Genomic DNA, 72,089 nt, shown 5'->3' with positions numbered 1-72,089 from the left:
TCATTATTAATAAATCAGAAATTAACATTAATGAACATTATTCACATAGGATGTATAATAGAATGCAAATTTCTATCATATTAATAAAAAGGGGGAAAAGTTATGAATGTATTATCAATTCATTAATTTACTTAATTGTATAGCCTAACAAATTCAAGAATGATTGACAATAAATAATTGTATTCAAATTAAAATGTGGATGCATAATAATGAATTCATTACCTGAATGCATCTCTATAGGCGTTAACAAAATATTCATACAAACATGATTAGGCCTCTCATAGACTAGGCCTTGTAGAAAGAGGGTCAATCAAGTTAGGTCTGCCAAATTAATGTAGCATTGGATAAAATACATTAATCTAGCTATAGAGTATAACCTATCATCATCAAAATAAAATAATGTTGTTTATAACATGCACAATTAGAGGCATCAATCTATATGGAGCAAGCATGACTAAATTCGAGGCCAGTAACTTTGCTCACCACATCCTCCTTCGAGTGTCTCAACTGGCTGCCATGAATAGCTCCCTACCTGCTTCCCTACCTGCTGATCTGCACAAAGTGTGTGCGTGCCACTGGCAATGTACAGTACTTTGCTGGACATGCTAGCTGTTCTCGGCGGCGCAAATTCTGTTCAAACTCTTTCCGTAGTGGTGTTGTCAGTTGGCCTACTACTACTGTTAGTACCAGTAAAATGTAAGTTATAAATTGCAAATCACCATACAGTTGACACACTTAGATTTCATCAATCATTTTGACTTCAATTTGTTTGTCCAAAATATTATCGGCTTGCAACTGCATCTTGGCTGATTTATACTCTGATCTTTGGCCAGTCAATTGGTTAAATTACGTTGTTGTTTCGTCTATTAAATAGCTTCTAAAAGATCTGAAAATTATGCAATAACCTTGAATTTAACGCACCATTTGTTTATGAGACACATAAATAGTAGGAATTTGCGCTGGCTTCAGCCATGACGGCATGAGAGAAAAATGTATGGAACGCTATGTGGGTCTTAAAGCACGCAATCTTTTTAATGCTACGTGTGTAACGTAAACAGGGGCAGGTGCTAAATTAATGCTTTCGGGCATGAAATTAAGTCTTCACGCGCTAAATTAACGCCTACACTCGACAAATAAGCGCGTGCAAATGTGCTTGCAGGTGGCCCAATATGTGCTAAATAAACGGCTACAAGCAGTCCTGTGCACTTCAAATTAAGCCTACAGCTGCTAAATATACACACGCTAATTTAACTCTTTCTTTAATATGCTAATTGTGTTGCTTGAATGCAGGGCTAGGCATACATAGATTAGACAATGGAGATGCTCAACATCCTGGCAGTTCTCGATTTTTGGACTATTGTCTTTATTTTGCTTTATCATTGACTAAAGGAAGACAAGCTACCTAAATGTGACTTATCGGCTAGTACTGAAGCAGAACATGTTTTTAAGTTACATGTTTAGCCCAAAATATTGTATTTAAGAAAAACAACAGCTGAAGGTAGGCAACTTCTTCAGCCTGACTGGCTGTTAGCCGCACTAGCTCGCAATTAGCATGAAGACACTGAAAAGCTCACATAAAGCAAATTTGGCTAGTGACAACCTTGTAAAACCCTTGCTAATGAAGCAGTGTGATGTTGTTCCCCTAGATTATGCACCAAGTTGCACACAATGACCAAATTCAAATAGGCCAGGTCAAGACTGGATGTTAAGAATTTTATTATAATAATTCAGTGTGTTTTTTATTTAATTACAGCTGCATAGCTAATGTTATTCTTTGATGTACAAACACTTTTTCATGCCAATATTGTACATATATGTGATTGTAAAAGTTCTGTATATTTTGGTTTGGCCCAGCGCGGGTTATCTGTATTTCCATACCCCTTCGGCATAGTTGTCCTTGGTAATGTTACACAATGTGCTGTTATGCAACCATAAGTTTGTTACAATGTGGACAAGATTTAGATTTATGTTAACAAGTTTCACCAAGCTCGCTAACTGGGGTATCTATTGTAACTTGTGAGTACATGGGACAGTGTTTGAGTGAGTGTCCATGCGCTTGCGCAGGTGACTGAGAGCTATGACTGCGCCAAGGGCTAACATATTGTGTGTTGTCTTTTCTGAATTATATTCTGTATCATTTTACTTGTATTGTAATGGTGTGCTGTTGTGCACTGATTGTGTGCACGCAGCACCTGTTATTTCCTTTTGACGTTCTCTTTTGCCTGACCTTCGGCATAGCAAGATGCCTGAGAGCTATGACTGCGCCAAGGGCTAACATATTGTGTGTTGTCTCTTCGTGTGCAGAGCAAATAAAAATAATTCAACTAGCAGACCTCCAGCGTCCTAATTAAAAGTAGACAACGGTAATCCGTCTGAACCCGCAGCCTTGTGTATGTTGACCTGTTTGAAAGTCTTACTCATCTTGGCTACGGAGAGCGTGATCACACAGTCGTCCGGAACAGCTGATGCTCTCATGCAAATGCCTCAGTGTTGCTTGCCTCGAAGGGAGCATAGAAGTGATTTAGCTCGTCTGGTAGGCTCGTGTCACTGGGCAGCTTGCGGCTGTGCTTCCCTTTGTAGTCTGTAATAGTTTGCGAGCCCTGCCACATCCGATGAGCGTGTCAATCTTAGCCCTGTATTGACTCTTAGCCATTTGCTTAGATGTTCAGTAGTCTTATGGCTTTGGGGTAGAATCTCTTTTGAAGCCTCTTGGACCTAGACTTGGCGCTCTGGTACCGCTTGCCGTGCGATAGCAGAGAGAACTGTAGCTGTGGCTCCCAGCCTAGGAATGCTTAATCCCCCGAAGTGAAAATGAACACCTTCTCCATGGTTAAAGGGTATGTGTTCGCCCCTGAAAAAAGGGAGGGGGGGGGACATTAAAGTCCATAAGTAACACTTATTGCAGAACACAATACTCTAAGTGAAAGTAGTTTGGGATTTAATTTATCTATTAAATTCTTAGGGAGCCGTGGAAGAATAAGGCTATAAAATGTTGTCCCCCAGTTGAGAGTGATTAGGTGATATTTTACTGATGTGGGCCATGTTACTTCAATGATCATGGTTTTGCATCTAGCCTTCCACCTCCTGAAGCCAATCCCTCCAGGGATAAATGACTCTTCACTCTATTGCTCTTTGATTGGTATCAGGTGGGGAGCGTTCTGCTTTGAAGAGAGAGGTCTTTGGCCAAAAGAGATTTCTCAGCGTAGATGAAAACCTCTCTGAAGAGGCTTGCGTGTCAATTCATGTAAGGCAGAACACCTAGACACTCTAGACCCTCTTTGAATCGATAAAGTAAAAAACGTCAATGACTTTGCCTTGAAGAATTTAACTAAACTTGAGATTCCTTACATATATGGAAACTCACTGCTCAGGAGCATCCCATATCCTGCTTTCTAAGTAGAACTTTGTTGCTGGCTCCACCAGGGCATCCCTCTCAATGTACGAATGTATTGCGCTGGACCAACATGACCGGTTCCTGTGCCTCGTCAACAGTTTGTGCTAACTGGATCTTAGATTGTTTATTGAACTGTATTTTAGGATAAATTAGCAAAACAATAAACTGATTATCACTACCCTTACAAAAAGATTGACTGCCAACAAAAGGAAAACAAATCCATGTGGAAAAGTATTCATGAACTAACTACAACGCAATTTTATTTCAAACTTAGGGCAAGATAACAGTAACATAACATCCATCACAGTATAAAGTGACTTACCTTCTCCAACTTCACTCTGAAGTCATATTCCGCAAATTCTTTCAGTTCTGGCACAGGAGCTTGTAGGCCACACACTTGCCTGTATAGCCTTTCGAGAACAAATGTGGCTCTACACCCCCATGTAACAGACAAACAGCAATCACTCGGCCCACCTACTGGTACAGTCGTGGCCAAAAGTTTTGAGAATGACACAAATATTAATTTCCACAAAGTTTGCTTACTTCAGTGTCTTTAGATATTTCTGTCAGATGTTACTAGGGAATACTGAAGTATAATTATAAGCATTTTTACATTTACATTACATTTAAGTCATTTAGCAGACGCTCTTATCCAGAGCGACTTACAAATTGGTGAATTCACCTTCTGACATCAGTGGAACAGCCACTTTACAATAGTGCATCTAAATCATTTAAGGGGGGGGTGAGAAGGATTACTTTATCCTATCCTAGGTATTCCTTGAAGAGGTGGGGTTTCAGGTGTCTCCGGAAGGTGGTGATTGACTCCGCTGTCCTGGCGTCGTGAGGGAGTTTGTTCCACCATTGGGGGGCCAGAGCAGCGAACAGTTTTGACTGGGCTGAGCGGGAACTGTACTTCCTCAGTGGTAGAGAGGCGAGCAGGCCAGAGGTGGATGAACACAGTGCCCTTGTTTGGGTGTAGGGCCTGATCAGAGCCTGGAGGTACTGCGGTGCCGTTCCCCTCACAGCTCCGTAGGCAAGCACCATGGTCTTGTAGCTGATGCGAGCTTCAACTGGAAGCCAGTGGAGAGAGCGGAGGAGCGGGGTGACGTGAGAGAACTTGGGAAGGTTGAACACCAGACGGGCTGCGGCGTTCTGGATGAGTTGTAGGGGTTTAATGGCACAGGCAGGGAGCCCAGCCAACAGCGAGTTGCAGTAATCCAGACGGGAGATGACAAGTGCCTGGATTAGGACCTGCGCCGCTTCCTGTGTGAGGCAGGGTCGTACTCTGCGGATGTTGTGGAGCATGAACCTACAGGAACGGGCCACCGCCTTGATGTTAGTTGAGAACGACAGGGTGTTGTCCAGGATCACGCCAAGGTTCTTAGCGCTCTGGGAGGAGGACACAATGGAGTTGTCAACCGTGATGGCGAGATCATGGAACGGGCAGTCCTTCCCCGGGAGGAAGAGCAGCTCCGTCTTGCCGAGGTTCAGCTTGAGGTGGTGATCCGTCATCCACACTGATATGTCTGCCAGACATGCAGAGATGCGATTCGCCACCTGGTCATCAGAAGGGGGAAAGGAGAAGATTAATTGTGTGTCGTCTGCATAGCAATGATAGGAGAGACCATGTGAATACTGGGCGTGGGGAGACAATAAGGGAATGCGCAAGATAACTGGATTGGTCATTTGAATTGTGGCAGTATTGATCATCGTTCCGATTCAACTAATACTACTGAAATATCCAAATAAGGAGGAGAGGGAACCAAAATCTAAAGGAATGGGATAAAAGCCAAATCTATAGACAGGAAAGTTCCATGCGAGAGGGAAGTCTAACAGTTAGTGGCGTGAGATAACTATTATTTGCATTCTTTAAAAGCCCTCTGAAACAACCGGAAAATAAGATATTAATTAAGGATTTACAGACCCTGGGCTTATAGTTGTAAGGTAAGACCTAATATCTGATTCAAAAGTCAAAGCTATTGAAAAGATTTCCATAAAAGAGACACACACATAGTCAGACAGAAAAGGAACAAAAATAATTAAGTAACGGTAAATTGCAGATTCATAGAAATACACAAACATATAATGTAAAATTAAATAAAGAAAGGCAAAGATAAGTGATTAAATACCATAGCTAAGTAACGTTAAGGATGTTTAGAAATTCCTCAAAAGAAGTGTCGGAAATTAGCGGGAGATTACCGTTATAGGAGAACAAAGAGAATGGAAGGGAGGCATCCAAAAACTGACTCAGACAAAGAACCTGAATGGAAGCTGATATTACGAATATAGTCAGGAAGGGTTTTAAATTAGGACGATTTTCTGGGAATTCCCGGTGTCGAAGTTTTGCGACTACGGACAATTATAATAATATAATTATTGGCGGGGAAACACAATCATTTTAATAGCGGAACACGAAGGTACAGTATTTCAGCTTTGAAACCAATAGACTAAAATTGATTTTAGATTGTAATTCACCTATTTGCATGTTTTGCCCGAAAAATACAGTCGCCAGTGTTAGTATAAAATATGAACTGAAACGTTAAAATGTGTTTAAAATAGAATCGAAAAAAGAAGGCATTAAAAATAATGGTGAGACAATTTCGAGGTAATACGCTATTTTGCCCAAAATTATCTGGTGGAATGATGTATTGAGATGGGAGTCATATTTAAATAAATGTGTCATAGAAGAGAAAATAAGAAAGTAAATGTAGGCAATAACGGAGAGATGCGATACAATTTCGTGTTATCCGTTATAGCTATTTATGAATCGACTGACATATGATAAATTTAGCACAGAACAAGGTACGTTTAAATGTTAGGGTATAGTAAGTTGAGAAGTTTGGTCGGTTTTACTCTGATGATTAGAATTTAAAACTGAACTCAATCTGATTAGGGAAAATATATTTTACAGAGGCAGGCAGATTTGTGGAGCCATTTTCTGAAAAGATGCTACAGCCAACAACGGAATTGCTAGACACTCCAATGGGGCTATATAGTGCAACGCTTTGGACTATAAAATAGGTAAGAATAGTTTAATCGTAAAAAGTTGTGATTGTTTTTCCAAGTATTGATTTTTGGTTAGGTAACGCCAGTGAATTTGAACAAAAAGTAACGTATTCTAAACATTATCTGTTTTCCGGTTTCATTGCGGGGAAAAATAAAAATAAAATAAAATATCCTATCTTAAAGGGACAGTGCACGGTTATCACAGTGGTTTGAGAGTATGGCAGTGTATAAAATATTTTGGGACGACAATTTGAAGATAGACTGAATGAGTTACATGGAACATCGAGAGATTTAAAACAAATGATGTGAAGGGATTATCAGAATTATTAGGTTTCGTTGTTGTAGTAAAAGTTTGGGTTAAGGGGATTTCCCTGTTAAAAAAACAAAACAACGAAAAGACAATTACGATTTATGTCCATCGAAATGTTTTATAAAATTAGCGAATTGAGAGATATTGGTTGTGTGTTGTAAATTATAATTCAAGATTCGAAACAAAGGTGATAAATTAGGTTTGGTTTATCGAACAACAATTATTTAAATTCATTGCCGAGATTGAGCGCTTGTTGATGACGTCACTCGCAAAGCACTTTTGGTCGCCACAGAAATTACGTTGTGACTGGGGGTAACGGAGAAAATTGTTTGTTAGAAGGAAAATGGGTGCATTAGTTGAGTCACTTTTCAGAAGTTGATAAAAATTACAAAATACATTTTTAACAGTAATTTGAGAGTCGCCAGGATAGTCAGGAAAGATGCTAAAAACTAGCAGCTGATACGTTAGGAAGGCATCATAAGATTTGTGGTGTTTGTTTGGATTGAATTAGGCTATGGGAGAGAGAGACTGGATGTCTGAATCGTAAAACATTGTGGTAATGGATTCCGATGGTTGTGAATCCAGGTTTGATTGTTTATGTAACACCAGTGAATTTGAGCACTGTTTCCAATGTGTGGAACCATGTTAGGGTATTTAAAGTTGAAAAGCAACCTCTATAAAACAACTGCATATGTTTCGGGAAATTAGCTGGGTTGAATTTGGTTATTCAAGCTTTTCCCCTGATACGTAGACACCCGTAACAGGGGCAAGTTTTTTTTTCTTGAGGAACTAACAGATGTAAACGTGAGTCTCTGAGTAATTTTGCCATCTGAAGCATTATAGTAGTGAGGTTTTGTATAGTTTGTTTTTAGCTGATAAAAGTGTTTTGTTTATTTGTTTACTGGTTATGGTGAATTTTAGGGTTTGATTTAACTTAGTTAAACATTGTGTTCTGGCGTGTTTAGGTAGGATTCTTTGTTCCGGGACGGATGGGAGTTACCTAAAATAAGTAAATTAAAGGAGCCATGGGAGAATGCGAATGCATATTTATTAAATATCGGGGATTAAATTACGGATTTCTTACACTGAGAAATGTACGACATTTGCGGCAGAGGGGAAAAGTAATACATTGGATAATAATGTTATCAGGTTTAATTGTATCTAAGGGTAGCATGTTCATTTAAGTAAACACATACGTAGACGATGTTAAAAAAAACTTATGATTAATGATTTGAGTCAAAGGGGAAGTATAATTAGGTTTTAGTTATAGTTCACTTTTTGAGTTTCTGAATCGAAGTAGCATAGTGAATGCTAGTTAGGCGTGTTGTGTCTCTCTTTTAGAAGTCTCCTGGGATTATAATTATGGGAAGAGTGGGGGAGAGAGCGGCCATAAACGACCAAATTGAAAAAGGTCTGCAAATATATACACATAAAACAATTGTTAGAACTATTTGTTTTAAGTACAAAGGTATTTTAAAGAGGACGCTCACATATGGAACCTTATGAGTTTTTATTTTATGGGTTTTAATTACACAGGTGATTATTTTTATTTTAAGGATAAAGGGTTCTTTATGTCTAATATGGTATGACCTTTTGACCTTATCGTGGCTATCTTTTGGAGTCTGATCAGCCCCGGGGGAGAGCCATTTGTATAATGAATTGTGGTCAGTTGGGTTACTAATTTTAAGGTAAATTAGTCATAATGGAATGCTTTTGAAGTTTTTGAAAGGGCTATTATGGATTTGATATTACAACAGAAAATAGTTCTATTTATCATAGAGAATAAATGGGGGTGATAAATTACTGTAGATAAGGTATTCCATGTTATTGTCAGATAGAATACTGCGGATCCCTGAAGTAGAGAGCTGGTAAAGTGTAGGAAGGATTTCGATATGGTTAGCATTTGTTCAGGCTCTGGTTAACCATTAGGAGGTCTTTTTAATAGTATTAAATTTGACAGGAATATAGGACATCTGTGGTGATTTAGGATTATTGTAAGGATTAAGATAGATTGATTAAGGAAATGTAAGGACTTTAGAGATGGCCACTTATAGACATGTTCTTTTTTTCTAAAATCAAGGATTTTAGATAGTCAAACAGTGAGACGCTTAGTGGCATTTTGAGAGATAGCAGAGAAAGGAATTACTGTTTAAATCGGTAAATATATATATTTAATAACATATATAAATAGCACAGATACTTTTTAAACTAGATAAGCCACTGGACAGAGAATTGATACAGGATTGGGATGAATGGATGCCCAAGAGAGAATTGGACATACATGATAATGTCAGAAAATAAGGATAATTTACTAATCCTACCTAAGACATTATTTAGGTTATATAAGGTTGATACCTGGGCAGAGCCAGGTATCAAAAGGGGGTGAGTTAGTGGCCTATTGGATAAGAAACTAATAATAAAAAATAAATAAAAACATTTTTTAGCTATCAGATAAAACATATTGAGAAACTGTTTGTTTTAACCAAGCCTGTATGTCCAGGATTTTATGCATTACAGGTGAACTACAGGTGAAGTCACTCAATCCAGTCCCAGAGGCTTGTTGGGGGACCATACCAAGGAGTCCTGGTGACAGCTAGCTGAAAGAGGTACCCGGATTCATATCGCACGGCGGGAGGATAAGATATATTGACACTGTCGAACAATAAATTGTAAAGTGGCTGTTCCACTGATGTCAGAAGGTGAATTCACCAATTTGTAAGTCGCTCTGGATAAGAGCGTCTGCTAAATGACTTAAATGTAAATGTAATAAACAGTGTTCGAGAGGAGAACTGGAATTAACAGAATTCCGGGGGCCATCTCTCGAATGAAAAAACCCTCCCTGTCTTTTCATCCCTGTTGTTGTTCATAGAAGTGAAGATGTGTCTGGCTCTTGCTAAGTGATGTGTTCTCGGGGAGAGGGTGGGGCTTCACATGGAAGCTGTTCGTCTGAGCTGTCTTATCGTGGGTGACATATTCCTGATACAGCACATCCTACTTGAGTATGCGGAGAGTGGTAATTTGTCCCATGGTTTAGACGATGAGGATTTTGTTCCAAAATAAGCGTAAGAGATCCCTAGATCTGGGTAGACAGGAAGTTAGAGTAGAGGTTGGGAAGGATCTCTCAATTGAGTTTTATGTAGATCAAAATGGAGTCTAACTGCATGGCAGTCTAGGACTCTGAGCCATTATGGCATATATCGGTGCAGGTTCCCATATTGATTGTGGACACAGGTCATAGCTCATTTGAAGAGAGAGGGCTATATGAATTCACTCACCCAGTATGGAAGGAGGTGGAGTATAGTGAAGGTGAGAGTTTTTGATTGTAATCCGGAGAGAGGGATGCATTGCATAAAGATACGCCTAACCCTTTAAACAGTAATGAAGGAGAATCTAGGGTTGTGGTATGATGATATGACCAGTTCTTGGTTGACACCCTAGTACGGTTCTGGGTAGAGGAGTTTAGGCCGGTATGGTAAAGCTGTTCACGAAAGCAGGAATGCCAGATAATGACAGTTGTATTGATTTGCACTATTTAAATCCCCAGGTTCCTCCCTTCACAGTGACCGGAGGAGATTATTACCGTTTGGCCCGGTACAGTACTCTTGGGAAATGATGTCAGGGCGAGGTTTTACCAACAGATTGAACAGGATTATGCTCCATTGTAATGCCTCTCACACTCATTCAACACCAAGACATGAAGTATAGCCAAATGGGAGAAAAGTGCTATTCCATCGCTTATTGACTAAGTATACATTGATAACATTGGGGTTCCAAGGGGGGTTCCAGATGAGTCAAAGCAAGAAATCAGATCCTAGCAGGATTAGAGTTAAGCATTTCTGGGGGGTCTACTCTCAATAAGAACGTGGACTGGATTAATTATATTTATGATAATCAACAGCGCTTTAAGTATACCAGAGATGCTATTAAAGGTTTTGCACAACAGACTGAAGCAACCAGCTGGATGGCTTGGCAGAATAGAATTGCATTAGATATGTTAATGGCTGAAAAGGGAGACGTATGCGTGATTATCGGGACCATGTTTGTGCTTACATCCCAAATAACACAGCTCCGGACGAATCAGTGCCCGATGCCTCAGCTGGTTTGACCACCCTGGCTCACGGTTTGGCAGAAAACTCTGGGGTGGATACTTCTTTGACTAATTGTTTTGATAAGTATGTTCGGAAAATGGGAAAAAATATTATGATCACTGTATTATGTGCTACATTCACCTGTGTGACTGTTTTAGTTTTATGGGGCTGTTGTCTAATTCCCTGTGTATGAGGCCTTATTTTCAGGACTCTGGAGAAATCGATGGCAATAGATGGTGAGGTACCAGCGGATTCCAGGTTCTGACCCGTGGAGGACTGAATGCATGTCTACAGAACAAGTGGACGAATCTGGATCTTTTATTTGTGGGGAATTTATATTGGATAAGACCAATTTTGATGTTTAGGGAGGCTAGGTTGTATCCCATCTCAATATTAGACTGTTTTTTAATAAAGATTGTAACGAAAATCCTGATAAGAAGAGTTATGATTCTGATGTAGGCCTGAGAAACAGTTATGGCGAATGCAAGTGTTGGGTTATGTTTAGGTGATGTTTTGATGACAAGAAATATTTCTAATAAAAATAGAAATGGGCTTTTCAATATTACAATATAACTTCAATGTGTGTTTGAATGTATAATATTTAATCAAAGGGTGGATATGTTAAGGGAATTTTTATCAATGATGACTATTTATGTATACATTTCAATCAGGACTGACTAGTCCAAATGCTATTATGTACTGTACATATATGAATTCTCTCTTGCTCCCATTCCCAATTCTATATAATATAGTTTAGAACAGTGCCTTGGTACAAATGGATGAACTACCTCCAGATGGCAGGGACGGACTATCTCTAGACTGTCTAGAATGCTATCTACACGGACTGACCTTGGCTACAGGCGAGGAGGGAAGGCTCGAGAACTATAGGGCCTCTCTACCGATGTCATGAAGAGATAGACCATTTAGAAAATGCTGACGTCATTTTCAGTTTATAACCTGTGGAAAAATGTGTATATTCCAGTACTCTCTTGAATGAAATGCTGTTACCTGACTTTTAAGACCGGGGCTCTGTCCATTCTTATAAAAATATTGGGTCTTACAATCCCTTAGAATGCATTGACAGAGTAATTAATTCTGATTGGGAAACAATACAAAGGAATTTAGAAATCCTCTAACAGCAACTATACACAAACAAGATCCCACACCAAACAGGTGGGGAAAGGCTGCCTAAATATGATCCCCAATCAGAGACAACGACAGACAGCTGCCTCTGATTGGGAACCATACCAGGCCAACATAGAAATACAAAAACTAGAGTACCCACCCTAGAGACACCCCGACCTAACCAAATTAGAGAATAAAAGGCTCTCTAAGGTCAGGGCGGGACAGTGTCTCTGCAGGTGTTTGAAACAATGTTTTTTTTCACATAATGTCATTTTCACATAAGGATCTCCAAATAACAGGTGTTATTTCCCGAGGATGGGGGTTACGACCCAGGTTTACACCAACCAACATACAATATGCCTTGACATACGGTGCCTTGACACAAGGTCTATAATGCCTTGACACAAGGTCTATAAGTTAATTCCATACAATGTCTCAGTTAGGACACAGAGGAAAACACCAAGATTGTTAAAGAGAAGTCTTTACACATGAAGAGAAGCCTTTCTGCAAGCCTTTACAGATTGAGAATTTTTAAGGTGAGTTGCAATTACCCTCTAAAGAATGCTTGTCATATATTATATTAGATTTTGTGTGAGTTAGGTAGTTTGTGGGGAATTGTTTGATATTACATGTTAGATGTTACTGCACTGTTGGAACTCTCTCTCTCTCTCTCTCTCTCTCTCTCCCTCTAATAAGGTTTCCACAAATATTAAACAGTTGTTACAGTGCCTTGCGAAAGTATTCGGCCCCCTTGAACTTTGCGACCTTTTGCCTAATTTCAGGCTTCAAACATAAAGATATAAAACTGTATTTTTTTGTGAAGAATCAACAACAAGTGGGACACAATCATGAAGTGGAACGACATTTATTGGATATTTCAAACTTTTTTAACAAATCAAAAACTGAAAAATTGGGCGTGCAAAATTATTCAGCCCCCTTAAGTTAATACTTTGTAGCACCACCTTTTGCTGCGATTACAGCTGTAAATTCGCTTGGGGTATGTCTCTATCAGTTTTGCACATCGAGAGACTGACATTTTTTCCCATTCCTCCTTGCAAAACATCTCGAGCTCAGTGAGGTTGGATGGAGAGCATTTGTGAACAGCAGTTTTCAGTTCTTTCCACAGATTCTCGATTGGATTCAGGTCTGGACTTTGACTTGGCCATTCTAACACCTGGATATGTTTATTTTTGAACCATTGCATTGTAGATTTTGCTTTATGTTTTGGATCATTGTCTTGTTGGAAGACAAATCTCCGTCCCAGTCGCAGGTCTTTTGCAGACTCCATCAGGTTTTCTTCCAGAATGGTCCTGTATTTGGCTCCATCCATCTTCCCATCAATTTTAACCATCTTCCCTGTCCCTGCTGAAGAAAAGCATGCCCAAACCATGATGCTGCCACCACCATGTTTGACAGTGGGGATGGTTGGTCAGGGTGATGAGCTGTGTTGCTTTTACGCCAAACATAACATTTTGCATTGTTGCCAAAAAGTTCAATTTTGGTTTCATCTGACCAGAGCACCTTCTTCCACATGTTTGGTGTGTCTCCCAGGTGGCTTGTGGCAAACTTTAAACATCAATTTTTATGGATATCTTTAAGAAATGGCTTTCTTCTTGCCACTCTTCCATAAAGGCCAGATTTGTGCAATATACGACTGATTGTTGTCCTATGGACAGAGTCTCCCACCTCAGCTGTAGATCTTTGCAGTTCATCCAGAGTGATCATGGGCCTCTTGGCTGCATCTCTGATCAGTCTTCTCCTTGTATGAGCTGAAAGTTTAGAGGGACGGCCAGGTCTTGGTAGATTTGCAGTGGTCTGATACTCCTTCCATTTCAATATTATCGCTTGCACAGTGCTCCTTGGGATGTTTAAAGCTTGGGAAATCTTTTTGTATCCAAATCTGGCTTTAAACTTCTTCACAACAGTATCTCGGACCTGCCTGGTGTGTTCCTTGTTCTTCATGATGCTCTCTGCGCTTTTAAGGGACCTTTGAGACTATCACAGTGCAGGTGCATTTATACGGAGACTTGATTACACACAGGTGGATTGTCTTTATCATCATTAGTCATTTAGGTCAACATTGGATCATTCAGAGATCCTCACTGAACTTCTGGAGAGAGTTTGCTGCACTGAAAGTAAAGGGGCTGAATAATTTTGCACGCCCAATTTTTCATTTTTTGATTTGTTAAAAAGGTTTGAGATATCCAATAAATGTCGTTCCACTTCATGATTGTGTCCCACTTGTTGTTGATTCTTCACAAAAAAATACAGTTTTATATCTTTATCTTTGAAGCCTGAAATGTGGAAAAAGGTCGCAAAGTTCAAGGGGGGCGAATACTTTCGCAAGGCACTGTATGTATGGTTTTTGCAGATATTCTAAAAGTGGAGAACATTGAATTTTCTGGTATTTTTTTATGTCAATTGTATATATTTTTTCAGTTAAAATGTATATATTTGTATAAATATATGTTAATATTATTTAAAATGTCTATAGGATACCTGACATTTACCCAGCTGCTACTGGGAATAATTGATCCAACATTAGATGTTAGAACTATTAAAGATGAGGATTCTGAGGAAGAAACGAAGGTCTGTTTTTCTTTACATAGTCCTATGCCCTCTTTATACATTAAGCATTAAACAATGTGTGTACACTATTTTAAAAAGCTAATCTTGTGTTTACAGCTGACAGCACCCTAACAAGAATACCCGAGGCATTATGGACTCTACCAGTGACTGACTACCGGGGTGATGAAACCGACGATATTCTACCGTTCTGTAAGGCCGGCTTTGCCAAAACTCAAAACAACACAAGAATCGTAGATTTAACACACAGCTACACACACCCAGGAAACTCCAGCCAATCGCTATATAATCTAGCACCTACGGCGTATCCCAATACTTCACAACTCCACAGAACTGTGGCTCAGGTATACCGCACAGAAGGCCCGAGAAGGCTGACAAGTCTGAAAATTATTGGTTTCAAGAGCATGCTCTCTATGGATACGTTTTTTTATTAGTTATACATTTTTTGATAGAATATGTTAAAACAATGTCAAATAATGTTTGTTTTTTTCAGACTCCAATGATACCTATACAAACCATGCAGAATCTACACAGCCAGAGGACATTGGGATAGGAACCACTTTATGAATTTTTATTCCTCAGAAAAACAGGCATCAAACAACCAGAGGTAATTTAATTGAACTAAATCCCCAAAACCCCAAGGCCTAACAGTGGATACTGTGTTAATATATTAATATATTTGAAATATACGGTTTAAAAACACATTTTCTCTTTTAGTATTATTACTGGTTATTTTGATATAATATATATTTTATTTTTAATACACTTTTGTATATATTTTTCTTTCAGACTCCTCCCAGGCAAATACAGACACAGAAGGCCGAATATGTAGAGGAAGAGGCCGAGGAGGAAGAGGGCGCCGATGACATACAGCGTAAAACATCTTAACCTGATGATAACTTCAATGCTGTAAATGTCAATGACAAGGAAGATGATGTGTTGATGTATGATGTGGCCAAACAGCAGCATTTTCACTTGTGGATGAATAGCTTGCCCAGAGTGAACTGCCTCCTACTCTGTCCCAGATGCTAATATATGCATATTATTATTAGTACTGGATAGAAAACACTCTGAAGTTTTTCAAAAACTGTTTGAATGATGTCTGTGAGTATAACAGAACTCATATGGCAGGAAAAAACCTGAGAAAAATCCAACCAGGAAGTGGGACATCTGAGGTTTGAAGTTTTTCAAAGCTTGGCCTATAGAGTACATATTGAGATATGGATGAGGTTGCACTTCCTACGGCTTCCACTAGATGTCAACCGTCTTTTGAAACTTGAATGAGGATTCTACTATAAAGGAGGGGCTCATGAGACCTCTTTGAGTCAGTGGTCTGGCAGAGAGCCTTGGTCTCATGATGCGCGCTCCCGAAAGAGTTACCTGACATTCCAGTGCTTTTTCCGAAGACCAAGGAATTCTTCGGTTGGAACATTATTGAAGTTTTATGTTAAAAACATCCTAACGATTGATTCCATACATCGTTTGACATGTTTCTAAAGGACTGTAATGGACTTTTTCAAGGTTTTGTCTGGATGAAATGCTCGCACCTCATGAAGATGGATTACTGGGCTGAACACGCTAACAACAAGTGGCTATTTGGACATAAATGATGGAACTGTATGGAACAAATCAGTAATTTATTGTCGAATTGGGATTCCTGGGAGTGCCTTCTTATGAAGATGATCAAAGGTGAGGGAATATTTATGGTGTTGTTTCTAACTTTGTTGATACTAAAATGGAGGACATTCCTCTGGCTGTTTTGGGCTCTGAGCGCCATTATCAGATTATGCTAATTCCATAAATTTCTTTTGAAATCTGACACAGCGGTTGCATTAACCTCTTGAAACTCTGGGGGCGCTATATCATTTTTGGATAAAAAGACGTGCCCGTTTTAAGCGCAATAATTTGTCACAAAAAGATGCTCGACTATTGATATAATTGATAGCTTTGGAAAGAAAACACTCTGACGTTTCCAGAACTGCAAAGATATTCTCTGTGCGTGCCCTAGAACGTGAGCTACAGGCAAAACCAAGATGAAACGGCATCCAGGAAATCAGCAGGATTTTTGAGGCTCCGTTTTCCATTGTCTCCTTATATGGCTGTGAATGCGAGAGGAATGAGCCTGCCCTTTCTGTCGTTTCCCCAAGGTGTCTGCAGCATTGTGACGTATTTGTAGGCATATCATTGGAAGATTAACCATAATAGACCACCAGGTGTCCGCCCGGTGTCCTGCGCCGAAATTGGTGCGCAAACCTCAGCTGCAAGTATTTTTCCATGGAATTCAGAGAAGAAAGCAGGCTTCCACGAACGATATATCAATGAAGAGATATGTGAAAAAACACCTTGAGGATTGATTCCAAACAACGTTTGCCATGTTTCGGTCGATATTATGGAGTTAATTCGGAAAAAGTTTTACGTTGTAGGTGACTGAATTTTCGGGTCGTTTCGGTAGCCAGACGCAATGTAGAAAACGGAACGATTTCTCCTACACACAGACGCTTTCAGGAAAAACTGCGCATTTGGTATGTAACTGAGAGTCTCCTCATTGAAAACATCAGAAGCTCTTCAAAGGTAAATGATTTTATTTATTTGGTTATCTGGTTTTTGTGAAAATGTTGCGTGCTAAATGCTACTCAAAATGCTATGCTAGCTTTGCATACTCTTACACAAATTAGTCCATTTCTATGGTTCAAAAGCATATTTTGAAAATCTGAGATGACAGTGTTGTTAAGAAAAGGCTAAGCTTGAGAGCAGACGCATTATTTTCATTTTATTTGCGATTTTCAGAAATCGTTAACGTTGCGTTATGCTAATGAGCCTGAGGCTTTTCAGAAATCGTTAACGTTGCGTTATGCTAATGAGCCTGAGGCTTTTTTTCACAAACCCGGATCCGGGATGGGGAGTTTCAAGAAGTTAACTCCTATGTCCGATGACTATGAGCAACCACACAATGTTTTTGAGGAATTGGAAAATTGTGTAATAGATCAGTGGGGATGGTATTGATAGAAGTGTTCCATCTGTGTACCGCAATATATTCAGCAATACAGAGATTCGTCAGTTTTTGAATTTCACATGTATGAATCAGAGCCTTGATTATGCTGTTTTTTATGTGATGATTTTGGATACTCCGGGAGAACGTTTAGAAAGGGCTACAGATTTTGCCAAACCTCGTGATGTCTTACAACTTCAAATATGCGGCGATAGTATGCAAAACACAGCATCTCTTGTTTTATCCGATGGCGAAGCAGATCTTGAACAATTTATAGCTCTGCTGGGAATGCCAATCTATTTTAGCCATCATAGCTGATAGGACCCTAGAACTTGTAGAACTTGCCGACCCCTAGGCGGAGGGGGTCAGAGAAGGAAAATTGATAGTCTCATGCAATCAGATATCATAAACAATAAGAAGGCATATCTCATTAATAACCTGTTATAACTAGGGGGCAGTATTTTCATTTTTGGATAAAAACGTTCCCGTTTTAAACGGGATATTTTGTCACGACAAGATGCTCGACTATGCATATAATTGACAGCTTTGGATAGAAAACACTCTGACGTTTCCAAAACTGCAACGATATTGTCTGTGAGTGCAACAACATGATGTTTCAGGCGAAACCCAGATAAAAATCCAATCAGGAAGTGCCGCATTTTTTTAAACCGCCTCATGCCAATGACTCCTTATATGGCTGTGAATGAGCTACGAATGAGCTTACGTTTTCTACGTATTCCCCAAGGTGTCTACAGCATTGTGACGTCTTTTTACGCATTTATGTTGAAGAATAGCCGTAAGGGACCACATTTAGCAAGTGGTCACATGATGGCTCCGGCAGAAAATCTTGCGTAAAGTACACAAGTAGCCATTTTTCCAATCGCTTCTTATGAGAAACCAATTGTCCCGACAGATATTTTATCGAATAGATATGTGGAAAACACCTTGAGGATTGATTCTAAACAACGTTTGCCATGTTCCTGTCGATATTATGGAGCTAATTTGGAAAAAAGTTCAGCGTTGTAGTGACTGCATTTTCCGGTCGATTTCTCAGCCAAACATGAAGAACAAATGGAACTATTTCGCCTACAAAAATAATATTTTGGGAGAAAAGGAACATTTGCTATCTAACTGGGAGTCTCCTGAGTGAAAACATCCGAAGTTCTTCAAAGGTAAATTGGTTAATTAGATTGCTTTTCTTATTTTCGTGAAAATGTTGCCTGATGCTAGCAGAACCTAGCCATAGCATTATTTCATGATCAACTTACACAAATGCTTGTCTAGCGTTGGCTGTAAAGCATATTTTAAAAAATCTGAGATGAGAGTGTGATTAACAAAAGGCTAAGCTGTGTCTCAATATATTTGATTTGTGATTTTCATGAATAGGAACATTTTCAAGGAAGATTTATGTCCGCTGCGTTATGCTAATTAGTTTGAGGCTACGTCATGCGGGATGGGTAGTATCAAGAAGTATTTAATGTTAACAATCCTGGTAATCAGTTATGCTTTGCAATAGGCCTATCACATTTACTCAACCCTGGATGTACTGATCTAAAGGCTTTACAAAAGGCTATAGGGAGCTCCAAAATGCCATCGGTCTAGGTATACTAGGCTGTGGCTTTCTCTGACATAGTCAAATTTGAAAATTTGCTGAACATCAAGACTGTGGTTTTGTACCATAGTAGAGCTAATTCAGCTCTCTTGAAATTCCAGAACAACCCACAACCTCATCCTCAGATTCTGTACTTGTATGTGCAAAACAGTCATTATTATGCTATTACCAACATCAGAGCTTTTTTAGGAGCACCATATGTATATCCATCATGTCATACAGGCTACACCGGAAAGGAGGGGCACTCTTGTCGTTATAACTGTTCAGTATGTCAGGATAAAAAATGTCCGATGCAACCCTTGAACCTAACACCCTGTCTGGATTGTCAACGCACATGTCGTTCTGCTTACTGCTACGAAAAACACAAAATTGAAACATGGCACCCCAAGGCATGTAAATCTGTAAGCAGTTGTGACATTAACAAGAAATGTCCAAAATGCCAATGCAATTATGACCTTAAAATAGACGACCCTGAACCTCACGTGTGTGGTATCATACGTTGCCCAATCTGTAAAGGGCCTTTGAAAATCAGAGACACTGAAGTGGTTCAAGAAGTGCCACACGAGTGCTATACTCAGCCCTTGGCTGAAGATGAACATTCAGAGAAATATGTGTTTTATGACTTTGAAACTATTTAGCAATCCGGGGTTCATTTGCCTATTTTTGTATCTACTATGACTTTCAAAGGTGAAAAGTGATCGGCAGAGGGCCCCAATTGTGCACTAGTCTTTCTAAAACACTTCAGTAAACCCCAGTACAAAACTTCACGTTTGAAGCTCACAATTCTAGAGCCTATGATTCCTATCTTCTATTGAACCCCTTGATACAACAAGGCGTTGCACCCAGGGTCATAGCGCAAGGTAGTAAAATCTTGTGTTTTGTAGACCCCGCCTTCAACCAGAGATATGTTGACAGTTTAAGTTTCTTACCCATGAGATTGGCTCTACATTATGTTGGATCTTATCCCAGCCCCGAAATGTATGGGTGTGATCAAATGTCTCCCAATAAGTGAGAGAGATTCATGACATGGTATGAGACAGTACGTCATAATACCTTTGATTTCCATAAGGAGATGGAGTCATACTGTGACAACAATGTGGTTATACGGCGTATATTGCATCGGCATGCATACACACTTTTTACCCCCAGCATCTATAGCTATTCCATCACCTGACAACTAAGCCGACAATTCAAGTCATACTCTAGCGGGTCCATTCAATGGTTGGAGTACTTGTCCCAGAATAAAAACGCTTTTATTCAACATGCTTAGAATAGAGGGGAGAAGAATATTGGGCCGTATCACGTAGATGGATATACACAGATTGACGGTGTTGAGACAGTTTTTGAGTACAACGGTTGTTTTTTCCACGATTGTAAATCTTGCTTTGTGCCCCAGGCCATGGGTGTCTTAACCAAAAATACTTTTGGGGATATGTACCAGGAGTTCCAAGACCAATTGGAATCGTTACAGGCTGCTTTATGGGTTGAAAGTGAATGTGATGTGTGAGCTAGAGTGGACAGAACTCAAAAAGTCTGATCCCCATGTTTTAGCTTTCCTTTCCAACTTTGACATCCCCGAACCCCTGGAACCCTGACAGGCCTCTGTATGGAGGTCATACCAATGCTTTGACATCACGGTAGGTAGCGCAACCCGATGAGACAATTGGATATGTAGATTTTACATCCCTTTATCCTCATGTAATGAGTTCCTCTTGTTATCCTATGGGTCATCCTGAAATTATTCACCGTGGCTTTGACTTACCACAAAACTATTTTGGTCTGATAAAAGCAACTGTCTACCCTCCCCAGGGTTTGTTTCTGCCAGTGTTTCCTTTTCAAGGGACCTCAAGGAAAACCTTTCTTTCCCCTTTGTCGCACCTACAGTGAAAACAACAACCAGGAAAAGCCTTGTGATCATTCAGATTAAGAAAGAGCCCTAACAGGTGTATGGGTCACCGTTGAATTCTCTAAGGCTCTAGAGAAGGGGTATCGTGTGGCCAAAATCTTTGAAGTGTGGAACTTTTCCAGGAAATCAGACACTCTTTTTAAAGAGTGCATCAAGACCTCGGTCACAGATCAAGAGAGCAAAGACAAATACATTCAGGACTATCACGACAGAGAAGGAATACATCTTGACCCAAACAGAATAGAGATCAACAAAACCAAAAGGAATCTGTCAATTTGATTTAAACTCGCTTTGGGGTGAGCTATCCCAGAGAAGCAATATGCTAACAACTTTGATCATTAAATATCCCAAAATAATTTATGGAATTAGTTTTTCGAACCAATACGAAATTTCACATTTTTCATTCTTGAGTCAAGACATTGTCCTGGTGCAATGGAGATTACCCCCAGGTAATGTAAACGTGATTCCTGCAGCATTTTTGAACTGTACACTCTCATGGAACAGCTGCAGAGGCGGGTTCTTTATCCTGACACAGACTCTGTGGTCTATGTAAGCAAACCAGGTGATTGGAAACCCCCTCAGCAACTATCTGGGTGGTTTAACGAGTGAACTCGAAGATGGTAACCATATCATAGAGTGGTCATCCTGTGGTCCCAAAAGCTATGCTTTTAGGACTAAAGACAATCATATGGTGTTGAAAGCCAAAGGCATGACTCAAAACTATGAAAATGCTTCGCGTGTAAACTTGGAATCAATCACAGTCGAGGGATTCATAATCGACCGGAATAGTGAATTTTTCATCCCAGGCCATGGTGACAACTACCTGGACCTCAACAACACCTTATTACATTTACATACCATCTCTTTTAATATTGCAAATGATGCCAAAGTGAGTCTCATTATTTACCCCTTGGCGACCATCTTCTCCCACGTGGATGTGACTTTGGGTGAACGCCTTATCAGTCAAAGCAGTGCCACCAATCCTTATAGGGCTATCCTGGAATGTTTACTAAACTACACTGAAGACACTCTGAAGACACAATTCAGAGCCGGGCTGTTTAGCAAGGATACTGCAGGAGCATCTATGGAAGACAGACCCCACCACCAGTGAAAACAAATGACTGGAGGCACGTGCTCGCTACTGTGCTGAATCTCGAGAGTTTCATCTGCTAGGACCTATACACTCTGACATTTTCTTTCAAGAACATTTCCTCTTAAATTCGGTTGATTTAAGGCTCAAATTAACCAGGGCCAAGGATGAGTTTTGTCTGATGTCTGCCCAAGACGGTAACTTTCGTTTAAAAGTGTTGGGGGCTATGCTTTTTATTTAAAAAAGTGTCTGTATCTCCAGTCATTTGTCTGGGTCATTCACAGGCTTTGATGAAAGGAAATGCCCTTTCATGGGATCAAAACCTTCTACAGCAGCCATTATATCTTAAGGGTTAAGACACACGAGGCTTGTAACATAAGTCAGTAACCAAAGGGCAATGTGGTCCCGTCAGGTAAAAGCAATCTCTTGTCATAGACTTGTAGCGGTATTTATTAGAGAGGGGTAAAGAATGATTTTGTTTGGGCGCCAGGCAGGTATTAACCATGCCGAAAGGAAAAGAGTAGAATAGAGAGAGTACCACTACCAGACCCACACACATCAGCAGAAGAGACTGCCTAGAGTGTAGCCTGTTTACCAGATAGCTAGTGGAGAGAAAACAAATACACTCCATATAAAACCCACATCACAGCACAGGGGTAACCCCAACAAGAATAAAGAGGTTACGAAATATACCTCCTATCCCCGAACCATACATGGTAGGGGTTCCATGATAACCGGGTAACCCATTACCCACTTGATCAACATAGTATGAGACATATCAGTTAGGGTCGAGATGGTGGTTGTGTACCATAACTATTTTAATTTATTTGTATTATGTTTTTATTATTTTATATATATATATATATATATATATATATATATATATTAGATATGTAGAGAAGTTTATTGGAGTAGAGAAGTTTTGGAGGGTCTAAAGTGGAGTTTTACAATCATTTTACCATAAGTAAATTCAATACTTTCGTTCTGATCCATTTTAAGCTCGACCAGAATGTTTTCAATATATTTCTTGCTTACAGGTTCATAGTGTGGCTTGTCATAGTTAACAGTGACTACATCACCATCCTTTCCCTCTATATGAACTGTTCTCAGGAGGGGCATATAACTCTCTCCTAGCCTTTGATAGGATATGATGTCGGTATACACATGTATGTTGTAAAACCCTGCATGTATATCCGCAGGGAATGGGAATAATTTATCTTTCAGATACGTCCATTTATTGGTACTCATCCCCAACATGTAGGCTAAATTACCACTGGTCTTTATACCCCCATCAGCATCCCCTGAGATTTGTACAAGTTTATGAATAGTGTTGTAGTTCAATAGTATTTCCATATTGTTCAGGGTTAGGAGGCCGTTCAACTCAAAGATGAGCTTCTCTACAGTTCTATAGAACCCTTTTTTAAGCTTTGGGAGTTCTGATATCCTTTTGCAATAAACATCGCAGTTCTTATCCTTGATATTATACCAGCTTTGGGAGTGTGTAATATCGCTGAGACCTACTTCCCAGGCCTCTAACTCTATAGGCTTTGGAAAATTGGTTGTATAATTCGAACTTTGGTTATTCATGTGCAGACTCATTACTGGGGAGAGTCAGGTAAAATCCATTGTGCTCCATGATGCACTCCTGTGTACACTCGAATGATGGTGTTTTTATCACACATGAGGGTTTAACTTAACCCCTACTGCCTTCACCACCTCGTCCTCTAAATACCCAACTGTTGAACTTTTGTGGCCAGTTTTCCAATGGACCAACACCCATTTTTTTACCCATTTCTCTCTTTGGATCCAGAATCTCCTCCACGTGAAAGACTGTCTTTACCCAGCTGTACCTTCTGTAGTTCCTTCTCATAAAAGGAACCCTCTATAAGCTCCTCATCATAATCTTTTAACTTGTAGACAGGGGGTATACGTGGTAGACATTCGGTAACTGTGAAACAACTCATCGCTGTAACCTTGCTCATATATTTTGTTGAAAACACCCCAAGTCCCCCACTATGAATTTAAAATATATTTTATTCTTACAGCGAAGGGGGAACAAACCATACAGATTTTTAAAGACTTGAGAAGAGTTTTCAGAAGAGACCTCGGAGGGCTTCATCCATATACTCTTATGGTAGCTGTAGTTATAACCCTTTACTAAATCTTGAACTATATCCACATATCTATGGGTGTTGTGAGCTGTAAAATATTTCCACATCCTCTCCTTCAAAGTTCTGTTAAAGCGTTCAACAACTGAAGCTTTCAAATCCGAACCTGTAGCAAAATGTACGATATTGTGCTTCTTCATGAGTTTCTGAAAAGTATTATTAAAAAATGATTTACCGCTGTCAGTCTACACTTTCTTGTGTGCTCCTCCTTCCTTCACCCTTCTCGCCTCTCTGATGGACAATAACATTGATGAGCCCCTTTCAAATAATGAGAACATTTAATTTTCATTTTATTTTTGCAAACATTCTTTAAGTATTAAAAATTAATATATTATGTCCCGGTATCTCAATGACCCTTGCATGCAACACCTTGTATACTTGGTTTACATTTACAGGCTTATATCGCTGAATTTGTTAAACACATACATCCATTATATAAGTATGTAAACAACAAATATGATACATGTTACAATTTAAATTGTTTCAAACAAATAAACTAAAATCTTAGACAAGGATGTTTCTAGTTCTTCAGAATCATCCACAAGACAGGATACCAGTTGTGACCACTGTAGAGTCTCCCCCGTATACCTTACACGACTCATGATTTGCTCCATTTTTAGCACACTCTCTGAATTAGCCCATGTATTGTGGGTTGTGTAGAGCAATACATTGTTCACTTTATTTTAAATAATTTGCTGCATAACATTTGTAAATTCTCTCAAAACAAAAAAATGTATTTATTCTCTCTAACATCATATGCATATAGTTACCCATTGCTTTATATCTAAATAAAAATATATATTGTTACTCGTTCTCTTGGGGTTTATTGAGCCAGAAAGTCACCACATCAGCCACCAAAGCTTTCTTGTATTTGTTGTCATCCACCAGTGCGTGTCTGGTTTCTTTGAGTTTCTCTTGTATGTAGATCACCTCCTTCAGTTCATGTAGGAAAGCCTCGGTTACACCGTAAACCCTGGGAATAGATGGCACAAGACCCTAAGACTTCAGGGCTCTGACCATGGATGGTATAAAGCGGCTGGACCACAATTTTTTCACCAGCTCCTCAAAGTGGTTGAAGAAGAAGTACCTGGGTGGGTCGTATAAACACGGAGGCCATCGTTGGCTGGGGTGATTGATCTCACAACCATGGCATTTTTCTCTTATATACTCTCCAATCACCACATCTAAACGTGCGGCTACAGAGGCCTTGATGGTGTCCACAAAAATAGTACTGACCACCCCATCAAACACATCCTCAGGCTTTGTACATGTTGGGGGTGTCTGGGAGCTTGCCTGGGGAGGGCTGTGAGGCATAGAGTCCTTAGGGTATGGTACCCATGGCGTATTGGAGTCCTGATATGGTATATGAAGAACTAGAGTCTTTATGGTCACCCCATTTATTGTTGAACCATTCGTTTGGTATCGGGGCATGGTTAACGTAACAGCCACATACTTAGTTTTTTGCAGGGGATGACCCTTCTGAGGATGACCCTTCTGGGAGTTCCTTTGAATCATAATCCTTAAGATTCATATATATCATGCACTTCCTTAGTTTAACAATACTCTGCTGTTGTTGGCTCTGTACAAAAAGAGCATCCACTAACTCTAACATTTTCAATTGCATTATATCCCAACTTTTAAAAGGAATAAGCATACGCAACCTAAAATCCCCAGTCAGTCCACTATAACGGATGTTACCGTTGCGGATATTCTCGTTGCTGATATAGAACTCCACGCACCTACATGGAAGTCCATTCTTTCTTTGTATTTTCACTCTATGAAATATTCTTCCTGATGAGTCAGGGGCACCTTCCCAACGGGTCTCGTAGCCCGTGAACAAGATATACCCCTTTGTGATAACTCTCAGTTCGGGACGCACCACCATGCGAAACACCTGATAGTTTTCAAGCCTGTAGTCCACTCCTAAAGTCTGGTCTGTATATTCTTCTCCTTCAGCTAAGGTATAGAGTTTCACTCTACAGGCCGGGTAATCAAACAGATAACCCCACAGTTGTCCATTAGACATCAGCAATTGATCTTTCAACACAGTTGCGGGGGTTATTTGGGTTCTATACATATTTTGAAAATGCTTTTTTGGTGCATCGTATATTGATGCTTTATACTCTTCTCTTTATCTATGTTTTAACCCGGGTCCTGCTTCCATTGTTAAGGTCTACACAAGTGTGTCAGTGATCAAAAAATGCATGTTTAATTTCTTCTTTAGTGTTCTGGGGTTTATCTCTCGGTCATTCGTGGTGTTCACAGCTCTTACTTATACTCCTGCTGACCAATACCCCGGACATTACTGTCCGAACAGGGGCCATACTCTTTCAAATGTTCAAACACATTCCACAGTTCAACGAGATCACTACACATCAATCATCATGACAGCTTTAAGCTTTAACATAAACAGATGCACTATCAGGTTACATAAACACTCACTCGATAGCGTGAGAACGGAAGGAAAGGATGTGTATATATATGGGCATAAACACTCACTCGCTAGCGTGCGAACAGAAGGACAGGATGTACATATATGGGTATAACCACGTGACCCATAAAATACCTCATCAATCACTTTTTGACGTGTGCAGTCTACTGTATTCTTTCTCAGGTTTCATAAATTCACAAATAGCGATTAAATTTTCACTCACTTTTAGAAAATATTCCTCTGATTTGTCATCCAAAGGGTCCCAGCTATAACATGTAGTGTCATTTTGTTAGATAAAATCCTTCTTTATATCCCAAAAATACTTTAGTTGGCGCCATCGATTTGAGTGATCCACTCGTTCAACATGCAGAGAAAGGAATCCAAAAATCGAACCCTAAATTTGGTTTCAACAAGTCAAAATACATTTCTATATACATCTCAGATTCCCTAAAATGTAATCAAACTATAATATTTATTACTGAAAGAAGTATGTTCAATAGAAAATCGATTTTAGCAGGTGCATCCTTTCTTCTTGGTGCTCAAACATGAATTTCTAAGACTGTGTTCCTGTACTAAAACTGATATTTCTTATTAATTTTGTAAGTTACAAGCCTGAAACATTGAACAGACTGCTGACACCATGTGGAAGCCATAGGAATTGCATACTGGGAGCTAATTTCCAGTAGGCCCTTATACTTTCCATTGTAAGAGCATGGTCTCTCAAAAAGTTATGGTTGGTTTGTCTTTGGATTTCCTCCTACCATATCTATTGTGTTATATTTACCTACATTTATTTTAACATTTCTACTAACTTTAAAGTGTTTTCTTTCCAATGGTACCAATTATATCCATATCCTGGCTTCAGGGCCTGAGCAACAGGCAGTTTACTTTGGGCATGTCATTCAGGCGGAAATTGAGAAAGTGTTGCAGTTCTTGACACAAACCAGTGTGCCTTACACCTACTACCATTCGCCATTTACATCTTTTGTCTTGCCCAATCACCCTCTTAATGGCACACCTACACAATCCATGTCTCAAATGTCTCAATGCCTAAAAATCTTCTCTAACCTGTCTCCTCCCCTTCATCTACACTGATTGAAGTGACATCAATAAGGGATCATAGCTTTCGCCTGGATTGACCTGGTCATTCTATGTCATGAACATTTTTGGATGCAGGATATAACTTACATGAGGAAGCTGAAATCCATACTGATATACTGTGTAAGGTCTAGAGTAAAGTCCAGTGAAGACATGGGACATGTAGTTTAAGATTAAGTCAATTCAAGAAATGATTGTCCATCCTTAGGGTTGCAAAATGACTTGCACAAATTATTCCATTTGACGGCTAACACCATGTACTCTTTTTTTGTGGTTATTTAATAATTTAAATCCCATTCATTTTTAAAAGAGGTAGTAAAAAGAGCACACCCCACTGGGCAAAAACTGAGTGCATCAATGTTGTTTCCACATCATTTAAACAAAATAAATACATCTGATGTTGAATCAACGTGGAAAACTGATTAGCAAAAAGTCATTAATGTAAGGGAATTTCATATTTTTAAAATAAAAATCTTCACCTATATCTAATGACATGGTGACATTTCACTTTGAATTCACGTTAGTTGACATCTCAACCAACTGTAGATCAAAACTAGATGTTGAAATGATGTCTGTAACGCCTGTCATCGGAAGGAGTGGACCAAAGTGCAAGCGTGAAAAGTGTTCATGATTTTTTCATTATCAAAAAACACTCGAACAAAGTAACAAAACGAAAGCGAACAGTTCTGTCAGGGAACAGAGACTAAACAGAAAATAACTACCCACAAACACAGGTGGGAAAAGGCTGCCTAAGTATGATTCCCAATCAGAGACAACGATAGACAGCCCTCTCTGATTGGGAACCACAATTGGCCAAAACAATAGACAACATAGAATGCCCACCCCATATCATACCCTGACCTAACCAAATAGAGAAATAAAATGTCTCTCTAAGGTCAGGGCATGACATCTGTGCCAAGTGGGACAGTGTTTTTTTTGTTTGTTCTAGTTTTAGTTCAACTCAACCATTGTGATGCATTTAGAATTAAAAGTTCATTATAATGGCACATATTTGCAACTTCTAGCACACAATTTGGAAATACTGTAGGCCTACAGTAGTGGGCAACAGACAGATTCCTCTTTTTGCATTTCTATATCACATTTTCCCTTATTGAAATAGAGTATATGTCTCTAGTTAGCACCATGGACAAAGTGAAACAACTTGAGGCAAAACCAACATTTGTAAACGGACAGTAAAATAAAACAAGAATTAAATACTATAGCTCTGAATTAATACAATGTTTTTATCTGTATATATTATAAGAGTTAACAGGTAAGGTACCTGTTGTATGTGGCTCATGAGACAAATATTTTTGTAGATTTTTACAAATAAATTAATTCATTATTCTCTACATTGTTTGTATAATATATTTATCTTATTAATCTACTATTAAAGTTATTTCAATGTTTCCAATTTTTTTTGACTTCATCAATTAACATAGAAAGTGTTGGTTAATTCTAAGGTCCACGGCTGTCTTTCCCAGACTGGTCATTGGTGGGCTACCTCCAGTGCTGACTCTGTCCATTCCTGCCGTCATGGCATAAAGCTGTCCATTCTGGATCACTGAGATCTCATTGTTCTTCATGGCCAGACCATTGGTTATAGCTGCCACGTAGCGATTCCAGAACCCTGTGTCCATGTTCATGGCCTGTGCTGTCAGGTCCTTCTGAAACGTCTCTCCTAACTTAATGGCAGTGTACCTAAAGAGGAATGAGGGAGAGGGGATGGACAAGATGAAACAAAAATCCATTAAAATTACTCATAGCTGATAGAGCATTTCCATCTATAAACTGAACATCAGGTACAGAGTCTTTAGTGTGTTTGGGTAATAAATACAGTAATTACAATTCAAAAGGAATGTGTGGTACCTTCAGGTTTCCTTTAGTTGTGAATGCCCTGCCACAGATGGAGCAGCCGAAAGGTTTCTCCCCTGTGTGGGTCCTCTCATGGATCTGTACAGCACTGGCTGAGGAGAAGTTCTTCCCACACGTGTGGCAGTTGTGCTGCTTCGGGGTCCGTCGAAGTTGAGGTAGCCCAAACAGAGAAGTGATTCCTGGGTTCACCAGAGATGGAGGACTGGCAGGGACCGGGAGGCCAAATGGATGATGCACCCCCTTGTTGACATTCATCGGTCGATGGTACCCATTAATTTCAGACTTGATCATCCTTGGCGCAATGCTGGTAACCAGGCCAGGAATGCTTTGGCTGGCACCTAAAACAAAGTTAAAATAAAGAAAACAACATTTTCAACCATTGTATTGACACAGAGCATTTATAAATTGAACACTGTTATTTTAACATTGTTATTACACTTACTCTATACAGTTAACAATATCAACAGATAATATCAACTGTAATCTTACCACGTTCTCTACTCAGGAACATCATGCTGTAAGGACTTCTGTTTCACACACTGCCTGTTAGGTTGAATCCCACTCAGATCCAGGGCCACTCCGTTTTCCAGTACCAGAGTTAAGGTGGGCGATTCATTTTGCTCACTCTTCACTGAGGTTGTGATCTCTTGGGACTCTCCACTGTGATTCCCAGACAGGGATTTGCAGAGGTGGACCTCAGAGTTTTGTGCAGGTGACACTGGTACAAGCATGGAGGTGGACGATTCAGACACGTTTGGGTTGCCGGCTGTATTGTGACTCTGTCCTTCTCCCACTATAGAGGAGTGGATAGCAACGCGGCATTCACTGTCCATAAACCCATTCATCATTGACTTTAGCCCAAAGGAATGGTTTAGGTTAAGGGTGGACTCTATCATTTTCATTTGGTTCTCCAGTGAGGCTATTCTGGAGACAACAGCATCAGAGTTGGGAGGAGAACTAGAGACAGAGCTCAGGGGTTTGAGGGAATCTACACCCACTTCTTCTTCCTCCTCCATGGAGTTGTCATCCATGAGGTCGTTGTCATAGTTACTCAGGCTGTCAAAGTATTTCTCATGGGAGGAGAGATCAGTGTCCAGGTCCTGTAGGCCTTCCATTAAGGGTGAGTTTAAGATCTGATTCCCCATATGCATGTGAAGGTGCTGCTGTAGCACTACAGCTTTGGTGAATGTCTTATGGCAGATGGGACATGAATGTTGAACCTGGAGAGGAAAGTTTACTCTGCGGACACCAATGTGTGTCTTCAGGTTTCCTTTGGTGAAAGCCCTGACACACACCTTACATTTAAAGGGCCTCTCCCCAGTGTGGATACAGTAGTGCATCTTCAGCATGCTCTGGCAGCTGAGCACGCGGTGACAGAGGACACACTGGTTGGGGTCTGTTATTTTCTTGTCGATGTTCTCCACCAGCTGCTGGAGCTTTGAGGTTTCTGACGTTTGTATAGAGTCCAGGAGGCCACCGAATGGAATCTTGGCTTTGAACAGGTCAGAGGCCAGGGAAAGTGGTGAGGAGTTAGAAACGGGGGAAGTTGGAGCACTGGGCTCAGGTATGGATGTGGTCATAGTCATGGCTGTTCTTGTTGTAACAGTAACTGGACTCACCCTGGGTTTAGTCGTGTAGTTTTGGGGCAGGTGCATTTCCTCTGCTTCCAGCTCCTGATTAGACTGTGGAGACTTTAAAGCCGTGGGAACACTAGTTTCATTGCCTGTAGTGTTCGGCAACAAAGACACACATTCACTTGAGTCTGGGGAGGGCCTAAAATGAGATTTGATGGATAGTGTGACACTTAGAGAGTCACTTGAGCTTCCCATAGTAGAGAGAGTGGAGGGAAGCTGAAGGCCAATCGAGGTGGGTACCATCGCTAAAACAGGTTTGCTATCCAGCCAAGTGGCTACTGGTTTTTCAGGAGTGAATGACATTCCATAGGGAATACCAGAGGTCGTTGGCACATTTTCTAAATACTCCGGCATTGGATAAGGGTTCATCTGAACATGGGGATACTTTTCCTTGTGTCTTTGGAAGTGGACTTTCAGGTTCCCTTTAGTGGAGAAGCGATTGCCGCAGATGTTGCACTTGAAGGGCCTCTCCCCAGTGTGAGAGCGCAGGTGGATCTGCAGTGAGCTGTCGCTGCAAAATACTTTGGTGCAGAACCTGCACGTATGCTTGAAAAAGGGCTCCTCGGGGATGGGCTTGGTGTTTAACATGGACACATTGGGCAGCTTGCCATTCCAGTGGTGCTTCATCAGGGCAGAAAGGGGGTTGAGGGTATTAATAGTGGTTGCGATGCTGGCTAGGGGTTGGGGAAGATGACACTACTGGGGGGGCTCTGAGGTAGAAACGGCAGGCTGGATGGTGAGCTGAGGAGAATGTTGCTCTGTCCCTGCATGGAAAGTGGGCAGGAAAGGTTCAGTGTCTGAATACAGCTACCGCTTGTATGTGAACCCGTGTAGGGAGGCTGTAATAAGGAAATATTGTTGCATGTAGTAGGGGGAGGAGCAGAGTTGTTAGAGGGAGCTGAGGTACATCTAACATCTCTCGTGTGGGCCTGTCCGTATGAAGTTTGTGAGGAGAGTGTGTCGGTCCTCTCAATCACAGATGCCAAAGACACAGACACTTGTTCATTGGCGGCAGAGGGTATCGTCCCATACTGTGGTAGGACAGGGGGAGCGATGAGACCTTGAGAGGGGATAGGGTTCGGTGCCAGTGATAAGGCTCTGGAGACTGGGTTTAGTGCTGTTTGTGCGGGCTGTCTGTTCATGAACGTCACCTGGCTACGGATCTGCTCAATAAGCTGTAACTGGTGGACCTGTTGCTGTTGCAGAGCCAGAAGGTGTTCTAGGATCACTAGGACGGCCTCTGTGGCCGCCTTCCCTCCTGCCCCACTGCTGTGGAGGCTCTGGGAGAACTGGGCCACAGCAACCTGGATACTGTGGAGGATCTCCAGCGTTACGTTGGTACTGGGCATGCTGCTGGTCATAGCGGATGACTGAGATGAAGGGATGGCCAATTCGGCTCTATCTGGGGGATTCTGAAGACCAGATGACTTATGCTTGTTGTGGTACTGCTGCTCCATCTCCATGGATTCATCTTCCATCTTTCCCATGCTCATCTCCTCTAACATATCTGTGCTGTCATTATCCTTATCATTCCCAGGCTCCACCAGCTCAAGGCCCCCATCCACTGACTCGATGTCTGCTGAGTCGCTGGGGGCCAGGCTAAGAAGGGCCAGACTGGGGGTTTGGGAGGATCCAGCTTGGGGTCCCTCAGGTCCAGGCATCCCCTCATCTTCCTTCACAATGTGGACCTGAGCTGGGTCCTCTGTGGAGCTTCTCTGGTTCTCATACAGATCGGGCCAGGTGAAGGACTCATCACATTTTTCACACACGGGCGTTTCCCCACTGCGATGCTTCTCCTCATCCATTCCCTCCAATTGAGCTTCATGGAAAACAGGGAGAGAAGAAAATAATTGTTTGTTAATATAATGAGGAAGACTATAACACTTCAATTACAGTAAGAGTAAACATTTTTAATGATGAACAAAATATATAGTTCTCATTCTAAATCTATTTATTCATTGCATCATAATAGACCCAGTTTCTACTAAATTCAATCTATTTTTATGCAAATTATGTGAGCTATCCATTGTGCATACTGCAACTTGACATTCACATTCATTGATTATTGATTTCCAACGCATTCATAGAACAAATTGAGTACAAATTGGGTCTTAGACACGCTCATTCCCTATTTGCAATCAACCACTAATTTCCGCAGCAGGAATTTCGAATGCTATTCCAGAACACTTGACTCTGTCAAACAAACATGTTATCATAGTCTATCAGAGCATGTCTGGATTTCTTTTTATTATCTTTGTGAAATTGTTTACAAAATGACCTTCTGTAAACAAGTTGAAAACAAGTTCATACAATTGCAATATTTCAAAATAATATTTTACAGTTAATTCAAATGTCTACATTCTGTGAATGAATGCGATATGATATTTATAGTGTCGTAATTTAAGAAACAAAACAAGGAAAACCCGATAATTGATCTTCATTTACTCAGTTTTATAGGAACCTTTTAAATTATTAATATAGCATTCTGCTTCTATTTTGAAAGTAATACTTAGTTTAAAATAGTATCAATTCTTGTGGGCTGGCTAAGGAGTATTGGTGTCTCTGAGGAGTCTTTGGCCTGGTTTGCTAACTATCAAAGAGTGCAGTGTATAAAGTCAGAATCTGCTGTCTCCCATCCCCGCAGGAGGCCTTTTGCAAATAAGAATTTGTTCATAACTGACTTGCCTAATTAAATAAATGTTCAATAAAAATAAATAAAACATCTATCATTCAAATATGTACTTCTTGGTCTGATGTTGATATTAAATAACTTCACTAATACTTACATAATCCAGCTATAAACATGTGGTGAACAAAATTGTAATCCCTAGCTGTAAATTCCTCCTTTGCACATACAAGAAAATTATATTTTTTCCTTTATATGATATTAATTTTGAATATGCAATAGGTACAGATATATTGATGACTATTCTATAATGCTGGGAAGTTCCAGCATAAATTAAACTTAATGTGCATCCAAAATGCCACCATATTCCCTATATAGTGCACTACATTTGACCAGTGAATGTAAATATGGCATAAACTTATCTATGAGTGCTGTGATCTGTCCAAGGTTTTGTCTATTCTGTACATCAAATGAAATAAAACAAGTTTTGTTGAAACAAGTAAACATTGTAGCAAATTCTTTTTTGGGTACTTAGAACTGTCAAACAAACAATGATAGACACATTTTTTAAATATTTTTTGAGTGAATTCATGTAACTGGTTGAAAAACAGGGCCATTGTGACAGCACATATGCACATATACAGCACATATGCACAGCATGTGTGTGTGTGTGAGAATGTCTGATATACAGTGTGGAATTGTCACAACAACTGCCCTGATAATAACCGGTCAACACACTGAGGGCTTTTTTTAAGCTTAAACAGCACACAAAACATTTAAGTAGAGAGTGCCTTCAAAGTAAGTGCCTTCAAAGTATTCACACCCCTTGACTTTTTCCACATTTTGTTCTGTTACAAAGTGGGATAAAAATGTATTTAATTGTCTTCTATTTTGTCAACGATCTTCACAAAAATATTCTAATGTTAAAGTGGAAAAAATAAACATTTGTAAAAAAAAATATGGAAAATAAAAAAAATCTTGATTAGATAAGTATTTAACCCCCTTATCAAATAAAATGTTATTTGTCACAAAAAATGAAGCAAAAAATTGATAAGTAAAAAAAAATAGAAAATAAAAGTAACAAATATTTAAACAGCAGCAGTAAATGAACAATAGCGAGGATATATATAGGGGGTACCGGTACAGAGTCAATGTGCGGGGGCAGCGGTTAGTCAAGGTAATATGTACATGTAGGTAGTGTTAATCACCTTTGGCAGTGATTACAGATGTGAGTCTTTCTGGGTACGTCTCTAAGAGCTTTCCACACCTGGATTGTGCAACATTTACACATTATTATTTTCAAAATTCATCCAGCTTTGTCAAATTGGTTGTTGATCATTGCTAGACATTCAGTATTCTTGTTAAACAACTCCAGTGTAGATTTGGACTTGTGTATAAGGTTATTATCCTGCTGAAAGTTAATTCGTATTTTTTATTAAACACTTGCAGTCCTTAACTATTTCAAGCATACCCATAACATGATGCAGCCACCATGCTTGAAAATATGGCAGTGGGACTCAGTAATGTTAGTTAGTAATGTTAGATTCCAGGAAAAAAAGTTAGTTGTATTTGGGACAAGGCATTCACTAAACCTTAAACCACAACTAAGTCTTGTAATAAATAATGTTGGTTAATTGAGTAAGTTGAGGTGACTAAATTGCTTGGAGTAACCCTGTATTGTAAACTGTCATGGTCAAAACATTGATGCAACAGTAGCTAAGATGGGGAGAAGTCTGTCCATAATAAAGCGCTCTTCTACCTTAACAGCACCATCAACAAAGCAGGTCCTACAGGCTCTAGTTTTGTAGCACTTGGAATATTATTCAGTCGTGTGGGCAGGTGCCACAAAGAGGGACTTAGGAAAATTGCAATTGGCTCAGAACAAGTTAGAGCGGCTGGCCCTTGGATGTACACAGAAAGCAAACATTAATAATAAGCATTTCAATCTCTCCTGGCTCAAAGTGGAGGAGAGATTGACTTCATCGCTACAACGCTCAGACACCCATGCATACCCCACAAGACATGCCACAGTCCCAGTCCCCAAGTTCAGAACAGACTATGGGAGGCACACAGTACTACATAGTCATTATCATGGATCCCTCCGGAACTGTCATTAAGCACACCTGGCCCCTATTCCCATTGATTAGTAAATGTATAAGTGTGGCCTTTGCGCACCATTGTCATGTTAATTATTGTTCCAATGTCCGTTGGTCGTGTGAGTACCTGTGCTGTGTTGTTTTGGCATTCATGCCACGTGTATTGTTCAGATGATTAGGGGTCTCGTCCCGTGTGATAATCATTGTGCGATTGTGTATTTATATGAGGTACTCCTCGGTCTTTTGTTTGGGTCTCAACCCTGTGTTTGGTATACGTGTTTCTTTGGTCTTCGTCTCCGTGCCTGTACACGGCACGCTGTAATTTGGTTAAATAAATAAATAAAACTATTACGTAGTCCTGCGCTTGTCTCCCGACCCCATATACCAGCATGACAGCCATGACTACATGGATTTAAAGATTTAAGATTTAAAAAACAGATAAAAATAAACCTTATGGAACAGCGGGGACTGTGAAGCAACACAAACATAGACACGTGAGGATCAGGTTACAGTGGATCACAGTTCTACAGAGATATCTCTCCCTCCCGCAGAGGGGGAGAGATATGGAGGTGTGTTGGGGGGGTTATGACCTCACGCCCATCGTAAATTATAATGCCTGTGTGCCTTAGGAAGAGTTTATAGCCCAAAACGACAGAACAACAAATGAATGGACTTTGGGACAATATATGCTGGTAACAATGATGAATGTCTATTTTATGATGTTATTAAAAGTTAAATAAGGATATTATAACAAAAATATTGTAACATGAAGAGTTTTCATAATGTATATGTGATGTTTACATATTTTATGTTGTGTAGAGAATATCCAGATGAAAGAGAATGTTTGGTGATGATAAGACTGTGATTTTAGTTGTCTACAAAATCATAGTAAATCCTAATACCTTGCCTTGTAACGAGCTATGCCCCAGGGAACCCAGAGAGCGTGTCGTGTAGACAGAAACGCCCCTTGTGACCCGAGGGTATAAAACATGTGAGTGAAGAATTTACATATAAGACTAATTTTACTATGCGCTGCAGCAAAGGTTTTACAACTAGTTGTGACCTCGAAACGCAACACGAGGTTGAAGACAAAGTAACATCTCTGAACATTGAAGTTTATGGTGGAGTAGCTATTCTAAGTACTGAAGGTGAACTTAAGCAGGACACTCTGGCTATTATTTTCCAGTCACCGGGTGTCTACACGGCCCTCCTACCCATGCTGGTAGCGTCGACACGGCTGATTAGCCGTCCTGTGAAGACCACTCACAGAATGAGTGCAAGGAAACAGACGACTAAGAGAAAGGACATTGTGACATTGTGTGGACAATCGGAGACTTACACCTGAAGACGAAAGAACAAGGCATCGGCCAAACCTTTCCCACTAAGCAGAACTCGGCCCACGAATAGATACCCAATGGAGACCTTCAACACGTAAATACATGCATTACATTTTTTACCCATTAGAGCGGCAGTTCGGGGGCAAGGTCTTGGGGTTAAAACTAAGCATAGTGTACAAATCTATCCAAGTGTTGAATCTCTTTAAATCTCCATCTTGTGTAACGTGTCATATTGTGTTGGTCCACTAGGTATCTGTTATCATTGTATTAAATTCTAATCCATACCCTAGACTGTGTGTGTTTGTGTATGTGTATCTTATGTTATTATTTAGCTTGTTAGAAAATAAATTATCAACTCAATTTGTGTGGTACCGAATGATTATCGAGACCCGGGTTTGTGCAGATTTATGAATTATGAGAGTCAGAATGAGACTGAGGAAATTGATAAATGAGTGAGTGCTATGAAATCAATATTCTGATATTGTCACGCCCTGGTCTATATTTATTATGTTATATTCATTTATTGAGTCAGGCCAGGGTGTGACATGGGTTTATTTGTAGCGTGTTTCGTCTTGGGGTTGTGTGGGGTGTATAGATTAGTCTATGGCTCCCTCTTCGTCAGAGAAGGAGGTAGAAGAAAGCCATTACAGAATCACCCACCACAAACGGACCAAGCAACGTGTCAACGGGCAGGAGCCACAGGAGAAGCAACAAAGGCAGCAACAGCGATCACAGGACTTCTGGACTTGGGAGGAGAAATTGTTCGGAGATGGACCCTGGGATCAGCCTGGAGAATATCGCCGCCCCAAAGAAGAACTGGAGGCGGTGAGAGCTGAGAGGCGCTGGTATGAGGAGGCAGCGCGGCGACGTGGATGGAAGCCCGAGAGTCAGCCCCAAAAATTTCTTGGGGGGGGGCTCAGGGAGAGTGTGGCAGAGTCAGGAGTCAGACCTGAGCTCACTCTCCCTGTTTATCGTGAGGAGCCAAGGAGGAGACCAGAACCGGTGTTGGAGGTGAGCGAAGCAGAGACTGTGAAGGAGTTAATGGGGAAATTGGAGGAGAGAGAAATGAGGGAGTTGCTGTGTTGGTGCTTTTTGCATGGAATTCGCCCGACGGAACGTGTCAGGGATTTAATGGCACCTGGGTCAGCGCTCCATACTCGTCCTGAGGTGCGTGTTAGTCGGCTGGTGAAGTTGGTGCCAGCCTCACGCACCAGGCCTCCTGTGCACATCCCTAGCCTTGCACGTCCTGTGCCAACACTGCTCTCAAGATCTCCAGTACGCCTTCACGGTCTAGCCCATCCTGTGCCATCTCCACACACCAGCCCTTCGGTGGCAGCTCCCCGCACCAGGCTTCCTGTGCGTGTCCTCGGCCCAGTACCATCAGTGCCAGTACCACGCATCAGGCCTACAGTGCGCCTCGCCTCTCCTGTGCTGTCGGAGCCTCCCGCCTGTTCAGCGCTGTCGAAGCCTTCCTCCTCTACAGCGCTGCTGGAGTCTCCCACCTGTTTAGCGCTGCCAGAGCCTTCCGCCTCTACAGCGTTGCCGGAGTCTCCTGCCCGTTTAGAGCAGCCAGAGCTGCCAGTCTGCATGGAGCAGCCAGAGCTGCCAGTCTGCATGGAGCAGCCAGAGCTGCCAGTCTGCATGGAGCAGCCAGAGCTGCCAGTCTGCATGGAGCAGCCAGAGCTGCCAGTCTTCATGGAGCAGCCAGAGCTGCCAGTCTGCATGGAGCAGCCAGAGCTGCCAGTCTGCATGGAGCAGCCAGAGCTGTCAGTCTGCTTGGAGCAGCCAGAGCTGCCAGTCTGCATGGAGCTGCCAGTCTGCATGGAGCTGCCAGTCTGCATGGAGCTGCCAGTCTGCAAGGACCTGCCAGTCTACAAGGAGCTGCCAGTCTGCAAGCAGCTGCCAGTCTGCAAGGAGCTGCCAGTCTGCAAGGAGCTGCCAGAGCTGTTAGTCTGCATGGAGCAGCCAGAGCTGTCAGTCTGCAAGAAGCCGCCAGAGCTGTCAATCTGCATGGAGCAGCCAGAGCCGCCAGTCAGCATGGAGCAGCCAGAGCCGCCAGTCAGCATGAAGCAGCCAGAGCCGTCAGTCTGCCAGGATCCGCCAGTCAGCCAGACTCTTCCAGATCTGCCAGTCAGCCAGACTCTTCCAGATCTGCCAGTCAACCAGACTCTTCCAGATCTGCCAGTCAGCCAGACTCTTCCAGATCTGCGAGTCAGCCAGGATCTGCCGGATTCAACTGCCTGGCTGGGCTTCCTCTCAGTGCTGGGCTTCCTCTCAGTGCTGGGCTTCCTCTCAGTGCTGGGCTTCCTCTCAGTGCTGGACTTCCTCTGTCCCGAGCTCCCCCTCTGTCCCGAGCTGCCTCTCTGTCCCAAGCTGCCTCTCTGTCCCGAGCTGCCCCTCTGTCCCGAGCTGCCCCTCTGTCCCGAGCTGCCCCTCTGTCCCGAGCTGCCCTTCTGTCCCGAGCTGCCCCTCAGTCCAGTGGGGTTCTGGGTGAGGACTACTAGGCCATGGTCGGCGGCGAGGGTGGACAATCCTAGGACGCGAGGAGGGGGGACTAAGACATTCATAGAATGGGTTCCACGTCCCGAGCCGGAGCCGCCCTATTGTTTTGATGTGCGTCCGGGAGTCCGCACCTTAGGGGGGGGGGGTTCTGTCACGCCCTGGTCTATATTTATTATGTTATATTCATTTATTGAGTCAGGCCAGGGTGTGGCATGGGTTTATTTGTAGTGTGTTTCGTCTTGGGGTTGTGTGGGGTGTATAGATTAGTCTATGACTGCCTGAGGCGGTTCTCAATCAGAGTCAGGTGATTATCGTTGTCTCTGATTGGGAACCATATTTAGGTAGCCTGGGTTTCACTGTGTGTTTGTGGGTGATTGTTCCTGTCTCTGTGTTTGTTGCACCAGTCAGGGCTGTTTCAGTTTTCAACGTTTGTTGTTTTGTATTGTTCGTCTTCTTCTTCATTAAAGATGTATCGAACGAACCACGTTGCATTTTGGTCCGATCCTTATTCCACCTCTTCATCAGAGAAGGAGGTAGAAGAAAGCCGTTACAGATATACTTTGAGTTAAATCGGGAAAAGGTAACTCATTCAACAAACTTATCCAGTTTTTCCCCAGGTTACTGAGTTAATGATTACCTGAAATGTAATCGCTTAATTATAAACAGTAATTTATTTGATAAATAGCATGTCATCACATTAATGATAACACCTCACGACACTTGGCACACCTGTATTTGGGGACGTTCTCCCATTTTTCTCTGCAGATCCTCTCAAGCGCTGTCAGGTTGGATGGGGAGCATCACTGCACAGCTATTTTCAGGACTCTCCAGAGATGTTCGATTGGGTTCAAGTCTGGGCTCTGGCTGGACCACTCAAGGACATTCAGAGACTTGTCCCGAAGCCACTCCTGCGTTGTCTTGGCTGTGTGCTATTTTCAGGACTCTCCAGAGATGTTCGATTGGGTTCAAGTCTAGGCTCTGGCTGGACCACTCAAGGACATTCAGAGACTTGTCCCGAAGCCACTCCTGCGTTGTCTTGGCTGTGTGCCCAAAATCTACGTTAAATTATAGGAGTAAATCAAATCAAACTTTAAATGCACTTTAAATGAAGTTTGATTTGATTTAGTCACATTGCTTAACTTACATTTTTGGTTGAAATGGAGATGTGAATCTAACATACACGTATTAATTTGTAAACAAACTGGAATTAAGTCAGTGGCACAGATGGAACTATCCAAGTAGAAGATGCTTCGCCTTCAAATGTTGATATTTGGTTGGGTTGACAACCAAACACTATTTAATATCATTACATTTGAATTCAATCAGAGCTTGAAACCCTAGGCCTATGTATTGTCTATTTTTAGTTGAGTCCAGGGTTGAATTGAAACAATAGCTGTTGATGACATTGAAAATGTTATATAGGCCTAAATGTAAATAGCATAATTGACGCTATGAGTGATAAAGTATGGTCACATTTAATTTGCTCTGTTAAACACATTGGTAATAGTCAGTGAGAAATATCATAAGCAGGGCTTGTTTAAAACCCTGGATGGGAGAACAAAGGATAGCTGTAGTTAAATTAATTTTCCAGTATGAGGTGCTACCCTGCCTATATTGTTGTTTTCTGATAGTGGAAATAACGTTGAAGATCTGACATTGTTTTAAAGGTACAAATTCAAAAAAAATTATACAAGGTTTGTCTATGTTAATATTTGGTTACCATGATGACATAATCCTGTGGTTGAAATTTCACCCTCAAAACAAGTTTCATTTGATTACTTTTTTCAAATCCAATTCATTTTCCATGTAAATTCCATATGTCACAATATGTCAATACTTTGCTTTGACAAATTATGTTGAAACAATGTTGATTTTAACCAGCTTGTGACCAGTGGGTTTAGCATATCAATTGCAGTAGAATATGAAATAACAAAAACATTTCAATGACCATACATGTTTTCTTTTCAAAACCTGAGGAACAATATACTCTAATAAAAAAAGTAAAATCTTTCCCATTAGGCATCCTCTTTTACCCCTAGACCTATATAGCCTACCTCTTTAAAAAAACGAATTAGTAGGGGTATCCTTATTATCATGAACACTTCCTTAATCCAAAACCGAACATTCTAGACCTATAGGCCATTATGTAAATCATATTTCAATAGTAACCATAGATGCCTACCATATAGTTTTTCATTAGCATTATACAGTTATACTAGAAGTAGGAAATAATATAGAGAGGAGTTGATATGGGTCCTATGTGAAACTATTTAATTTTTTATATATGTCAAAATTCAGTCAGGAAATTCTTTGATGACAAAACATTTTTTTCATATATCCAGTGATGTAGTGGTAAAAAAAAACATGTAGGTAAACTGAACGCAGGTTGAGGTGAAAAAAGTAACGCTTCCTACACTTTCAATGCATTTTGCGCAAAATGTGTATAAACTGCATTTACTCTCCACTACACAACTGCATGCAACTGTTTTCAATATTAATTCACACTGAAAGGATGCAACCTAATGAGCTACACATTTCTCAAGACTAATTTATACCATTAGTCCTGCCAATGGGCAAAACTGCACGCATAACTCATGAAAGTGTGCTTTGAAATCGATCAGATGACAACATATCCAGAATGATCTCATCATATCCGAGGGGAATTGAATTTATTTGTGCCAATGTATATTATTTATCTAGGCTATAGGCTACCATTTATGTAGTCCACTTTCTAAGATTTTATAAGAAATATCACCCTGATGTACAGGATAAAGAACGTTGAAAATATGCTCCCATTCACAGTAATACAATATGAAAGGTTATGAAGAATTAAAATACGTTATGAAATCATAACTATTAAAGCAAAATAGGCCTGTAGCCTATTATAGTGTGGTGTGTGAATCTCACGTACCATGTTGTGATGGGACGTAAATTTGCAACTCTTCTTCGTCTGACTTGAGATGTTGTGGCTTCGCTTACATGTCGTCCGTTATGCATTGCTGCCTTTGCCGATACATTGGCAGTAAACAAATAGAACCCGTCATAGAAAGTTGGGCCAGTGAAATAAGGTACAGAATATTAGCTGATTTGACCAACGTACAGATTGCGCATGTCGGTGTAATTATGATGGAGGATAATAGGATAATGCTTAACCACATTGGTGGCTTTCGATTGGCTAAGGTCCAGGAGACCCACACTAGATATGGAAATGAGGGATGGGTCTCATAATTACACTACACTTTACTTCCTATTCATCTGTCTTTCAACACGGTCCACCCTACAACAGTGATGGACATTAGACTACGTGTGAACAGTTCTCCAACAGTTGGTTTTGTGTTTACTTGTGTAAATACACTTTTTTCCATCCGTTTTAGCCTACATTTCCCCTAACGCATTTTGAGTTGAAGTACGTCCCATCGTTATCACAAGCACTTTCTTTTGATTTACTCCACTTCCATTCCTGTTTTTTTCACATTTGACGAATTATTGTGGAAATCTACACATGGATAAGAAAGTCCTAGCCGGAAAAGTCTTTATCCTCGGGGTCTTCTACTTATCATGAAGCTGAGCGGAGGGGAGCGGTTAAAAAAAAAATATATATATATATATATGAAGAAAGCAAGAGTCCGGTTCAGCTGCCCAAACACATGCCACGGGCCATGATCAAATACTTACCTTAGTTTTTGTGCGTAAAATTCCAAGTTCTTGCGTAAAAGTAATGTTCCAATTCACAGACCGACGGCGAATCTCAAAGCAATTGTCTTTCCGAGGAGCGGGTTCATGGTTTTGCTTGTCTGCAGGTGCACTAACAGTGCGGGTAGCCATTTGATTAGCTGTTCAGGAGTCATATGGCTTGGGGGTAGAAGCTATTAAGAAGTCTTTTGGACCTAGACTTGGCGCTCCGGTAGCAGAGAAAACAGTCTATGATTAGGGTGTCTGGAATCATGGTAAAGTATGTGTATAGAAAACATGTTTACTGCATTTTGTCTGTGCTGCTAAAGTCTCAATGAAAAAATAAGCTTGTTTCAAGGTAAACAACATCTTGGAGGCCAGTGCACAAGTGTGCATATTGAAGTACTTCATGTGGCATGCTTTTGTGTGCCTTGATTACAGTACAGTGTGATTTAATACTGGCCAAATGGATGAGCAGATTTTGCCCCCTCCTGTCAGGATATGTCAGCTGAGGAATGTGTGTACCACGTGGGATTGGTGACTTATAATGAAGATATGACATTCTGTTACCCCTGATCATGTCCATGCTCAAAGACACTTTTCAGCAAGACAGCAACAGCAAAATGCTTAGATTTGCATTTTGGGTTAGATGACAAATGAGGCCAGCAGGTCTGGAATGCTGAACAAGGAAGAAAAATGCCTGAAATTATTTTAGGACACTTTTAACTCAATTTTTAGAGACAACCCCATTACTCTGCCATTGAGCAACATCTTAGGTGTTTTGCAATTTACCACATAAGAACACCTTACATTAACTGGCGCCTGTGTAGTAACTGTGTAATTACTATTGCAACAACATTACATAAACATGTTACATATCAAATTGTTACTATTAACAGTAAGCTTATTTGAAAATATAATTCTACAAAAGGTTTTCTCATAGGTGCACTATGTTTGGTAACATTCTTTGCAGTCTGCCGGCACACTACACCATTACAAAATGTAATTTTAAAAAATTAAACACGTACTAACACGGAACCCAAACCGTCTGTGCCCGTGCGCCATCGTAAATGTATTTTGTCCCCCTACACCAAATGCGATCATGACACGCAGGTTAAAATATCAAAACAAACTCTGAACCAATTACATAAATTTGGGAACAGGTCGAAAAGCATTAAATATTTATGGCAATTTAGCTAGTTAGCTTGCACTAGCTAGCTAATTTGTCCTATTTAGCTAGCTTGCTGTTGCTAGCTATTTGTCCTGGGATATAAACATTGAGTTGTTATTTTACCTAAAAATGCACAGGGTCCTCTACACCGACAATTAATCCACACATAAAATGGTCAACCGAATCGTTCATCTCTCCTCCTTCCAGACTTTTTCATCTTTGAACTTATATGGTGATAGGCATCTAAACTTTCATAGTATTACTACGCCGACCGGTAAAACAGTTAGTCTTTCAATTACCCACGTGGGTATAACCAATGAGGAGATGGCACGTGGGTACCTGCTTCTATAAACCAATGAGGAGATGGGAGAGGCAGGACTTGCAGCGCGATCTGCGTCAGAAATAGAAAAGAGTTCTATTTTAGCCCTTGGCAACACAGATGCTCGTTGATGTGTGCGAGCAGTGTGTGTGCAGTAATTGAATAACATAGATTTCTACATTTATTTTGCAACGCTCACAGCCTGGATCAATACAGTGGGGCCTGGCTGCAGTGGCCTGATAACACAATCAATACTGGGTATTTTGATTTTAATTAATACATGACATAGAGTCAGCTCTTACACAATGACATATGGTCTCATTCCTGTTCCTTCAGTGCACCAAATAAAGTACCAGTCAAAGTTTGGACACATCTACTCATTCAAGGGTTTTTCTTTATTTTTACTATTTTCTACATAGTTCATAGTACAAACACATATGGAATCATAACCAAAAAAGTGTTAAACAAATCTAAATGTATTTTAGTTTTCCTTCACTCCGCAGTCCAACTGTTTATTGTTTACTCCATGTGTAACTCTGTGTTGTTGTCTTTTCACACTGCTATGCTTTATCTTGGCCAGGTCGCAGTTGTAAATGAGAACTTGTTCTCAACTAGCCTACCTGGTTAAATAAAGGTGAAATAAAAAAATACAAACTCATCCCAAACCATTTCAAATGGGTTGAGGTCGAGTGATTGTGGAGGCCAGGTCATTATATGCTGCACTCCATCACTCTCCTTCTTGGTACAATAGCCCTCACACAGCCTGGAGGTGTGTTGGGTCATTGTCTTGTTGAAAAACAAATGATAGTCCCACTAAGTTCAAACCAAATGGGAAGGTATATCACTGCAGAATGTTGTGGTAGCCATGCTGATTAAGTGTGCCTTGAATTCTAAATAAATCACAGACAGTGTCACCAGCAAAGCACCCCCACACCAACACACCTCCTCCATGCTTCTCCTCCTCCATTCACCAACACACCTCCTCCTCCATGATCTCCATACATGTGGAGATCATCTGTTAACCAACTCTGCGTCTCACAACTATACGAGGTTAGAACCAAAAATGTCAAATTTGGACTCATCAGACCAAAGGACAGACTTCCATTGGTCTAATGTCCATTGCTTGTGTTTCTGCATTGTTTGTCATATGTCCATGTTACCTGTGTGCTGACGCTGTTCCTGTCTTGTTCTATGTCTGTTCCCAAATACTCCCCGTACCTGCTTCTCCTGTCCGGCGTCGGCCCTGACACTATTATACAATGTAGAAAATAGTAAAAAATTAAGAAAAACCCTTGAATGAGTAGGTGTGTCCAAACTTTTGACTGGTACTTATGTCCTCAATATCTGTAAAGGTTCATCAGATGTAGTTGGGATCAAGAACCTATAGGTATAAGAAGTTTGTGAAACAAGAGTTGGTATTGTGTGGGTGTGCTTCTTCAGCTCAGCCTTCTGTACATCATAGCATGTGTGTGGGGAAAGAAGGGTTTTGTTTTTGTCCGCACATCCGTTGACATGAATGTTATTTCCCCCTGTAAGGAACATTATTTTAGAGTTTATTTTTACAGGTACAGTTCATATTAATCAATGTTTCAATAAAAACGGCTGTTTTAGCAAGCTGGCAAATGTTCAACCGCAGTCATTGGGCAGGTTATTAACAACAATTACAATAACAATACAGACAATCAATGAGCAGTGAGCACATGCAGAGCAACATAGGCCAAGCAACATGTAGCAAGCAGACAGAGCAATAGCACAAAAAGCAACAAAACAAAATACATAAAAGCAACAAAGTGTTTCCACACTTCACAAGCTACAGACAACAGATAACATGGAAAGCGACAATACACAGCTATGTTCACAAGTTTGGCCTTTAGCCATGTCTTCATGTTTTTTGTGAAGGTGTGATAGGTGGTGCAGGTGTGTGTCTGATGACAGTGTGTTCCAGACATGGGAAGCTCTCACAGAGAAAGCAGATTGACTAAAGGTCCTTTTCCGTAAGGGAACTATACAGTCACCTCTCATGGCAGACCTTGTGGTATGTGAGAATGGGAGCCATAATCATCATGCCTAATCCTATGTAAAAAAAATAAAAAAATAATCAGCATAGGTTATCTAAGCATACCTTTTCACCTGTTCAATTTTCATTTTAATGAGTGTCATTCTGACTGTTGTAAATCACACATCTCAATATACTGCACTAGCATGCCTAGGATATTACATCCAAATTACAACACAGTACATGGGATCATAACACACATCAATCAATACAGGCACATATCATGGCATCATAGTTAAGGTGCCAGATTACATTTAAACCAAGTATTGTTATGCATATCTAAGCATACCTCTTGAGCTGTCTGTATCACCCTGACTGGTGTTTCTTTTTTTAAAGATATGAAATATTCCAAAATCTGTGTAAAAGATTGAAAGTAATGTGAGTCTTATTCAGTACATTAACAATGAACAAAAATATAAACGCAACATTTTAAAATATTTTACTCAGAGGTCATCAGGCCCTAATCTATTGATTTTACATGACTGGGATTACAGATAGACATCTATTGGTCACAGATACTTTAAAAAGGTAGGGGCGTGGATCAGAAAACCAGTCAGTATCTGATGTGAGCATCATTTTCCTCAAGCACCACCACACATCTCCTTTGCATAGTGTTGATCAGGCTGTTGATTGTGGCCTGTGGAATGTTATCCCACTTCTCGTCAATGGCTGTGCGAAGTTGCTGGATATTGTTGGGAACTGGAACACGCTGTTGTACACCTCGATCCCGAACATCCCAAACATGCTCAATTGGTGACGTCTTTGGAGTATTTAGGCCAACTGGGACATTTTAACCTACAGGAATTGTGTACAGCTGCTTCTGAGGGATGATGGCAGATCAAGGGCAAGACAATGGGTCTCAGGATCTCATCACGGTATCTCTGTGCATTCAAATTGCCATCGATAAAATGCAATTGTGTTCATTGTCCATAGCTTATGCCTGCCCATACCATAACTCCACTGCCACCATGAGGCACTCTGTTCACCAAGTTGACATGAGCAAACCACTTGCCCACACGATGCTGTCTGCCATCTGCCTGGTACAGTTGATACCAGGATTAATTTGTGAAGAGTACACTTCTCCAGCGTTCCAGTGGCCATCCAAAGTGAGCATTTGTCCACTAAAGTCGGTTACAACGCCGAACTGCAATCAGGTCAAGACCCTGGTGAGGGAGATGAGCACACAGATGTGTTTCCCTGATATGTTTCAGACAGTTTGTGCAGAAATTCTTCAGTTACATCAGGTGTCCGGGTCGCTGGTTTCAGACGATCCTGCAGGTGAAGAAGCCGGATGTGGAGGTCCTGTGCTGGCAGAGGACCTCTGAGGTGGTCTGCGGTTGTGAGTGTGGTTGGATGAACTGCCAAATACTCTAAAATGACGTTGGAGGGGTTTATGGTAGAGAAATGAACATTCAATTCTCCGGCAACAGCTTTGGTGGACATCCCTGCAGTCAGCATGCCAATTACATGCTCCCTCAAAATGTCAGACATCTGTGTTGTGCAACAAAACTGCACATTTTAGAATGGCCTTTAATCATTTTTATCTACCTGCAGTGAAGCCACAAAATATTTGCATTACATTTTGTCATCGAGCAGACACTCACATCCATAGCGACCCACAGGTGGAACCAGAGTCAAGTGCCTCGTCCAAGGGCACATCGACTAATCTCCCACCAAGTCGAAATGAGGACCTGAACCAGAGAACGCTCGGCCACCGGCCCAAGCTCCCAACCACCAAGCCACCAACCATCCAAGATCCTCCCCAAAGTTCCACCTGAGAGCTGCCCCTCAACCATCTAAAACCTCCCCTTTGAGCATATAGAACATTTGCGCGACCTGACCATCACCGGTAGTTAAAATCAAATCAAAAGCTGTATGTGTCACTTTACACTCTCTCCTCCTCCACAGAATATAATGTTTGCAAGCACTAGAGTATCTATCATATTGCCAAGCATTTCAGTGCACCTTACTACTTCCTAGGGAGAACTCTTTGCCTGGAGAACTCTTTGCTTGGCCCAGTCAGTGTGCCCCCTCCGCAAAATACAGCTGACAGATACTGTCCCTCATCACAAAACACAAAAAAAATGAAAAGTGAGCTAAGGGAATGAACGGAGAGCAGAGAATGATAGACAGCTTTTGCTTATGTAGACTGGGGCTGAGTATACTAGACATTTCTAATCACTTTAATTCACTATATCCAACAAGGTTGCCTCTCTCTCTCTTTCTTTCTCTCTCACCCACTGATTTTATCGCTCACTTTGTTACCATATTTTTATTTTTTATCATCAATGCTGAATAAGAGGACATAGTTTTGTATTTGTATTTATTATCGATCCCCATTAGCTGCTGCCATAGCAGCAGCTACTCTTCCTTGGGTCCAGCAAAATTAAGGTAGTTTATACAATTTTAAAATATTACAATACTTTCACAGATTTCACAACACACTGTGTGAACTCAGGCCCCTACACCACCATTACCACATATCTACAGTACTAAATCCATGTGTATGTACAGTGCGTATGTTATCGTATGTGTGTGTGTGTATGCGTATGTCTGTGCCAATGTCTGTGTTGCTTCACAGTCCCCGCTCTTCCATAAGGTGTTTTTTAAATCTGTTTATTAAATCTAATTTTACTGCTTACACCATTTACTTGATGTGGAATAGAGTTCCATGTAGTCATGGCTTGATGTAGTTCTGTGTGCCTCCCATAGTCTGTTCTGGACTTGGGGACTGGGAAGGGACGTCTTGTGGCATGTCTTGTGGGGTATGCATGGTGTCCGAGCTGTGTGCCAGCAGTTTAGACAGACAGCTCGGTGTATTCAACATGTCAATACCTCTCATAAATCAAAGTAATGATGAAGTCAATCTCTTCTCCACTTTCAGCCAGGAGAGATTGACAAGCATATTATTAATATTAGCTCTCTGAGTGTCTGATCCACCTCTACGCAAACTACACCTTTCTGTATACTTCTGGCCCTTCTTTGGACACTGTGTTAACAACCCTCCAGACAAGCTTCAATGCCATACAACTCTCCTTCAGTGGCCTCCAACTGCTCTTAAATACGAGTAAAACCAAATGCATGCTCTTCAAGTGATCGCTGCCTGCACCTGCCCGCCCGTCCAGCATCACTACTCTAGACGGTTCTTACTTAGCACACAGACAACTACAAATACCTAGATGTCTGGTTAGACTGTAAACTCTCCTTCCAGACTCACATCAAACATCGCCAATCCAAAGTTAAATCTATAATTGGCTTTCTATTTCGCAACAAAGCATCCTTCACTCATGCTGCCAAATATACCCTCGTAAAACTGACCATCTTACCGATCATCGACTTTGGAGATGTCATTTACAAAATAGCCTCCAATACCCTACTCAATAAATGGGATGCAGTCTATCACAGTGCCATCTGTTTTGTCACCAAAGCCCCATATACTACCCACCACTGCGACCTGTACACTCTTGTTGGCTGGCCCTCGCTTCATACTCGTCGTCAAACCCACTGGCTCCAGGTCATCTACAAGACCCTGCTAGGTAAAGTCCCCCCTTATTTCAGCTCACTGGTCACCATAGCAGCACCCACCTGTAGCACGTGCTCCAGCAGGTACAGTGGGGCAAAAAAGTATTTAGTTAGACACCAATTGTGTGAGTTCTCCCACGTAAAAAGATGAGAGAGGCCTGTAATTTTCATTATAGGTACACTTCAACTATGACAGACAAAATGAGAGAAAAACAAATCCAGAAAATCACATTGTAGGATTTTTAATAAATTTATTTGCAAATTATGGTGAGTTCCACATTATGAGTTCCACATAATTTTAATGAATACACAGTGAAACTGAGCAAAGACAAAAACAAATAAACAAACTAACAACGAACCGTGACTACAGAGAGGGTACGTGCAATAACTCAAAACAAGATCCCATAACACACAGGTGGAAAAAATGCTACTTAAGTATGATCCCCAATTAGAGACAACAATAGCCAGCTGTCTCTAATTGGGAATCATACCAAAACACCAACATAGACAAACCCAACTAGAACCCCACATAGAAAATATAAACTAGACTGGTCTCCTTTACATTGATTCACAACTACAGTAGCTTGTAAAAGTATTCACCCCCTTTGCATTTTTCCTATTTTGTTGCCTTAAAACCTGGAATTGAAATATATTTTTGGGGGGTTTGTAGCATTTGATTTAAACAACATGCCTACCACTTTGAAGATGCAACTTTTTGTGTTATTATTGTGAAACAAACAAGAAATAAGACAAAAAAACTGAAAACTTGAGTGTGCATAACTATTCACCTTCCCAAAGTCAATACTTTGTAGAGCCACCTTTGCAGAAATTACAGCTTCAAGTCTCTTGGGGTATGTCTCTATAAGCTTGGCACATCTAGCCACTGGGAGTTTGCCCATTCTTCAAGGCAAAACTGCTCCAGCTCCTTCAAGTTGGATTGGTTCCATTGGTGTACAGACTCTCAATTGGATTGAGGTCTGGGCTTTGACTAGACCATTCCAATACATTTACATGTTTCCACTTAAATCACTCGAGTGTTGCTTTAGCAGTATATTTAGAGTCATTGTCCTGCTGGAAGGTGAACCTCCGTCGCAGTCTCAAATATTGAGGTTTCCCTCAAGAATGTCTCTGTATTTAGCGCCATTCCTTCAATTCTGACCAGTTTCCCAGTCCCTGCCGATGAAAAACATCCCCACAGCATGGATGGTGCTCTCAGGGTGATGAGAGGTGTTGGGTTTGCACCAGACATACCATTTTCCTTGATGGCCAAAAAGCTACATTTTAGTCTCTTCTGACCAGATTACCTTCTTCCATATGTTTGGAGAGTCTCCCACATGCCTTTTGGCAAACACCAAACATGTTTGCTTATTTTTTTCTTTAGACAAAGGCTTTTCTCTGGCTACTCTTCCATAAAGCCCAGCTGTGTGGAGTGTATGGCTTAAAGTGGCCCTATGGACAGATACTCCAATCTCCGCTGTGGAGCGTTACAGCTCCTTCGGGGTCTCTTTGTTGCCTCTCTGATTAATGACCTCCTTTCCTGTCCCGTGAGTTTTGGTGGGTGACCCTCTCTTGGCAGGTGTGTTGTGGAGCCATATTCTATCCATTTTTTAATAATGGATTTAATGGTACTCTGTGGGATGTTCAAAGTTTCTGATGTTTTTTATAACCCAACTCTGATCTGTACTTCTCCACAACTTTGTCTCTGACCTGTTTGGAGAGATCCTTGGTCTTCATGGTGCCGCTTTCTTGGTGGTGCCCCTTGCTTAGTGGTGTTGCATACTCTGGGGCCTTTCAGAAGAGGTGTATATATACAGAGATCAAGTGACACTTAGATTGCACACATGAGGACTTGATTTAACTAATTATGTGACTTCTGAAGGTAATTGTTTGCACCAGATTTTATTTAGGGGCTTCATAGCAAAGGGGGTGAATACATATGCATGCTATTTTGTTTATGTCCATTACACGAATTCCAAATAAAAGTCCACTTAAATTACAGATTATAAAACGCAATAAAATAGGAAAAACCCACTAAAGGGATCAAAATCGACAATAACCGGTGAAGATGGAGCGCGCCAAATTCAAATGACAAAATTGTAATATTAAACATTCAAGAACATACAAGTGTCCTACATCATTTAAACGCTTAACGTCTTGTTAATCCGTCAGATTTCAAAAAGGCTTTACAGCAAAAGCATACCATGCGATTATCTGAGGACAGCGCCCCACACCAAAATACTTTCCAAACCAGCAAAAGCGTCACAAAAGTAACAAATAGCGATAAAAGAATCACTTACCTTTGAAGATCTTCCTCTCTTTGTAATCCCAAGGTTCCCAGAAAATGGTCATTTTGTTCAATATAGTCGTCTTTATATCCCAAAAATGTCCATTTATTTTGCACGTTTGCTTCAGTAAACCATTCGTTCAATATGCATACAAACGAATCCAAAAAGTTACCAGTAAAGTTCGTCCAAACAAGTCAAACGATGTTTCTAATTATTCCCAGGTACTCTAATATCTAAATAAATGATACATTTTAAGATGGAGTATAGTATGTTCAATAGGGAAGATAAATAACAAAGAGCACACACCTCACCACACCTCACCACACCTCACCTCATGAGAGACACCCTGGAAAAACTACAACTACTTGGTCATTTTTCAAAAAACAAGCCTGAAACCCTTTCTAAAGACGGTTGACATCTAGAGGAAGCCACAGGAACTGCAATATGGGAGCTATTTATTTGTACATCCCATAGACACGCATTGAAATGGACTGTGACCTAAAACAGAACATTTTCCTGGTGGGTTTCACGTGCCATTTTGAAGTTTTGATGCGCAACTGTTCGGGACCAGAAGTAATTTTGGATGCATTTCAGCTGGAACTTGTCGCATTTGCTAACACAAAGACACACGACTTGAAACCAAACGCTGTTTTGGGTAAGTATGACTCCTTCCACTACATTCTGATCGAAGACCATCAAAGGTAAGGGAATATTTATGTTGTAATTTTGTGTTTCTGTTGACTCCAACATAGCGGAGAAATATTGCTTATGTCTGAGCGCCGTCTCAGATTATTGAATAGTAAACGATTTCTGTAACGTTAAAAAGAAATGTGACAAAGCGATTGCATTAAGAAGCAGTGTATCTTTCTAACTATATGTAGAACATGTATATTTAGTCAAAGTTTATGATGTGTATTGCTGTTATCTGGCGTTATCTGGCGGAGCTATCTATAATTTCTCCGGACATTTTTTAGCATTTTCTGAACATGGCGTCAATGTAAACGGAGATTTATGGATATAAATTACATATTATTGAAAACATAAATGTACTGTGTAACATGTCCTATTACTGTCATCTGATGAAGATTTTCAAAAGGTTATTGAATTATTTTTCTTTTAATCCTAGGAAGAAACCTAGAGAGGAACCAGGATATGTGGGGTGGCCAGTCCTCTTCTGGCTGTGCCGGGTAGAGATTATAACAGAACATGGCCAAGATGTTCAAATGTTCATAAATGACTAGCATGGTCGAATAATAATAAGGCAGAACAGTTGAAACTGGAGCAGCAGCACAGCCAGGTGGACTGGGGACAGCAAGGAGTCATCATGTCAGGTAGTCCTGGGGCATGGTCCTAGGGCTCAGGTCCTCCGAGAGAGAGAAAGAGAGAGAGAAGGAGAGAATTAGAGAACGCACACTTAGATTCACACAGGACACCAAATTGGACAGGAGAAGTACTCCAGATATAACAAACTGACCCCAGCCCCCGACACATAAACTACTGCAGCATAAATACTGGAGGCTGAGACAGGAGGGGTCAGGAGACACTGTGGCCCCATCCGAGGACAGGGCCAAACAGGAAGGATATAACCCCACCCACTTTGCCAAAGCACAGCCCCCACACCACTAAAGGGATATCTTCAACCACCAACTTACCATCCTGAGACAAAGCTGAGTATAGCCCACAAAGATCTCCGCCATGGCACAACCCAAGGGGGGGTGCCAACCCAGACAGGATGACCACATCAGTGAATCAACCCACTCAGGTGACGCACCCCTTCCAGGGACGGCATGAGAGAGCCCCAGTAAGCCAGTGACTCAGCCCCTGTAATAGGGTTAGAGGCAGAGAATCCCAGTGGAAAGAGGGGAACCGGCCAAGCAGAGACAGCAAGGGCGGTTCGTTGCTCCAGAGCCTTTCCGTTCACCTTCCCACTCCTGGGCCAGACTACACTCAATCATATGACCCACTGAAGAGATGAGTCTTCAGTAAAGACTTAAAGGTTGAGACCGAGTTTGCGTCTCTGACATGGGTAGGCCGACCGTTCCATAAAAATGGAGCTCTATAGGAGAAAGCCCTGCCTCCAGCTGTTTGCTTAGAAATTCTAGGGACAATTAGGAGGCCTGCGTCTTGTGACCGTAGCGTACGTGTAGGTATGTACGGCAGGACCATATCAGAGATAGGTAGGAGCAAGCCCATGTAATGCTTTGTAGGTTAGCAGTAAAACCTTGAAATCAGCCCTTGCTTTGACAGGAAGCCAGTGTAGGGAGGCTAGCACTGGAGTAATATGATCACATTTTTTGGTTCTAGTCAGGATTCTAGCAGCCGTATTTAGCACTAACTGAAGTTTATTTAGTGCTTTATCCGGGTAGCCGGAAAGTAGAGCATTGCAGTAGTCTAACCTAGAAGTGACAAAAGCATGGATTAATTTTTCTGCATCATTTTTGGACAGAAAGTTTCTGATTTTTGCAATGTTACGCAGATGGAAAAAAGCTGTCCTTGAAATGGTCTTGATATGTTCTTCAAAAGAGAGATCAGGGTCCAGAGTAACGCCGAGGTCCTTCACAGTTTTATTTGAGACGACTGTACATACCTTAAGGGAATATTTCGACATTTTCTGTTTGGTTAGTGAGAAAGTCCATATTGCAAATGTACCGTCCCTTACTAGACGTCCGAAAACATTTGTTAAATTCGGGGACGGCGTCGGGCCGAGCGGCAGGGCCAGACCTACCGGGAAGTCATCAAATGAACTTTGTCGGACATTCGGTTTTCGTTTTATAAAATACTCAAATTTTGGTCATTTTTCCACTATCCCGGAAAATCCCACAAGAGGGCTTAAGCAATCATACTGCAATTTGACAAAACATCACGAATCACGACGGGCCTTATCTCGAAAACTGAAAATATTTCGAAGCCGAAACTTGGTGAGCATAGGTTTGGCATAATGGGCAGTTGGCCCCGAACAAGACAGCGTCTAGGCCTCAACGGTTTTTGAGTTATGGCCATTTTTCTGGGATTAAAGGTCCAAAATGAAAATAGAGAAATTATTTTTTCACTTCACGTCAAAGTCAAGGAGCCTCCGGTGTCAATAACAAAAAAATCAGCCATTTTTCTAACGTCATTTAAGAGGTCCAAAATGACAGATTTGTGATGTTCAAATATAGGTGTTTTTTTTTCAACAGTTACAGATCCAGTTGCAGGGTGTTCATACAAATATTTTTAAAGTGTGCTGCGGAGCTCTGCGAGATTTCTGTGATTTTCTATGATTTTCTGAAATAACACACACTCACTAAACCCTCCGTAAATAACTCAGTTCTTAACGTAAAGATTTAAAACTCAGGATTCTGTAAAGGCATACCCCAATGAGGATATGAGTTTATTTATAGCTTCCTGTGCCAACAGAAAGTGCCTTAAATGGTGTCATAGTGGCTGTATCCAAGGGTTAAAAAGGTCAGATCTTTTCAAAACTTCATATTTGTGATTAGGCAACCCTCCTGAACTGTAAAATCAGTCATTTCTCCCAACAGATGTCAAAAAAAGCTCTCACACACACACACAGCAAGGATGGAGTGACAAAGCGCGGTGTTTAAAGACACAGAGAGCAGGCAATGGCATAAACATAATCCCAAGGCCGTGCCGAGTTCAACGAGATATCCCGCTTGACCGTAGCTCGCTCGGTCTAAGCGCAGCGACCATTAGAAAAGTAGGCCCAAAATGAAGCCTGCACCACAACGTCATTTGATTTTGGGTAACAGCGGCGGAACCGTTAGGTTTAGAAGGACAATTCAAACACAGGACTGTTCCTAAGGTCCTCCCGATCTGTGCAAGCCTAACTTTGACCGGGTGGCATTAACCCTTCACAGTTAAAAGAAGGTGTTTACATCAAACAGTTTGCATTGACTTCTCTCCCCATAGGAATACATTGCCTGCTCCTCTAAATTCAACCTGAGGCCTATGTGGGTTATGAATGCCTTATGAACCTGTCTTTGATGACAGTCCATCAGGACACTATGAGGTCTACCTGTATTGATTCTAAGCTTCCTGGACCAACCGGAAGTGCTTAAAATCACCCTAAAAGTGTATATCCATACCCTGCCTGCAATTTGATAGACATAGTGCATTGAACCCTGTGTAAATCAGTCAATTCTTAACATAAAGACTTAAAACTCAGGATTCTGTAAAATAATACCCCAATGAGGATATGTGTTGACTTATAGCTTCCTGTGCCAACCGGAAGTGCCATAATTGGTGTCTCAGGGGCTGTTTGGAAGGGTTAAAAGAGACTGACAGTGCCTCCAATAGTTAGCTTTGTTCGAGCTAAAAAAGAACCGTCAGACCTAGAGTTCCGAAACTTTAGAAACCTGTTCTAGACCTCAGGTCGATAGTGCGTGGTGAGTTAGGTGTCTCTAGAAGGTTCTCGGACCAAGAAACAGCCTCGTACATTTGCAATGACTTCAATTCATTTTGACCATTACTAAAATGGCGACATTTAGAAAAGTCTCAGAGACACAAGACTAGGTGCATTGAAACCGGCTCGGCCCATAGACACGGACCCCAACGTTTCTGTCCGATAGCTCATTCAAGGACCCCGTAGCAAGTAATTGAAAAAAGTGGATTTTCAGCACCAATTAGGGTTTTACTCGGACACCAAATGACCTATCGAGCCGAAACTCGGGATTCGGGGTTGCCTCAGCTAGGACTACACATAATGTCCGAACTTGACCCGCAGCTAGAACATAACTATGTGTTTTACGTTTTTATTATGTTTTAAACTAATTGTGCTGTGAATTATGGGCCTGCTCTGACATATGTGATAGTTGGCTTCTAAATGAGTTGGAAAAAGTGGGTTTGGTGTCAATTGATATCAGTTTGGTGTCAGAATGACATCTAATTGACTGATGGACACTGACTTGCTAGTTGACTTTTGTTAATTTGCAATATGTTTAAGCGGAGAGGGACCATCACCAAAATGGCATTCTGAAATCAACACAAAAAATGGCATCACCATAGTGTCCAGACTGTGCCGAGTTCAACGAGACGCCCCGCTTGACCGTAGCTCGCTCGGTCTGAGCGCAGCGACCATGAGAAAAGTAGGCCCAAAATGAGGCCTGCACCACAATGTCATTTGATTTTGGGTGACAGCGGCGGAACCGTTAGGTTTAGAAGGACAATTCAAACACAGGACTGTTCCTAAGGTCCTCCCGATCTGTGCAAGCCTAACCTTGACCGTGTCGCATTAAGCCTTCACAGTGAAAAGAAGGTGTTTACATAAAAACAGTTTGCATTGACTTCTCTCCCCATAGGAATACATTGCCTGCTCCCCTAAATTCAACCTGGAGCCTATATGGGTTATGAATGCGTTATGAACCTGTCTTTGGTACCAGTCCATCAGGCCACTATAAGGTCTACCTGTGTCGATTCTAAGCTTCCTGGACCAACCGGAAGTGGTTAAAATCGCCCTAAAAGTGTATACCCATAACCTGCCTGCAGTTTGATAGACATAGTGCATTCAACCCTGTGTAAATCAGTCAGTTTTTATGGTAAAGACTTAAAACTCAGGATTCTGTAATAGAATACCCCAATTAGGATATGTGTTGACTTATAGCTTCCTGTGCCAACCGGAAGTGCCATAATTGGTGTCTCATGGGCTGTTTCGAGGGGTTAAAAAAATCAGATCTTTCCAAAACTTCATATATGTGATTAGGCAACCCCCATGAACTGTAAATCAGTCATTTTTCCCATAAAATTTCAAAGGAAAACTAAATCACACACGCACACAGCTTGGAAGTAGGGACCCATTGGGGTGCGTAGAGACAAACACTCCCTGCATTAGTTAACCTTGTTGGAACTTTTAAAGAACCGTCAGACCTAGAGTTCCGAAACTTTAGAAACCTGTTCTAGACCTCAGGTCGATAGTGCGTGGTGAGTTAGGTGTCTCTAGAAGGTTCTCGGACCAAGAAACAGCCTCGTACATTTGCAATGACTTCAATTCATTTTGACCATTATGAAAATGGCGACATTTAGAAATGTCCCAGAGTCACAAGACTAGGTGCATTGTGACCGTCTTGGCCCATAGAGACAGAACCCAACGTTTCTGTCTGATAGCTCATTCAAGGACCCCGTAGCAAGTCATGGCAAAAAGTGGATTTTCAGCACCAATTAGGGTTTTGCTCGGACACCAAATGACCTATCGAGCCGAAACTTGGGATTCGGGGTCGCCTCAGCTAGGCCTACACATAACACAAGAAATGGACCCGCAGCTAGAATGTCACTACGTGTTTTATGTTTTTTTTAATGGTTTGAACCGAAGGCGTTGTGAATTTTGGGCCAGCTCTGAAGTATGTGATACTTGGCTCCTAAATGAGTTGGGAAAAGTGGGTTTGGTGTCAGTTTGTATCAGTTTGGTGTCAGAATGATATCAAATTGACTGATGGACGGTGACTTGCTGGTGACTCTTGTCCATTTGCAATATGTTTAAACGGTGAGATACCATCACCAAAAGTGACATTCTGAAATCAACCCTAACGAGCGATGGAGAGGTACCAGAATCACTGCCCAGCCATCCCGAGTTCATCGGGCCAGTCAATTTGGCATTCCTGCACGATTTTTATAGCATGACAAATTCGTGATGGTGAATGCCCAGTTAACCATATTGCAAATGCACAGTGACTTTGCAAGAGTGAGAAAACATCAACAAATGGACATTCTGAAATCAACCCTAACGAGCGATGGAGAGGTACCAGAATCACTGCCCAGCCATCCCAAGTTCATCGGGACAGTCATTTTGGCATTCCTGCACGATTTTTATAGCATGACAAATTCGTGATGGTGAATGCCCAGTTAACCATATTGCAAATGCACAGTGACTTTGCAAGAGTGAGAAAACATCAACAAATGGACATTCTGAAATCAACCCTAACGAGCGATGGAGAGGTACCAGAATCACTGCCCAGCCATCCCGAGTTCATCGGGACAGTCAATTTTGCATTCCTGCACGATTTTCAGTGACTTTGCAAAAGTGAGAAAACATTTGCAATATGTTTTAACAGTGAGGTACCATCACCAAAAGTGACATTCTGAAATCAACCCTAACGAGCGATGGAGAGGTACCAGAATCACTGCCCAGCCATCCCGAGTTCATCGGGCCAGTCAATTTGGCATTCCTGCACGATTTTTATAGCATGACAAATTCGTGATGGTGAATGCCCAGTTAACCATATTGCAAATGCACAGTGACTTTGCAAGAGTGAGAAAACATCAACAAATGGACATTCTGAAATCAACCCTAACGAGCGATGGAGAGGTACCAGAATCACTGCCCAGCCATCCCGAGTTCATCGGGCCAGTCAATTTGGCATTCCTGCACGATTTTTATAGCATGACAAATTCGTGATGGTGAATGCCCAGTTAACCATATTGCAAATGCACAGTGACTTTGCAAGAGTGAGAAAACATCAACAAATGGACATTCTGAAATCAACCCTAACGAGCGATGGAGAGGTACCAGAATCACTGCCCAGCCATCCCGAGTTCATCGGGACAGTCAATTTTGCATTCCTGCACGATTTTCTGTGACTTTGCAAAAGTGAGAAAACATTTGCAATATGTTTTAACAGTGAGGTACCATCACCAAAAGTGACATTCTGAAATCAACCCTAACGAGCGATGGAGAGGTACCAGAATCACTGCCCAGCCATCCCAAGTTCATCGGGCCAGTCAATTTGGCATTCCTGCACGATTTTTATAGCATGACAAATTCGTGATGGTGAATGCCCAGTTAACCATATTGCAAATGCACAGTGACTTTGCAAAAGTGAGAAAACATAAACAAATGGACATGATGAAATCAACACCACGAGTGATTGAAAGGAACAACAATCACTGCCCTGCCATCCCGAGTTCATCAGGCCAGTCAATTTTGCATTTCTGCAGGATTTTTGAGCATGTCAAATTTCTTATGACATTTGGCCCACACAAAACATATGCCTTATGCACAAGTAAAAAAAAAAAAAAAAAAATTATGATAATAAAATATGACTAAAGTATGTTGATACAGTTCTTATACGTGTGTAATTGACACAAAATTCTAAAGAATTTCGAAAAACGGTCCAGAAAACACTTTTTTAGGGGTGTGTGAAGTTTTTTATGAAATTTTGCAATTATTGACTTTTGACTTCTGACTTCCTATGAAATCATATTGCAAATGGAGAAAACATATGCAATAATGCGCAAGTAAAAAAAAATAAAAAATTATGATAATAAAATTGGACAAAAGTATATTCATACAGTTCTTACACATGTGTAATTGACAAAAAAAGCGAAAGAATTTCGAAAAATGGTCCAGAAAGCACTTTTTTAAGTGGTGATAAGTTTTTGACAAAAAAAATATTTTTTCAAAATTTGGCTTTTGGATGTTGACTTGGGGTCCATTTCCTATATGAAAAACCACGGTGGAGCGCACACGCCACCTGTTGGATTTTTGAAGTGTTACAACTGGCAATTGCCATATGGCATTTGCAAAACATTTTGCATGAATCAACGCCGATTTGGGTGGTATTGTCCATCGTGTACATGGTTTGTACTATGCCAATGGTTTCCCATTCATTTTTGTCCATTTCAGGGGGGTATTCCCTTACAACCATTAAGATTAATTGTCAGATTCAACAGAAGATCTCTTTGTTCCGTGGGACCTAGAACAAGCATCTCTGTTTTGTCCGAGTTTAAAAGTAGAAAGTTTGCAGCCATCCACTTCCTTATGTCTGAAAGACATGCTTCTAGCAAGGGCAATTTTGGGGCTTCACCATGTTTCATTGAAGTGTACAGCTGTGTGTCATCCGCATAGCAGTGAAAGTTAACATTATGTTTTCGAATAACATCCCCAAGAGGTAAAATATATAGTGAAAACAATAGTGGTCCTAAAACGGAACCTTGAGTAACACCGAAATTTACAGTTGATTTGTCAGAGGACAAACCATTCACAGAGACAAACTGATATCTTTCCGACAGATAAGATCTAAACCAGGCCAGAACTTGTCCGTGTAGACCAATTTGGGTTTCCAATCTCTCCAAAAGAATGTGGTGATCGATGGTATCAAAAGCAGCACTAAGGTTTAGGAGCACGAGGACAGATACAGAGCCTCGGTCCGATGCCATTAAAATGTCATTTACCACCTTCACAAGTGCCGTCTCAGTGCTATGATGGGGTCTAAAACCAGACTGAAGCATTTCGTATACATTGTTTGTCTTCAGGAAGGCAGTGAGTTGCTGCGCAAAAACCTTTTCTAAAATTTTTGAGAGGAATGGAAGATTCGATTTAGGCCGATAGTTTTTTATATTTTCTGGGTCAAGGTTTGGCTTTTTCAAGAGAGGCTTTATTACTGCCACTTTTAGTGAGTTTGGTACACATCCGGTGGATAGAGAGCCGTTTATTATGTTCAACATAGGAGGGCCAAGCACAGGAAGCAGCTCTTTCAGTAGTTTAGTTGGAATAGGGTCCAGTATGTAGCTTGAAGGTTTAGAGGCCATGATTATTTTCATCATTGTGTCAAGAGATATAGTACTAAAACACTTGAGCGTCTCTCTTGATCCTAGGTCCTGGCAGAGTTGTGCAGACTCAGGACAACTGAGCTTTGAAGGAATACGCAGATTTAAAGAGGAGTCTGTAATTTGCTTTCTAATAATCATAATTTTTTCCTCAAAGAAGTAAATGAATTTATCACTGCTAAAGTGAAAGTCATCCTCTCTTGGGGAATGCTGCTTTTTAGTTAGCTTTGCGACAGTATCAAAAAGAAATTTCAGATTGTTCTTATTTTCCTCAATTAAGTTAGAAAAATAGGATGATCGAGCAGCAGTAAGGGCTCTTCGGTACTGCACGGTACTGTCTTTCCAAGCTAGTCGGAAGACTTCCAGTTTGGTGTGGCGCCATTTCCGTTCCAATTTTCTGGAAGCTTGCTTCAGAGCTCGGGTATTTTCTGTGTACCAGGGAGCTAGTTTCTTATGAGAAATGTTTTTAGTTTTAGGGGTGCAACTGCATCTAAGCTATTGCGCAAGGTTAAATTGAGTTCCTCAGTTAGGTGGTTAACTGATTTTTGTCCTCTGGCGTCATTGGGTAGACAGAGGGAATCTGGAAGGACATCAAGGAATCATTGTGTTGTCTGTGAATTTATAGCACGACTTTTGATGTTCCTTGGTTGGGGTCTGAGCAGATTATTTGTTGCAATTGCAAACGTAATAAAATGGTGGTCCGATAGTCCAGGATTATGAGGAAAAACATTAAGATCCACAACATTTATTCCATGGGACAAAACTAGGTCCAGCATATGACTGTGACAGTGAGTGGGTCCAGAGACATGTTGGACAAAACCCACTGAGTCGATGATGGCTCCGAAAGCCTTTTGGAGTGGGTCTGTGGACTTTTCCATGTGAATATTAAAGTCACCAAAGATTAGAATATTATCTGCTATGATGACAAGGTCCGATAGGAATTCAGGGAACTCAGTGAGGAACGCTGTATATGGCCCAGGAGGCCTGTAAACAGTAGCTATAAAAAGTGATTGAGTAGGCTGCATAGATTTCATGACTAGAAGCTCAAAAGACAAAAACGTCATTTTTTTAACGTAAATTGAAATTTGCTATTGTAAATGTTAGCAACACCTCCGCCTTTGCGGGATGCACGGGGGTTATGGTCACTAGTGTAGCCAGGATGTGAGGCCTCATTTAACACAGTAAATTCATCAGGCTTAAGCCATGTTTCAGTCAGGCCAATCACATCAGGATTATGATCAGTGATTAGTTCATTGACTATAATTGCCTTTGAAGTAAGGGATCTAACATTAAGTAGGCCTATTTTGAGATGTGAGGTATCATGATCTCTTTCAATAATGACAGGAATGGATGTGGTCTTTATCCTAGTGAGATTGCGAACACCGCCATGTTTAGTTTTGCCCAACCTAGGTCGAGGCACAGACACGGTCTCAATGGTGATAGCTGAGCTGACTACACTGACTGTGCTAGTGGCAGACTCCACTATGCTGGCAGGCTGGCTAACAGCCTGCTGCCTAGCCTGCACCCTATTTCATTGTGGAGCTAGAGGAGTTAGAGCCCTGTCTATGTTGGTAGATAAGATGAGAGCACCCCTCCAGCTTGGATGGAGTCCGTCACTCCTCAGCAGGTCAGGCTTGGTCCTGTTTGTGGGTGAGTCCCAGAAAGAGGGCCAATTATCTACAAATTCTAACTTTTGGGAGGGGCAGAAAACAGTTTTCAACCAGCGATTGAGTTGTGAGACTCTGCTGTAGAGCTCATCACTCCCCCTAACTGGGAGGAGGCCAGAGACAATTACTCGATGCCGACACATCTTTCTAGCTGATTTACACGCAGAAGCTATGTTGCGCTTGGTGATCTCTGACTGTTTCATCCTAACATCGTTGGTGCCGACGTGGATAACAATATCTCTATACTCTCTTCACTCGCCAGTTTTAGCTTTAGCCAGGACCATCTTCAGATTAGCCTTAACGTCGGTAGCCCTGCCCCCCGGTAAACAGTGTATGATCGCTGGATGATTCGTTTTAAGTCTAATACTGTGTGTAATGGAGTCGCCAATGACTAGAGTTTTCAATTTGGGAAGCCTCGGCGTCTCAGACCCCGTAACGGGAGGAGTAAAGACCAGAGAAGACTCGGCCTCTGACTCCGGCTCGCTGCTTAATGGGGAAAACAGGTTGAAAATTTCTGTCGGCTGAATGAGCGACACCGGTTGAGCGTTCCTACAGCATTTCCTTCCAGGAACCGTGAGAAAGTTGTCCGGCTGCGGGGACTGTGCCAGGGGATTTATACTACTATCTGTACTTACTGGTGGCACAGACGCTGTTTCATCCTTTCCTACACTGAAATTACCCTTGCCTAACGATTGCGTCTGAAGCTGGGCTTGTAGCACAGCTATCCTCGCCGTAAGGTGAGTACAGCGACTGCAATTAGAAGGCATCATGCTAATGTTACTACTCAGCTTCGGCTGTTGGAGGTCCTGACAAATCGTGTCCAGATAAAGCGTCCGGAGTGAAAAAGTTTGGGGGGGGGGGGAATAAAATAATATATATATATATATATAAACCGTAATTAAAAAGTAAAATCCGTAAAGTTGTTAGGTAGCAAAATTGGTTTGGCAACAAAACGCACAGCACAGCAACTCGAAAACAAGTCTGCAAGTTGTGACCGGAAATGACATAATTGCAAGAAGAAAGCCATTTCTTAAAGATATCCATAAAAAGTGTCGTTTAAAGTTTGCCACGAGCCACTTGGGAGACACACCGAACATGTGGAAGAAGGTGCTCTGGTCAGATGAAACCAAAATTGAACTTTTTGGCAACAATGCAAAACGTTATGTTTGGCGTAAATGCAACACAGCTCATCACGCTGAACACACCATCCCCACTGTCGAACATGGTGGTGGCAGCATCATGGTTTGGGCCTGCTTTTCTTCAGCAGGGACAGGGAAGATGGTTAAAATTGATGGGAAGATGGATGGAGCCAAATACAGGACCATTCTGGAAGAAAACCTGATGGAGTCTGCAAAAGACCTGAGACTGGGACGGAGATTTGTCTTCCAACAAGACAATGATCCAAAACATAAAGCAAAATCTACAATGGAATGGTTCAAAAATAAACATATCCAGGTGTTAGAATGGCCAAGTCAAAGTCCAGACCTGAATCCAATCGAGAATCTGTGGAAAGAACTGAAAACTGCTGTTCACAAATGCTCTCCATCCAACCTCACTGAGCTCGAGCTGTTTTGCAAGGAGGAATGGAAAAAAGTTCAGTCTCTCGATGTGCAAAACTGAAAACTGAGAGATATACCCCAAGCGACTTACAGCTGTAATCGCAGCAAAAGGTGGCGCTACAAAGTATTAACTTAACTTCTTGCGTCGAGCAATCCTGGATCCGGGATTCTATTTATAGCCTCAAGCTCATTAGCATAACGCAACGTTAACTATTTATGAAAATCGCAAATGAAATGAAATAAATATATTTGCTCTCAAGCTTAGACTTTTGTTAACAACACTGTCATCTCAGATTTTCAAAATATGCTTTTCAACCATAGCTAAACAAGCATTTGTGTAAGAGTATTGATAGCTAGCATAGCTATAAGCCTAGCATTCAGCCAGCAACATTTTCACAAAAACAAGAAAATCATTCAAATAAAATAATTTACCAGATGTTTTTGAAGAACTTCAGATGTTTTCAATGAGCCTCAAGAGACTCTCAGTTAGATAGCAAATGTTCAGTTTTTCAAAAAAATATTATTTATGTAGGACAAATCACAAAAACAAGAAAATCATTCTCCGTTTTGTTCACGTTTGGCTCCGTTTTGTTATGAAAAAACCTGTATCCAGTTATAGCCTCAAGCTCATTAGCATAACTTAACGTTAACTATTTCTGAAAATCGCAAATTAAATGAAATGAATGTGCTAGCTCTCAAGCTTAGCCTTTTCTTAACAACACTGTCATCTCAGATTTTCAAAATATGCTTTTGAACCATAGCAAAACAAGCATTTGTGATAGCTAGCGTAGCATTTAGCGTAGCATTTGGCGGGCAACATTTGCACAAAAACCAGAAAAGGATTCAAATAAAATCATTTACCTTTGAAGAACTTTGGATGTTTTCAATGAGGAGACTCTCAGTTACATGGCAAATGTTCAGTTTTTCCTGAAAGATTCTTTGTGTAGGAGAAATCGTTCTGTTTTGTACATCACGTTTGGGTACCAAAAAACCCCGAAAATTCAGTCATCAAAACAGCGAACTGTTTTCCAAATTAACTCCATAATATCGACTGAAACACGGCAAACGTTGTTTTAGAATCAATCCTCAAGGTGTTTTTCACATATCTATTCGATGATAAATCATTTGTGGCAGCTGCCTTTCTCCTCTGAACCAAATGGAAAAGTGGATGCAGCTGGAGATTGCGCAATAATTTCAACGGAGGACACCGGGCGGACACCTGGTAAATGTAGTCTCTTATGGTCAATCTTCCAATGATATGCCTACAAATACATCACAATGCTGCAGACACCTTGGGGAAACGATAGATCGGGCAGGCTCATTCCTTGCGCATTCACAGCCATATAAGGAGACAATGAAAAACAGAGCCTCAAAAATCCTGCTCATTTTCTGGTTGAAGTTTCATCTTGGTTTTGCCTGTAGCATCTGTTCTGGGGCACTCACAGACAATATCTTTGCAGTTCTGGAAACGTCAGAGTGTTTTCTTTCCAAAGCTATCAATTATATGCATAGTCGAGCATCTTTTTGTGACAAAATATTGCGCTTCAAACAGGCACGTCTTTTTATCCAAAAATGAAATAGCGCCCCCATAGATGTAACAGGTTAAGGGGGCTGAATAATTTTGCACGCCCAATTTTTCAGTTTTTGATTTGTTAAAAAAGTTTGAAATATCCAATAAATGTCGTTCCACTTCATGATTGTCTCCCACTTGTTGTTGATTCTTCCCAAAAAAATACAGTTTTATATCTTTATGTTTGAAGCCTGAAATGTGGCAAAAGGTCGCAAAGTTCAAGGGGGCCGAATACTTTCGCAAGGCACTGTAATTGCCCCTTATGACACCGGCTTCGGGGATGACGCAGGGCAATCCGGACAAAGAAGGTGGAACTCCTGCAGCATTGAAGGGTCCAACAAGTCCTCCACCGGAACCCAACATCTCTCCTCCTGACCGTACCCCTCCCACTCCACAAGGTACTGAAGGCCCCTCGTATGGATCGGACAGAATACGCTGGGGCCCCCTCAATGTCCAGAGGGGACAGAGGAACCTCCCGCACCTCAGACTCCTGGAGCGGGCCAGCCACCACAGGCCTGAGGAGAGACACATGGAACGAGGGGTTAATATGGTAATCGGGGGGAAGATGTAACCTGTAACTAACCTCATTCAGTCTCAGGACTTTAAATGTCCACACAAACCGCTGCCCCAGTTTCAGACAGGGCAGGTGGAGGGGCAGGTGGAGGGGCAGGTTTCGGGTCGAGAGCCAGACCCGGCCTTTTCTGGTTTTCTGGTGCAGCACGGCGCGCTGAAAGGTGAACATGAGCGGTGTCCCATGTCTCATCCGCTCGCCTGAACCAGTCATCCGCTGCAGGAGCCTCGATCTGATTCTGATGCCAAGGCGCCAAAAGTGAAGTGAAGTGGAGGACTGAATGTACCCCTGATGCAGGGATTCGGACGTATGTTTCCATAGCCACCATCTCTGCCTGTGACAGGGGATACACGTGACTCTTGGGAAGTGCGGCATCTACCAGGAGATTTATCGCACAATCCCCCCATGGGGTGGTAATTGAGTTGCCTTCCTTTTGGAGGTGAGAGCCAAATCGGCATATTCGGGGGGGGGGAATACGCATGGCGGAGACCTGGTCTGGACTTTCCACCGTAGTAGCACCAATGGGAACCCCTAAACACCTCCCCGAGCACTATCGCGACCCCGCGTGAGGGCCCTCCATTGCCATGAAACAGTGGGGTCATGACAAGCTAACCAGGATAGGCCTAGCACCACAGGAAACGCAGGAGAGTCAATAAGGAAGAGACTGATTTTATCCATGTGACCCCACTGCGTCACCATGCCCAGAAGAGCAGTGGCCTCCCTAATCAACCCTGAACCTAATGGTAGACTGTCTAAAGTGTGAACTGGGAAGGGCATAGCCACTGGAATATTGGGGATCCCTAAACTACAGGAAAATGATCAGTCTATTAAATTTCCAGCCGCGGCTGAATTGACGAGCGCCTTATACTGGGAATGCGGGGAAAACTCAGGAAAAGTAACAAACAAAAACGTGTGCAACAGAGGGCTATGGGTGAAAATTGTGCCTTCTCACCTGGGGTGACGCCAGAGTGCCCTGCCTACTGCCTTGACTCCAAGAGGACCAACAGGGTACCGACCGGCAGTATAACCTCTGCTGCCACAGATGGTGCACGAGACGGAACCTCCTCCGGTCTCCCTGAGCGCAGCACCTCCAAGCTCCATGGGCATTGGGTAGCTAGCAGGTTGACCTGCCACATGGACAGGTGAGGGTGGTGTCCCTGCAGGCCAACTCGAAGGTGAGGGTGGTGTCCCTGCAGGCCAACTCTCCACTGACGTCCTTGCGCAAACTGCAGCGATAGTGGTCGAACAGGGCCCTGTAGTTCCATCCCGCACCTTCGTCCAGGGTCCAAAGGTCCATAGCGATCTCCTGGGCGCTCCTCGTCCCCTGCCTAAGATGGAAAAGGCTGCCCGGAAGCGGCGGGTGAAATCCTCAAAATGGTCCAGTGCCGCATCTCCTTCTCCCCACACGGCGTTGGCCCACTCCAGGGCTTTCCCCGAGAGGGACGAGACGAGGGCGGACACCTTCTCACGAGCCGGGTGGACGGTTGCCAGGTAGAGATCCAGCTGCAACAGGAAACCCTGGCAGCGTGCAGCCGTCCCGTCGTACTCCCAGGGAAGGGCGAGACGAATCCCACTAGGACTGGGTGAGGGGGGGCGAGTAGTGGAGACCCTGGTGGTGCTGGTGGAGGCGCTGGAGGAAATACCTGTCTCTCCCAGCGGTCCATGGTTTGGACCACGCGGTCCATGACGGTCCATGCTCCACCATCTCCTCCTCAACCCCTACACCAAGTCACCTGCTCCTGCTGACTACATATTGTGGGTGTGAAATTCTGTAAGGGGTGCGTAACTGGTGGCAGGGAAGTCAGACGCAGGAGAGCAGAACTGGGTTGTAACCATCCAGAATAACAAAATATGGGTACAAAACCCGTCGCGCACCAGTCAAAATGTGCACAAGCACTTACAACAAACAATTTCACACACAAGCATGGGTGGAACAGAGGGTTAAAAACACAACAAGTAATGAGGGAAATGTAAACCAGGTGTGTGGGAAACAAGACAAAACAAATGGAAAATGAAAGGTGGATCGGCGATGGCTAGAAGACCGGTGACGTCGACCGCTGAACGCCGCCCGAACAAGGAGAGGAACCGACTTCGGCGGAAGTAGTGGCAACAGGCAATATGTTCCTCCACCATGTGAGTCATAGAAATTACCATCCTGCGTTCTGGGTTTTTTATGTGCAGGGAGCATAAATTGTACAATTGTAAACTAGCAAAGAATTTATAACCCATGTATATACGTATTATAAACTGGGTGTTTTGAGCCCTGAATGCTTATTGGCTGTCAGCTGTGATAGATGAGACTGTATACCACGGGTATGACATAACATTTATTTTTACTGCTCTAATTACAAGCCCCATTGAAACTCCATAGATGTAAGTTAAGAAATTGACTTGACATTTAGAATAGGTTTAAAATGGGTTCCTTTGACACAGACTGAGCAATTCATTCTATGCTTGGGCCATGCAGCATGTAGAGTGGTCATAATCTCCCTTCCTGTGTGATACACATTTTTATGTATTTTTTTATCCAGGAAGTCCCATTGAGGTAAGGAGACCAAAAGGAAGGGTGCAACTCAAAATGGAACGCACGTGGTTATAAGAGCACAAGGTTAAATCCAAATGCAGACACAAAAGGCAGATGATAGAGCACCAATATGTATTATAACAAAGGCTTCATAAACCATGTTCCATGTCCAAATAGGGTGGCAGGGTAGCCTAGTGGTTAGAGTGTTGGACTAGTAACCGGAAGGTTGCGAGTTCAAACCCCCGAGCCGACAAGGTACAAATCTGTCGTTCTGCCCCTGAACAGGCAGTTAACCCACTGTTCCCAGGCCGTCATTAAATAAAGGTTAAAATAAAATAAAAACCATGTCAGAGTCCAAACAGTACCAGACACTAGGCAGTCTCAAGATCAGGTCAGGGAGGGGTCAGAAACCAGATCTGAGTCCAAAAACAGTACAGGTGGATAGGCAGGCTGGTAGTTAGAACAGGCAGAGTGGTTAGGCAGGTTCGGAGTTAGGACAGGCAAGGGTCGAAACCAGGAGGACAGAGACTAGGGAACAATAGGAGCAAGGAAAAACCCTGGTTTACATGGCAAACAATATGAACTGGCCCAGAGAGACAGGAAACACAGGTTTATATACACCGGGGACAATAAGTGACATCTGGAGGGGGTGGAGACAATCACAAGGACAGGTGAACCGGATCAGGGTGTGACTATGGTGTGAGGCACTCCATTTCTAATAAATTCTCTTATCCACATTTACCTATCCATTTTCATTTTCTATAATGATATGATAATAAAAACAACTTGAAGTTTGTAATCAAACATGCTCGCTCGTCACACTAAAGGCACCGCCTGCTTACATCGGAGTCAGGGTAGCCTAGTGGTTAGAGCGTTGGACAAGTAAGGGAAAGGTTGCAAGTTCAAATCCCTGAGCTGACAAGGTACAAATCTGTCGTTCTGTCGTTCTGCCCCTGAACAGGCAGTTAACCCACTGTTCCTAGGCCGTCATTGAAAATAAGAATTTGTTCTTAACTGACTTACCTAGTAAACTTGTTTTTCAACCACTCCTCAAATTTATTGTTAACAAACTATAGTTTTGGCAAGTCGGTTAGGGCATCTACTTTGTGAATGACACAAGTAATTTTTCCAACAATTGTTTACAGACAGATTTTTTCACTATATCACAATTCCAGTGAGTCAGAAGTTTACATACACTAAGTTGACTGTGCCGTTAAACAGCTTGGAAAATTCCAAGAAAATTATGTCATGGCTTTAGAAGCTTCTGATAGGCTAATTGATATCATTTGAGTCAATTGGAGGTGTACCTGTGGATGTATTTCAAGGCCTACCTTCAAACTCAGTGCCTCTTTGCTTGACGTCATGGGAAAATCAAACGAAATCAGCCAAGACATCAGAAAAAAAATTGTAGACCTCCACAAGTCTGTTTCATCCTTGGGAGTAATTTCCAAATGCCTGAAGGTACCATGTTCATCTGTACAAACAATAGTACGCAAGTATAAACACCATGGGACCACGCAGCAGTAATACTGCTAAGGAAGGAGATGTGTTCTGTCTCCTAGAGATGAACGTACTTTGGTGTGTAAAGTGCAAATCAATCCCAGAACAGTAAAACTGGCCTTATATCGCCATAATCTGTAAGGCAGTTCAGCAAGAAAGAAGCCACTGCTCCAAAACCCTCATAAAAAAGCCAGACTATGGTTTGCGACAGCACATGGGGACAAATATTGTTCTTTTTTAAGAAATGTCCTCTGGTCTGATAA

At 41.6% G+C, this 72,089-nt stretch overlaps 1 pseudogene; it reads right to left on the bottom strand.

Moving 5' to 3' along the window:
* Positions 1-29,236: 29,236 nt before the first annotated feature.
* Positions 29,237-69,497, bottom strand: LOC135549334 (sal-like protein 3; annotated as a pseudogene).
* Positions 69,498-72,089: the final 2,592 nt, after the last annotated feature.

The sequence above is a fragment of the Oncorhynchus masou genome, chromosome 12 (assembly GCF_036934945.1).
Source record: "Oncorhynchus masou masou isolate Uvic2021 chromosome 12, UVic_Omas_1.1, whole genome shotgun sequence".
NCBI classification, from domain to species: Eukaryota; Metazoa; Chordata; class Actinopteri; order Salmoniformes; family Salmonidae; genus Oncorhynchus; species Oncorhynchus masou.
The sequence above is the reverse complement of the archived record's forward strand: the minus strand, read 5'-3'. Positions and strand labels throughout refer to the sequence as shown.